The sequence below is a fragment of the Papaver somniferum genome, chromosome 6 (assembly GCF_003573695.1).
Source record: "Papaver somniferum cultivar HN1 chromosome 6, ASM357369v1, whole genome shotgun sequence".
Classification (NCBI taxonomy): Eukaryota; Viridiplantae; Streptophyta; class Magnoliopsida; order Ranunculales; family Papaveraceae; genus Papaver; species Papaver somniferum.
In genome coordinates, this window is record NC_039363.1 from 164,907,797 (window position 1) to 164,979,885 (window position 72,089).

The 72,089-nt window shown below is 36.2% G+C and overlaps 3 protein-coding genes across 6 annotated transcripts; 2 read left to right on the forward strand and 1 right to left on the reverse strand.

The window, feature by feature from the left end:
* The first annotated feature begins 19,848 nt into the window (after window positions 1-19,848).
* On the forward strand, window positions 19,849-24,553 carry LOC113290001 (C-factor-like). Of its 2 annotated transcripts, none has more exons than XM_026539465.1 (7): window positions 19,849-20,231; window positions 20,856-21,070; window positions 21,580-21,732; window positions 22,872-22,965; window positions 23,048-23,130; window positions 23,510-23,663; window positions 23,761-24,012. In XM_026539465.1, the coding sequence occupies exons 2-7, from the start codon at window positions 20,876-20,878 to the stop codon at window positions 23,853-23,855; spliced, it is 774 nt and encodes a 257-aa protein (XP_026395250.1). In that variant the 5' UTR covers window positions 19,849-20,231; window positions 20,856-20,875; the 3' UTR covers window positions 23,856-24,012. The 2 variants fall into 2 exon arrangements, with proteins under 2 accessions (XP_026395250.1, XP_026395249.1); XM_026539464.1 differs by lacking the exon at window positions 23,761-24,012 and adding an exon at window positions 24,060-24,553 and having other exon boundaries at window positions 19,856-20,231.
* A 2,690-nt stretch (window positions 24,554-27,243) lies between these two features.
* Window positions 27,244-31,510, forward strand: LOC113286370 (uncharacterized oxidoreductase C663.09c-like). 3 transcript variants are annotated; one of them, XM_026535006.1, is made up of 7 exons: window positions 27,244-27,529; window positions 27,686-27,949; window positions 28,531-28,683; window positions 29,738-29,813; window positions 29,896-29,978; window positions 30,387-30,540; window positions 31,113-31,510. In XM_026535006.1, the coding sequence occupies exons 2-7, from the start codon at window positions 27,911-27,913 to the stop codon at window positions 31,298-31,300; spliced, it is 693 nt and encodes a 230-aa protein (XP_026390791.1). In that variant the 5' UTR covers window positions 27,244-27,529; window positions 27,686-27,910; the 3' UTR covers window positions 31,301-31,510. The 3 variants fall into 3 exon arrangements, with proteins under 3 accessions (XP_026390791.1, XP_026390789.1, XP_026390790.1); XM_026535004.1 differs by having other exon boundaries at window positions 28,536-28,683; XM_026535005.1 differs by having other exon boundaries at window positions 27,689-27,949; window positions 28,536-28,683.
* Window positions 31,511-40,408: 8,898 nt separating this feature from the next.
* Window positions 40,409-42,630, reverse strand: LOC113286372 (40S ribosomal protein S10-3-like). The gene is made up of 5 exons (XM_026535007.1): window positions 42,461-42,630; window positions 42,329-42,377; window positions 41,957-42,224; window positions 41,725-41,859; window positions 40,409-40,924 (listed from the first exon to the last, which is right to left on the reverse strand). Exons 1-5 carry the CDS (start codon window positions 42,461-42,463, stop codon window positions 40,855-40,857), a joined length of 525 nt encoding a protein of 174 aa, XP_026390792.1. The 5' UTR covers window positions 42,464-42,630; the 3' UTR covers window positions 40,409-40,854.
* Window positions 42,631-72,089: the final 29,459 nt, after the last annotated feature.

Genomic DNA, 72,089 nt, shown 5'->3' on the forward strand with positions numbered 1-72,089 from the left:
ATGTAACCATGATTGGATATAAACATAGTATGTATTCACATTTGTTTAAAGTCCAAAACCAGGAACCATGGTATGCGTACCCGTACGCGTACTGGTTGGTTGTTGGAAGTCTGGGAACTAAGTATGCGTACCCGTACGCATACTGACGGAAGTTCAAGTTTCGTGAATTTCTGCTGTAGTTTGGAAGTGTAGTATGGTATGCGTACCCGTACGTGTACTGGCGTAACCAAACTCAGTCTGGCTACTTAGGTATGCGTACCCATTTGCATACTTAAGTAGGTTATGTTCAAAAATCGGTTTGTTCATGAACTAATACATTTATATAATAAGGAATGCAATCTTTTGCAAACAGTGGCTATAATGTTCATTAAATGATTCGAGTGAAGCAAAATCCAACTCTCTAATTAGTTTCATTTGAGTCATTTGAACTAGTTATGATAAAGATAAGTAAGGTTGATATGAAAGTGGTCATACGACTAACCACTGGTTAACTATTGTTGAACCAATTGAGTGTACACGTTTAGGTATGGTTACCTTTATCTAAATGATGGTACATTTCATTTGTATATAACAAGCTAAGTTCGATCTAGCATTTGAAACATAATAGCTTGAATCTAATCAGGTTTTCATCCAACGTTGAATATTGAATGCTTTGTTACTAAGGTAGCATTGATTGCAAACCTTGATTTGGAGACTATATAAAGGAGAACTCTAGCAACTGGGAAACTAATCCCCACACCTCATGTGGGATACTAGTTGCGACTATATTCGATTCACGAAACCATGTAGTTTAACGACTTGAAGACTTCATTGGGATTGTGAAGCCAGACCCAACTATTTCTCTGTAGTTGCTTGTTCTGATCTTGTTGTTTTCTATCGTGTTGATTACTATCTTCTTTAAGATTTGCTCGACATTTATTCTCCGGTAGGCAAGATTGAAAAGTAGTCACAAACATCTTCGTCTCATCGTTTGTGATTCCATAATATCTTATTTCGTTAATGGATTAAGATTATTGTGAGGTGATTGATAATACTAGGATGTTCGTCGGGAATATAAGTCTGGATTATCAATTGGTTCCTGTTCACCTTGATTTATCAAAAGACAGAACAAAACTCATAGGTATACCTGTGAAAGACAAATTTATCTGTTCAATAGACTTTTCTGTGTGATGCAGATTTGTTTATCAAGTCTTCGACTTTGGATCGTAGCAACTCTTAGTTGTGGGTGAGATCAGCTAAGGGAATCAAGTGCGCAGAATCCGGCGTGGTTCAAGAGGCGTAAGGAACGCAAATGTACCTTGATCAATGTGAGATTGATTAGGGTTCAACTACATTCCAGACCGAAGTTAGCTTGGTAGTAGTCTAGTGTCTGTAGCGGCTTAATACAGTGTGGTGTTTAAATCTGGACTAGGTCCCGGGGTTTTTCTGCATTTTCAGTTTCCTCCTTAACAAAATTTTTGGTGTTTGTGTTATTTCTTTTCCGCATTATATTTGTTTATATAATTGAAATATCACAGGTTGTGCATAGTTCAATCAATTAGTGAATCCAACCTTTGGTTGTTGATTATATTGATTGACACTTGAACATTGGTCTTTGGTACTGTTCAAGTTGTTTCACATAATAATCAGGCTCACGGATTTCAATCTGTTTGATTTTCTGATTATATTGTGAAACAGAGATACGAACTCTTGGATATATTTCCAATGATTGAGTCTGATTGTCTAGTTGATTCTCTTGGAATTATATTGGAGTTTGTCCATACAGATTGCTAAGCGAAATATTGGGTGTGGTTGTTAGACCCCCGCTTTTTCAATAGCGATATATACTTTTATATTATACACATTTGATATTTCGAGCCGATTTTATCTCGCTTATCTATTTCTCGAAATATGTGTTGGAAGCTTACTGCTTTAGCTATGTTCATCATATTCTTAACGAGTTTAGTTAGAAACAATCTATTTGTTGGAAACCAAATATAATGTCAAAATATGATCACGTGAAAATTACCTTGAACTTATATGATTTTGTGAGACAGTCATTTGATGTTATTTTGGGAAATTTCGTATTGATCATTCGATCACTTGAAAATTACTTGAAGCTAAAGGTTTGTGGGAGAAAACCATTGTCGCCTTCCAAGGATGTTTCAATGATTGAAATGAGAGTTTAGAATGATTAACTATGTCTGGATATAACACGGTATGCATACCTAGTATCCGAACTGTATTGTGATGATTCAGGTCCGGAACTCTTGTTTGTGTACCTAGTATGGAAACGGATTTACCTGAGAAGGTCCGGAACTCTTGTTTGTGTACCTTGTATACGGACGGGTTTACCTAAGTTGGGTCCAGAACGGTTGTTCGCGAACCGGGTTTGCGAACTGCTTGACTAGTCCAAGGTCCGGAGCTGCTGTTCGCGTACCTGGTTGGCGAACACATTGGTGAAGTTATAGAATCGGTCATGTATGATTCTCATACTCATGAACTAAAACATTTATGCTCTAAGGGATTCAATTTTGCATACTGTGGCTTAATGTTCATGAATTGTTTCTTGTATAAGTACTTTGTACGATTACGAATCAAACCGATTTCGATTCAATTTTATCATATATATTTATGTGAGATAGTTAACAATTGAACAACTCTATTTGAAACACAATTATATTAATTTAATTATCTTTCATGATTGATTGATCTTCATATTTGATCTAGAAGTGTTAGATGAATACGGTTAAGACAAAAGTGTTCATATGGCTAACTTGGGTTAACTTTTATTGAGCCAACTTAATATACACATTTAGGTACGGTAACCCATATCTAAATGAAAGTATATACATTTGCGTGTAACAAGATAAGACCATCGAACGGTGGAGATTGATTGCTTTATTTTTAAACAGACTTAGCTTGAATCTTAAATCAGGTTTCATCTAACAGTGAATATTGAATGTTTTATTACCAAGCTATCTTAGCTTTGATTGAAAGAAACCCTGGTTTGAAAGAATATATAAGGGATAACTCTAGCAACTGGAAAACCTAATCCCCACACTTCTGTATGTTCTTAGTTGCGTATTATAGTCGATTCTCCTTTAACCTAGGTTTTTCCAAAACCATTATAGGTTAACGACTTGAAGACTTTATTGGGATTCTTGAAGCCAAATCCAACTATTTTCTCTGTGGTTGTGTATTCTTATTTTACTTGTTCTATCGTATTTATTTTTATGTTCTCTAAGATTTACTAGAGATTTATCGTAAGATAGAAAAAGTAATCACAATAGTTCTTCGTCTCAGACTCTTGTGATTCCGCAATAAGTTTTCATGTTAATCAACTGGGTTATTGTGAGCTGACTAATATTTCTAGGCCGCTCTTCGGGAGTATAAGACCGAATTATTAGTTGGTTCTTCTTTACCTTGAATTATCAAAAGACGGAACAAAAATCGAATAAACAATAATCATATATGTGGGAGACAATTTTTTTTATAAGTCTTCGACTTTAGGTCGTAAGAACTCTTAGTTGTGTGTGAGATCATCTAAGGGAATCAAGTGCTCAGAATCCGACGTGGTTCTAGAGGCGTTAGGAATGCGACTGTACCTTAATCCATCTGAGACTTGGTTAGGGCTCAACTGCATTCCATTCCAAAGTTAACTTGTAGTAGGCTAGAGTTTGTAGCGGCTTTATACAGTGTGGTGTTCAAATTTGGACTAGGTCCCGGGGTTTTTCTGCATTTGTGGTTTCCTCGTTAACAAAATTCTAGTGTCTATGTTATTTCTTTTCCGCATTATATTTGTTTATATAATTGAAATATCACAGGTTGTGTGTAGTTCAACCAGTTGATAAATTTGATCTTGTTTGTTGGATAGAACTTGATTGACACTTGGGCATTGGTCTGTTGTACCGTCCAAGTTATTTATCATATCAATCAGGCTCGAAGATTTTTATCTGTTTGATTTGCCGATTGTATTGAGAAAGATATATAAACTCTTTGATACCATTCTTGATTAAGTCTCACTTTTAAGTTGGTGCTCTCGTAATTAAATTGGAGTTTAGTCTATACAGATTGTCGAACGAATAATTGGGTGTGGTTGTTATGCCCCGCTTTTTCATCTTCTTCACCAAAATTCATCATCAAGACTCTCCCATTCTGCGTTAACTTGTGGCTCTTGTTGAGATTGTGTTTGTGGTTCAACAGCTTCATCATCCAAAATAATGTGACCTAATTATTCACCAACTACATGTTGCACATTAACATAAGGACCTAAATCTTTACCGATTTCATCATTCACAACGACATGAGCCGTCTCTTCATCATGTGTCAGAATATTAATATCCTTTTCATAGGTCATAAATAAATGAATTTCATCGAGCACATCTTGGTTTGAATTTGTCCAAAACTTCAACAGGTCACGCTCTTCGTCAGTATCATATATAAACCCATTTTCTAAGTAGTGAAACAAGCATTGTGCACCATCAAATCCCTAAATGTAGTCATTGACACAATCCAACAAGTCATGTAAGTTCAATAAGTATCAATCATATTTAGGCAAGTGTATCTCCTTCCCTTTCCTATAATCCAAGCGACTAAATCTACCTATCGGCTTTGCATTAGGCCATCTTCATCATAGTGTACAGAAAAATATTTAATACCATAAGAAACCCTAGCACGGTAGAAAATCAAAACAGAGAACGTGTTAAAAATAGAGAAAACTGACCCAAAAATAACCAGAACATATCATACTATAACATAACTACACATATTATCTGTGTAATCCATACCAAAACAATTCAGCATGAACATTAATCAATCAAACACCCAGTTCCCTTTAAACAATCATCTTTCCTATATTGCTTGTATCAAACATAGAAAAAAATATAGCAACAAAATAACTTCAATCAGACAACCAAGTTCAAACAATCACATCATTAATCAAATACCCAGAGTATAGTAATAAAAAAAAACAATAAGAAACAAATTCTAATCAAATAGACCGAATTATTTCCTAAATCATCCATGAAAACAAACCCTAAAAGTTAAAATTATATGAATCGCAACAAGAACATTCTTCATATCATACCCAAATCCTCAAACGCTTAGATCAAAATGATAAAAGAAACTGAAACGAGAAAAAAGCTTAAAAAACGGAATAATCAAAACTAGGGTGATTCATCGTGAATCAATAGATATTGAACACAATTGAAACAATATCTTCTTCTATTTGATCAAATTAAACCTAAAATTGAGTAATACTTGATTTGGGGATTTTTCCTTTTCTCTTAGGAATTTCTATCTCTAATGCCTATTCCCACTTGATGTAGGTGGTAGTTGTAGAAACATAGGATGAGCGTTGCAATCTTAGAGATGCACCAAAAGTAGGCTACTAATCACTGTTAAGTTTCTGACATATGCAGAGTTGTCCGATCTAGTGAATCAGATGTGAAACATGTGTTTACAAATTGGTTTTAGTGAGTGGGTAGTTTAGACATTTTCGAATATCGGCGCTACGAGTCCACAGGTGCTCACTCAGCTAACCGAGGTTTGGATGAAATACTTGACGATAGGAGGAAAATCCCCCTTTTCACTTCCATGTTCCAACATCACAAAAGAAAAAAGTTTGTTGTAATTTGACCAACCATTTTGACTAGGTAGACAAGTATTGACTCAATTATGTGGTCCCTAGATGAAAAACTAAACTTCAATATGTCGGGGGAATTTTTTTGAAACCCATTATAGGGACTCCAAGTTTTTAGTTTTGAGGGCTCACAAAGTGACAAAACGGGGTCATTGAATAGTAATCTCTAAAACCCCTTATCCTACTAGTTTTATTAATGGCTAAAATACCCTCAATTAATTAGTGTTATGATGAATGATCATATAAAAAAATCCATTATCTTCTCATTCTCTTTTCATTCATAAATCACGATGAAGATGATGATCATAAAAAAAGAACTATTATTTTTCTTCCTCTCTTCTTCTTCTCCATCGCGATGAAGATGACGATCATAAAAAAAAACTAAGAAAACCCATAATTTATTTTTGCTTTTGAAAATCCCCAAATTCAAACCGTAAGGCACCCTACGGTTGAGATTATTTATCGACCCAACCATGGGTAGAAATTTCAAACCGTATGATTTTTGAACCCAGAGTCTATGTTTTGGAAGTTAAGAACTCCAAACTGTAGATGACTAACGGTGGATAAACAACACCGTATGCAAAAACAGCTAAACCTATGGTTTGGAAGTATGAATTTTCTAAACTGTATGAAAATTCAGCTAAATCTACGTTTGGATTATGAGTTTTTCAAACCATAAATAATGCCTACTATTTGGAATTATGAACCTAGGTGGGGAATTCAAGTTTCATTTTCTTTCACTTAAGAATCAACCAATGGTTTGAAAAATAAACCGTATGCAAAGTTAGTTAAACATACGACTTGGAAGTATGAATTTTCCAAACCGTATGCAAATTCATTTAAATCTACGGTTTGGAATTATGAGTTTTTTAAACTGTAAACAATGCCCGCGGTTTGGAAAACAAGAACTCCAAACTATAGACAGTTTTGAAACTATTTTTTCAAAAACCTAATTCGATCGAGTCTACCTATTCATGCAATAAAACCAATTAAATAAGATGAGTTTTTTTATTTTTATCTTATTGAAGTCATTGAGGGTGGATTAAGTGATGTTAATCGATGATGAATTATTTTGAAAATCAACGATTAATCGAAGAAATAGGCGATGGAGGTGATGAGGAAGAAGAAGATGGAAGAGTTAAAGGAGAGGAATGAAAACATATTTCTTCTCCTCAAAGAATACCACTGGTCACCTCAAAATATATGAATGGCCAATGGCGATGGGTAACTATTTTACTTCTTCTCTACAATACAATAATGGTATTTAAAGTAACTAAACTTATTACATTGAGGATAATAACATTCCCACCTAGGCTTGTAGTCTTTCTCTTGTGCCCTTGGCACTAATAATTCGTGTTGTAATAATTCCTCTCTTCTTCTTCTCCTCAAAATATATGACTGGCCGTTGGCGATGGGTAAATATTCTACTTTTTCTGATTTCCAGAGACTTTAATAGATTTCCAAAGTATTGTATTATTGGTTGTATACTTAGAAAACTCATTGTAAGTATATTTTACTCGTTATATACTTGCAAAATCTCGTTCCAAGTTTGTGTTATTCACTGTAAACAAGAAAATTTAAAGACTTTGCATACTTACCAATTTTTAAGATTTTGAATGACATTTATGTGTATTTTTGCCTTAGAGAAAGTCTTGCAAAATATGAAAGATTTTGGGAGACTTCTACAAAATTTTAAAACTTCATTATTATCTTTTATTTTTTTGATATTATTTGTTTTTATTTCAAGTTGATGCAAGCGCTTGCACGTATACTCTAGATCCATTTCTCTCTCTCTATTTTTTAATTATATCCTAAATGCGATATATATTTATATATATATATAAATATATTTGAAACATATGATACGATCAATCTTTTTTTTGGTTTTGTTATTTGTTAAAATGAAAATTTCCGTTAATGGCTAAAGTGTATAGATTATGATTTTTGCTCAATTTAATTTGCAATCAACGTTTTTCAAGAATTGTTTTTGATAATATAAATTATATACAATTCTACAAATATCTAGATTTGTCATGCTTGGTTTTTATACAATTCTCTAGAAATCTTGTTTTCATAAGGTTTTAGAACTCTACAAATCTCTACAAGAATTAGGCCAACTCTACAAAACTCTGCAAGTGTTTTTCCAACTCTGTAGAACTCTCCAAAGATTGTTATTTTTTATGACTCTTTTTAAATCTATACAAATCTAGAAAAGTATTTATTGAGTAAACGGCCGTTAAAATAACAACATTTGGCCAATAATTTACCTGTAAAAATGAAAAAGACATGAGTCCATACATAGTGTCATGTATGGTTCAGGAAAAAAAAAGGTATGGGCATGTGGCTAGTGGGTGTTACTGGCTAAGGACATTACAAAGAACATAAAACTGAGAAGTATACCGGATGTTAGAGCATTGCTTGGTCGAACTCGCGAGCGTTGCTATCTCAAGCTTGTTTGTCAAGTTTAGTCGCCAAAACTATAAGTCTTGATTTCTAGTTTACTTATAGATAAGTCTCGTATTAGGATAGTAAGTGTAGTTGAGCTTTAGACTTCACGGCGTTCATCGAATGAAGACGAAGAACTACTCAAGTGAACTTGTGGAACTTCATCAACAAAAGGTATGTGGAGACTTGAACTCATCTATCACTCAAAAGTATATATATTCTATCTCCTATTTGAGACAAAAATTCGTATTGCTATATATGTGTTAGTAAGCTTTTGATTTAACCAAGTTTATCTTTTATTCTTGACGAAAGTCAAAAGCTGACCATATGAAAATCTCCTTGTAATATCTTACATGATTTGTGTGAGACAGTCATTTGATGTAGACTCAGAATGTTTCGTATTGATCATTCAATCACTTGAAAATTCCTTTGAAGCTAATAGTTTGTGTGAGAAAGTTATTGTCGTCTTCCAAGAATGTTTCAATGATTAAAATGAGGTTTTAGAACATGTAACCATGATTGGATATAAACATAGTGTATATTCACATTTGTGTAAAGTCCAAAACCGGGAACCATGGTATGCGTACCCATACGCGTACTGGTTGGTTGTTGGAAGTCCGAAAACTAAGCATGCATACTCGTACACGTACTGGCGGAAGTTCAAGGTCTTAGACTTAATCCTCAGAAAATTCGCTCTAATGAATTTTCTAAAATGGTTAAGTCAAATTCTCCTGGAATTAGAAATAACCAAAGGAATATAAGAAATACTGGGTTCGAACTCTCAGATGGTATTCACAGCTCATCTCTCAATACTCATGGTGAGATCATATCTCACTTTGCTACCTAGTTATAGGTATTTTCATCCTTGTATCTGTTAGAGCATTGCTCGGTCGAACTCGCATGCGTTGCTATCTCAAGCATGTTTGTCAATGTTAGTGATCAAAACTATAAGTCTTGATTTCTAGTCTACTATAGCAAAGTCTCGGACTAGGATAGAAAATGTAGTTTAGCTCAAGGAATTCATGACGATTCATCATACAAGAAGAAGAACTGCTCAAGGAACCGGTGGAACTTCTCGACAAAAAGGTATGTGAAGACTTGAACTTATCTGTCACTCAAAAGTCTATCTACTCTATCTCCTACTTCTTGAGACAAAAAGTCGTATGCTATATATATATACTTAGATTATACACATTTGGTATTTAGAGCCGAGTATACCTCGCCTATCTATATCTCGAAATATGTGTTGGTAAGCATTTCGCTTCGACCATGTTTATCTTTACCTAGTGACGAAAGTCATGATATGTTTCAATCACTTTGAAAATTGCTTTGACGAGAAATGGTGTAACAACTATATAACGTCCTCTAAGAATGTTTCAATGGTTGGAATGAGAGTTTAGATTACATAACCAATGATGGAGATAAGTATTGTTGTGGAAACACATATGTGCATAAGTCTTATTCCTTGAACCAAAGTTTGCGAACTTTGTTGATCAAGAGAAACCGGAAGAATGGCTTGTTGCCAAGTCCACGAACTCAGACCACAAACTGCCGAACTTCTCATTCCGAGAAATTCTGCTGGAGTTGACAAACTAGTTGCGTCCGTGAACCCAGTCCACGAACCGGCGGAAAGTCTTTGCCGAGATTTTCTGCTGGAGTTTGTAAACTCTGACCGGTTGCTTAAGTCCGCGAACCTAATGTGCGAACTTAAGAAGGTTATATATCTGAAGATGATTTCTGAACTTAAACTTATAAAGACTAAGGAATGCAAATTGCAAACTGTGGCTATAAAGTTCATGAAACGATTCAAGTGAATCAAATCATCTTTGCTTCAATTGTGTCTTGTGTAGTACATAAGATTTCCTTGCAATTGAACAACTCTCTAACTAGTTCATTTCAGTCACTTGAACTAGTTATGGTGAAGAAGAATATGATTGGTATGAAATGCTCACATGGATAACCTTTTGGTTAACTATTGTTGAAACAACAATGTACACGTTTGGGTACGGTTAACAAACCTAGAAACGTACATTTCATTTGTGTATAAAAAACTAAGTTTTCGATCTAACAGTTGAGAAATATTAGCTTGAATCTAAATCAGGTTTTCATCTAACGGTGAATATTGTTTGCTTTGTGACCAAGGCGAAACCTTAATTTGAAAGACTATATAAGGGGACATCTAGCAACTCTACAAAACTAATCCCCACACCTCACGTGTGATACTAGTTTGCGTGCTAGAGTCGTTTCTCCTTTAACCTTTGGTTTTCTTCTTCTAAAACCAAGTTAACGACTTAAAGACTTCATTAGGATTGTGAAGCCAGACCAATACTACTTTTATCGTAGTTGTGTGATCTGATCTTGCATCTTCTATCGTATGAGTACAATCAGATTGATTGGCTTGAGATTAATATCTCCAATAGGCAAGATATAAAAAGTATTCACAGACATCTTCGTCTCATTGTTTGTGATTCCGAAACATATTGTTTTGCTACCATACAATTAAGATTGTTGTCAAAAGACGGAACAAAAACTTTAAAGTTTTTCTGTGAGAGACAAATTGATCCTTTGATAGACTTGTCTGTGTGAGACAGATTTGTTTCTTGTTAAAGCCTGCGATTTTGGTTCGTAGCAACTCTTAGTTATGGGTGAGATCAGCTAAGGGAATCAAGTGCGCAGTATCCTGCTGGAATCAAAGGCGTAGGGAGTACAACTGTACCTTGGATCAGTGGGAGACTGATTGGGGTTCAACTACAGTCCATTCCGAAGTTATCTTGGAGTAGTCCAGTGTTTATAGCGGCTTAATACAGTGTGTGTGCAATCTGGACTAGGTCCCAGAGTTTTTCTTCAGTTGCGGTTTCCTCGTTAACAAAATTTCTGGTGTCTGTGTTATTTCAGTTTCCGCATTATATTGTTTTATCTTTATACTTGAAATAATATAGGTTGTGTGTTAGATCATCAATTAGAGTAATCCAACCTTTGGTTGTTGATTGTCATTGATTGATCCTTGGATATTGGTCTTTGGTACCATCCAAGTTATTCCTTGTATTTGATCAAAGACTCGCTGATTTCTATTAGCTCGAGTAAATCAAAACAAGAGAGAGATATTAACTCCTTGAGATACTTTTACCTAGATTGAGTCTGACTGTCTAGTTGATTCTCTAGAAAGTATTTTTCGGAGTTAGTTCATACAGATTGCTAAGCGAAATATTGGGCGGTGTTGTTAGACCCCCGCTTTTTCAGTATCTAACTTGAGAGTTGCAAGGATGATATTTGTGAGATGATCAAGTGTACTGTTAGTTATCATCTAATGTTTCGATGTTTTTCTCTTATGTGAAGGTTGAGTCATTCTTGACTCCTTGTATTTAGTGTATCTCTTCTGAATGCTCTATTTAAATCTGTTTGATTTTGAGCCTTGTTAAGAGATATTTGAAAAATAGTAAGTATTTCTTTTTGGATCTTTCCTGATCCATCAGTCTTCCTCACCCAGTCCACGGACGTCCGTGTCTTACTTGGGAGTTTTAGGGTTTCCACAACAAGGGTGTCCTTCTCTTCTTTGAAAACATATATATTTATTGTGTTTCACCTTTCCTGATAATATATAAAAAAAGAATGTAAAACTCCTTAATACCTCTAGAAGTGGTGAATCTTGAGATGGAAGAAGACACTAAAGGATGCGATTTTGTTCAAGAACTTGTCTTGAAAAAGATGATTGAAAGGAAAGAGTATAACTCCTGGATTGGAGAATCTTTCAAGGACTTAATTCCTTTTCAGAATGACTCTAGGTCTGAATTTGCAAATCTTCAATGCAAATAAATCAGCTTCTTGATGGTCAGACCAAAATCCTTGTTAATCAACAGATCTTGATCAGGAATCAGAAGAAACTCATCTTGGACTGTGTCAATGCTAGGCATCTTTCCCGCATCGTTGATCGGAAATTTAATGTTCTAACTCATGAACATGGACTCTCTACGGTCAATAAAATCAAGGATATCAATGATACCTTTTATGATGGACCCTTTCAAAGGTATGAAGTTATCAAAGAAACTTAATTTTCTTTATTTTGTCTAGGAAACTTCTTATGAGAATTTATTCTCGTGTTTTAAGAATGATAACTAGGGTTTGGAATAGCCATTATTGTGAGTACACATAGCTATTTCCAACTATTTTCATCTTGCAATGTTTTTAGATTTATTTATTTAAATTTTAAAGTCTATTTGGAAGATGATTTTGAAGTATTAATCTTTATGGTTTCACATATTGCAACTTGTTATGGGATATGTGTGTTTGCGTCCGTGAACTATGATTGTCCCATACGTGGTCAAAAGTTAAGTCTTTCATATGTTATTATGTAAATATTGATAAAAGATTGAATGAACTTTTGACAGACAAAAGTTAAGCCTATTATGTCAGTATGCAAATATTGATGGAAGATAGGATGAACTTTTGTTTACAAAGATTAAGTCTATTATATGTCTCTATGCAAATATTGATGAAAAATAGAATGAATCTTTGAACATTCCGTAGTATTGGTTTTCATGATCCATGTTTGTACCCAAAATAAATTCTAGGCACTAAACACGATGATTTGATGATGATGATTATTGAAAATTAGGGATAAAAACTATAAAAGATAAAGAGAAGAGACAAAGATTTAACGTGGTTCGACAAGTTGTGCCTACATCCACGGAGGAATCCCATTGGGAGTGATTTTATTGATGATCATGATACAATTGTATTTCTTCGGGTTATCTAACCTAGGATTCCATATCTCTTTAGGGTTTAGGATACATGTATTTATAGTGTTATGTATACCCTAATTAGGTAAACTTCATGTGCAAGCAACTTGGGCAATAAGTCTTCTAGAAACTTCTGGAATATTCTTTCACGGGCTAGACGTAACGGGCTTTATTAGTGGGCCTTCCGTGTATTTTATACACGGTACAAACATCGCCCCCTATTAACCTCCAACTTGTTGGGGGTTAAGAAATTTGTCTTTCCTTCTGCGTCGACCGTTGATGATGTAACTCGCCTCCAAGCGTTTGTAGAGATATTACAAAGACGCCCCCAACTGTGATAACTTACAATAAAATTTGCTCACGTGCTAGGCGAGACTTTTTGCCATGTGGTGGACTTATGATGCTCGAGAGCTAGTCGAGACTTGAAAGGGATGTAGTGTGCTTTCGGCTAGGGCAAAGCTTTTTGATCGCAATGTAACAAGGCTATAGCGCTCGCTGCTCGGGAAGGCTGGATGTATTGCTTGTGTTGAGTACGAGTCTTTGAACCAATATCGGGCATTGGGCTCGTGGTCGAGACGAGACTTTATGCTTTCCAAGGTGCAAGTCTTTCATACTCGCATGCAAGACGAGATTTTATGCTTGCTATAAGAGCAAGACTTATGTGCTCACGATCAAGGTGAGGCTTTAGGTGCTTGCGATGTGATGCAAGGCTAAACATTGAAGGGTCTAGGCAATCCTCATCTCGAACTCTCGATCATGCCACTATCCATGAACCTAGAACTCGATCATGTTGATGTTCCAAGTGCACATCAAAGTTTCTCAAACACTGAAATTTTTGTTTTCATGTTGTAGGGATGAAAGACGATTCTAACGAGTCAAAATTCACTCAATTCGGACTTATAACGAAGAAGTTATTAACGAAACAAGATTTTCACGAAATGTGCGTGCTGTCGCTGATGTGGCAGTGATGACAATACTAAATTGCTGACGTGGCATTTGATGATTGCACATAGTTGATGACGTGGCAGAACACTGGATGTTGACGTGGCAACAACTGCACGGTCAAACCAGCGCTGACTGGATACTGCTGACGTGGCAGCGTTTGCTGACGAGACGTTGCTGATTGTACCTTTTGTTGATTTATCGTATGACGTGTTCCGATGATGTGGCACCTGGTTGGATGCAAACCAGTTTGACGAACTGAGAGTTGGACGTGTGGCTGGACAGATCCTATGGATCAGATTCCATGGATATGACGGATTTGGTGATGTGATAAAGAAAAACTTTGGCAACGCCTTCTGTAACAATTATATTTGTTACTGTTTTGTAATATTTCTGCTCCTGTTTCGCCACAGTTTCTTCAACTATTTCGTAACGGTTTCCCATCTTTTCGTAACAATTTCTTCAAACTCGGAACGGTTTCTTCAACCTCGTAACACTTACGTGAGAACCCTAATATTTTTATTTTCTTCTTCTTCCAACGCTGATTTTTACATGGATCTTGTGCATGATTTTTTCCAAACTTTTCTCAATAATAAAACACAATTCTTTCACTCGAATCCCCTTAGTCGGCGTCAATGTTTGTACCCAAAATAAATTTTAGGCACTAAACATGATGATTTGATGATGATTATTGAAAATTAGGGATAAAAACTATAAAAGATAAAAAGAAGAGACAAAGATTTAACGTGGTTCGACAAGTTATGCCTACATCCACGGAGGAATCCCATCAAGAGTGATTTTATTGATGATCGTGATACAATTGTATTTCTTCGGGTTAGCTAACCTAGGATTCCATATCTCTTTAGGGTTTAGGATACATGTATTTATAGTGTTATGTATACCCTAATTAGGTAAACTTCATGTGCAAGCAACTTGCGCAATAAGTCTTCTAGAAACTTCTGGAACCTTCTTTCACAGGCTAGACGTAACGGGGTTTATTAGCGGGCCTTCCGCATATTTTATACACGGTACAAACAATCCACATCTTTGTGTAAATATTGTGCGGCTCCATAAGTTTTCTTATGTTGAGCATTTCGGATTAAATTAATCATGGGTTCTCTTGTGGTTAATTTAGTTGAGTATTTTGGATACAAAATTCACGTTTCATGAGATTTGTTAATGTCCAAAGAAATCATTATTTTCTTGTATAAGTAAGGTCGCTCTTGTTGTTCCTTTGGGAATGACATTTTATGGGGAAGAATTCTTATTGAACTTGTGCTTAATTGCCATATATTTGTGGGGAGTGCGATTATGGAATATTGTAGGGGTTATCTTATATCTTTATAAACTCCTTGATGAATGCATTTAGCTTTGGCTATATGATTGCACCTAAAAAAATTTGATATGTGGTTCTCTTTTGGTCATGAAGTATCTCTATGGAAATTTCATTAGGATCCCACTAGTTTTCGTACCTTTGCCAATTTATATTGACAAAAGGGGGAGAACTAATGTGTAGTTCACACTACAAATACATATGGTTTACGGATCATTATGTAAGGGGGGGTGGTTTTCATGTGAGATGAAGTATTGAATAAGGGTGAGTGATACATATCACCATAGTATTATTGTCAAAGTTGTGATACAATTGAGATTTTATGTTGTGTAATAATACTTATGACATTGTATAACAATGATTGAGAGCTATTGTTTTCTCATTTTTATAGCTACGGATCTTTAACAACTATAATGATGAGTTGAATATTTTTAGAATCATTGGATTACTTGGATGTGACGAAGATTTCGAGTGATGTTGAAGAACCAAGGAAATCAAGCATTTGGATTGAGAGCTACAAAGTTTATTTATTTTGTAATCCATATGTATTGATAGTTTTGTCACTAAAATTGACAAAGGGGGAGATTTGTAGAGCACTGCTCGGTTGAACTCGCAAGCGTTGTTATCTCAAGCTTGTTTGTCAAGTTTAGTTGCCAAAACTATAAGTCTTGATTTCTAGTCTACTTATAGCTAAGTCTCGAATTAGGATAGTAAGTGTAGTTGAGCTTTAGAATTCATGGCGTTCATCAAATGAAGACGAAGAACTACTCAAGGGAACTTGTGGAACTTCATCAACAAAAAGTATGTGGAGACTTGAACTCATCCATCACTCAAAAGTGTATCTACTATATATCATATTTGAGACAAAAAGTCGTATTGCTATATAGACTTCAATTATAAACATTTGGTATTTCGAGCCGAGTTTATCTCGCTTATCTATTTCTCGAAATATATGTAGGTAAGCTTTCGCTTTAACCAAGTTCATCTTTTATTCTTGACGAAAGTCAAAAGATGATCATGTAAAAATCGCCTTTTAACATCTTACATGATTTGTGTGAGACAGTCATTTGATGTAGACTCGGAATATTACACTTAAATTCATTGTCGTTTGGGTTTTGCGGAGAAAATGGCACAAATCATGTATGACCTTGTCCATCTAAGACTAAGAGTGTCCATGAATCCTCCCTCTATATCTCTTATGAATTAGGTCCCCTTATCTTCATTTAGGATATTTGAATCCAATGATCCCTCAAAAGTCACAAACTAAAAAAATAAATAAATAATAACACCAAATAAAACAACTTTTAGCTGAGTTTGAGAAGCGTCAGCAAGTCAGCAAATCAAACAAGAAGAAGAAGCGTGACCTTAACGTGCAAGCTTGTAAGAAGAAATTGAGCCATGGTCACAACAATGCTGCTATAAAAGTTTTATCTTCTAATGGTATAGCTCCAGATACTGTAGACACTCTACAAGTGCTCATTCAGAAACACCCAAATGAGCCATCACCATCTATCCCCCCTGAGCCAGTTGAAGGTGCTGCTTTGTCTATCGATTCTAAAGCTGTCCTTGATGCTTTGAAGATCTTTCCTAAAGGCACATAATGCGATAGATATGGGATTAGGGTTCAACATATCTTAGATGATTTGAGTGGTGCAACTGCAGCTGTGAGTGACGAGCTTTTAGCATCCATTACTGGGGTGGTCAATTTATGGTTGGTTGGAAAATGTCCATCTGTTTTAGGGGAGTACATTGCAAGTGCTCCCTTAACTCCTCTTCTCATGCCCGGAGGATGGCTTAGGCCTATTTATATTAGTACAATATGGCATAGATTATGCTCAAAGCTCGCTGCCAAATCAGTTGGTAAAGACATGTATTTATACCTAGGGGATCACCAGTTCGGAGTTGGGGTTCCATGTGGATCAGAAGGTATTCTACACGCTGCAAACAAACTCTTGGAGATGAAAGGTACTTTAAATACTATGTCTATGCTTCTAATTGACTTTTCTAATGCCTTTAATATGGTTGATCGAACCACGTTAATTAAGGAAGTTAGACTTAGATGTCCTAGTATATCCAGATGGGTGGAGTTTTGCTATGCTTCACCAGCAAGACTCTACTATGATGAGTTCATTTTGTCGTATGCTATTGGGGTACAACAAGGGTATCCTTTGGGTCCTCTATTATTTGCTTTGGTTCTTCACCCTTTAGTGTACATGATTTCCAGTCAATGCAATTTGGATTTCAATGCATGGTACCTTGATGATGGTACTATTGCTGGTGATAGATTGGAAGTAGCTAAAGCATTCTCGATAATTCAGGTTGGAAGAAGTAGCCGCGGGTTACATCTTAATGTTAGCAAGACTGGATTATTTTGGCCCTGTGTTGATCCTAGAAGTCAAGCTGATGGAGTCTTTCCTGCCAACATTAGTAGATTTACTAATGGTGTAAAGCTATTGGGAGGTCCGGTGAGTCTTAATTTACAGTTTTCTAGTGATCTTGTGAAGACTAAAATTGATAAAACTTTACACCTCATGGAATCTGTTAAGCAATTACATGACCCGCAGAGTGAGTTATTACTCTTACGAAGTTGCGCAGGTGTTTCGAAGCTTTATTTTAACCTAAGAACTACTAAACCTGATGCTCTTCAACAAATTATCTCTTGTTATGATCTTCCCTTGGTGCAGGGTTTGGTCTCCTCCAACAACGTATTGCTACACTGCCAATGAAGGATGGTGGTTTGGGTGTTTACACGATGGAAGACACGAGTAAATATTGTTTTCTTGCTTCTTGTTTTCAAACAAGAAATCTGCAGGAGGTCATCCTTAATCTTCCACCTGAATCTGCACCAAGCCTTAGTTTTCAACATGCTTTGTCACAATTCAAGCAGGCATGTGGGCTATCTTCTTTCGATATCAACAATATTGCCACTCGTCCTATAAAATCTTTCGCAATACAGTATTTTGAGGTTGTTAAGAAAGATATGCCTTACAAATTTGTTATGTCAGAACGTGATACTATACTTTGGCAAAGCAATAGGCTTGACCATGCTCAGGATTATCTTAAAGCTATACCAATATGTGGGATTAATCAGACATTAGGGCGTCGCCAGTTCAGGGCAGTTGTGTGTTACAGACTTGGTGTACCTATTTTTAACACTATTGATGTTTGTGCTTGTTGTAAGAGGAAGATAGATGTCTATGGAGATCATGCACTTCATTGTGCAAGTGAGGTGGGTATAAAGTTTAGGCATGATTTTGTTAGGGATGTTATTTCAGATATTTGCTACAAGGGCAGAGTTGCAGCCAGAAAGGAGGTCAATCTTGGGATCTTATATGATGATGCCAAGGCGTTAAAGCCCACTGACATTCTTGTTTACAATTGGATTAACGGGAAAGATGTTTGCTTTGATGTTACGGGTGTCTCGCCCTTTTCTGGCATTAGTGGCTGGCTTTCGTTCCAGGTGTCGCCATTTCTAATGCTATTTCACGTAAACGGGCAAAATATTTGGATACAGTGTCTGCTCATGGATATGGTTTTGGCGTCCTTTCCTTTTCCACTTTAGGCGAACTTGGTGAAGATATGGTGATTCTCTGGAAGAGGTTGAGTAATTGTATAGCTAACTATGACCTTAATTACAAAATAGACAATTCTCTTTTTTATAGATTTCCATCCAAGAAGTTGTGGGGGCTCAATTTGTTGCTAGGTTATCCTCCATCGAAATTGTACCTTGTATTTGATTCTTTTTAACCTGGCGAGATTGAGGTATACCCACCCATTTTATTCCTATCCAAACTAGTGTGCTAAGGGGTGTCTAAAAGGTGTTAAAAGACCAAATTTCCCATACTAAAAAACCATGCCGACCAAAACATATTAAAAAAATCAAAATCTTTCTTCTACACTCCAACTATACATGTGAAATAAAAAAAAAAAAAAAAAAACGAAGAATCAAAACGAACCAAAAGTCGGCAGGGTATTTTTTGTCGACCTTGCCGACTAAAATATAGTCGGCAGGATATAAGGTTGAATACCATGCCGACTTTTCATCTATGAAATTAGCAGTTATAGGGTCGGCAAGATATCCATCTCTATACCTTGCCGAATATATTTTAGTCGGCAGGTTATGAAATTAATACCTTGCCGACTAATCATGCATTTGTAATACCTTCTCTGTATGTCAAAAATGCTATAGTCGTCAGGGTATTTTTTTATCGACCTTGCCGGCCATAAGTTGTCGACATGTTCTTCATCCACAGACCTTACCAGCCGGATATGTTCGACATGTTCTTCATCTGTAGACCTTGCCCACTTTTCATACTTTCAGAACTGAAAATGTTGATTCCTTCTATAATTTTGAGTATAAAATCGCCCAGCAGCTCTACAATCCCATATTTATAAGTGTTTGGGTAGTACGATTTCATTTCCGTTACAAGTAGAATTCTTAAAAAAGAAAAAATCTCAAAAATCTACCCACATCCATGAGTTCAACCTAAAATAAAACCTAATTTCAAAATTTTAATCAACTAATTAACTAATTAAATTAGTTATCCTAATCACATTTATTAGTGTTAATTAATCAAGGATGGATTAGCCATTTTTATAAATATGTGGATAAGGGGCTTTATGTTTTACTTCAAAATGACTTTATTTTGTCTCATTTGATATACCCGATTAATTTGGGTATATCACAATCAAGCCAGACTTTTTTTTTAGTGGTAAAAAATAAATAAATAATAATGAAGACCGGAAACTTCACCTTGTCTTGATAACCCAAATGATTCTGTCCACGTTCATACCTTGTTTTAAGTTTGAGCATGATTCCTAACTAGTTGTTGAAACTGAGTTTAAGAATACACCCAAACAACAAATAACAGGTTTCGTCCATTAATCTTAAGATATCCACTATTATCCAGTGAAGGTGATTTGATCACAACCATTCCTCCACGGCAACCAGCACCAGCAGTGCATTTATTATAGTTAGTTGTCTTGTCTCCTTCCTAAAGAAAAAAGAAAGAAAGAAAAGTGAGCATGTGTAAGGTTTTATGGGCGAGCATACCTCCACGTATCAGTATTATATGTAAATCGCCTCTAAGGTGAGACCTATGTTTCTGGAATTCGTTTCTGAGATTGAGCAGCAGATTCATCCAATTTTCAGGTAGCTTTTCTCACTCATCTCATCTCTTCATATGTTTTAGGTAAATCTGTGAATTTTATTTCACATTTTCATTTTTACCAATTTTTGTAGTGAAAGGGTTAATGTACCTATGCAATTTTATAGTCAGAATCTGTTAGATGTGCAACAATTTTTTATTCCTCCTACATCAAGGATTCTTGGTTATTGTTTATGGATTTTATTTTGTGTGACTTGAGGTACAAACTTGTCTACACTACATTCTCTAACCATTACCAACTAAGAATGTTGATTGATTAATAAAATGCTCACTTTTTGGTGTTAGATTCGTTTTAAGAAAAAGTTTTAAAAAAATGTAGCTGATTTCTGTTAAGTTCAAGTGATTGCTCTTCTAGTGGAAAAATCATAATTTGATTCCGGATGAGACTGCTACTTTAAGATGAGATTTGTATCTAGCGTTGTTCAGATGTTTATCTGATGTAAACAACACTGGACTAGACTTTGCCGTTCAGGGGAAAAAAATAATCCTTGATATGAAGCGTTTCGGCTAACTATGACGGGCGTAGCTTTTGTATATCTGTTTACTATTTTTATCTCTTCTGTTACATGTTCATGTGGTAACCTCTCTAATCAGAACTTTTCGTGCAGTGCTTTTAATCCCCACAGTCATGGTTTTAGTCCTGCATACCCTCTTCATGGCCACTACACGAGCACCTTTCCTGGTTAAGAATTTGAGCTTAAGCACAAACTCGATCTACATCAGCAGCAGAAGCAGAGCTTCTTTCTTCTGTAGTAGCAGCACTAGTAGTGATTCTGGAATTTCCATGGTACAGGGAGCTTCCAGAGGAATTGGACTTGAATTTGTGAGTCATGGCTTTACCTTTTCCTTAGTCTACTATTATCATATATGATATAATATTTTTTTGGCTTAACATAAGAATCTAAGATTCTTACTGAAGGATACTGTTAACATATTGTCGCTGATGATTATGATGCTATTCGAATGTTGAAACTACTATCTTGAGCCTTGAACAAAGCATATCTGTGAGTCTTTGTGGCAGCTAATTAATGGGGTACGATGTTTCGTATCTTAGACCGCATAATCAGGGCCAGCTTCTTTTTTCTAAGTTAATTTTCCAATTGAAAGTAAATATTTTGCCTGAATAACTAAACAAGTAAATCTGACATACACATACACTCCTTGTGCGGACTAGTATTTTCAAATTGTATATGTTCTTTAGAAATTTCATTACTCAATGTTACCTGCCGTTAACTGTGTACACCTAAGATAATAACCTATTAGTATGCTTTTTGGTTTTGGTTAATTTACAGACCACATGCTTGATATAACTTGCCATATTGTTCTTAACAGGTTAGGCAACTACTGGAGAAACAAGAGAAAGGACATGTGGTTGCAACTTGTCGGAATCCTGATGGGGCCACAAGCCTTCTGGAATTGAAAAACAAGTTCCCAGAGCGCCTAAACATACTACAGTTGGATGTTACAGATGAGAGCACCATCGAGGTAACTTCGCTTTTCACTCAAAACATATTGTGTTGTCACTGTTAAATAAAAATGTGGGGGTGGTGTAATGGGGTGGGCAGATTTTGATAAAATTAGGTCAGATTGATGTTATATGCTGTTAGAAGACATACAGGATGTGGGACGTTAGTTTGTGCATATCCAGAGCCCAATGGAAACTTATGGAGCATGCCCCTTGATATCTATCCTACTGTAAGAAACTGAACCCCAGTTCTAAGTTCGATCCAGTTTATCTTGAACCGTGTTTCGATGGCTTATAAGGAACACACTTAATTCCACTGGCGTTAGAGGATTTATGTTACGGGGTTCTTAAGAGATAAATATGTTATCAATAACCGGCAGAGAAAGACATTGGAAAGTATACTGTCTGCTGAAAATTGGAAAGTGCAAATAATAGCCTGCAAGGGCAAGCAATTCCAAAGACAAAATAGATGGAAAAGGTGTTAGCTGTTTGCTGTTGCATGTTAATATTAGGGATGCTACTATTTTTATTTGCTTCTAGAATGTGGTCTAAAGTTTGGAAACATTAACTACATTTTTATATAGTATCTGAGTTTTAAAAGATTTTATGTCCCATTCAGACTAAAATGTAAGTCTTCATTCATTTCTGAATATACATAAAGTAGGGTCCCAGTAAGTGGTGTGGAGTGAACCTTGTATCCATTGTATACTCCCAATATGCACAAATGATTTACAACTTGTTCGTCATGCTAGAATCACCTTTCTGGCGAACTGGGACGGACATTTGACTGGTTTTCCAAGTGCTTAAATTTCTCTTAGTTACCCTGCTTCAAGTTAGGCATGACTGTTGCTTAAAATAAAATACTCCATATTATTTATCGCACAACACCTGGCATTACTTCTCTTTGATCATTATCAGAAATGTGCATTGTGAGTAAAAACCGGCAAGCTTCTTTTACAAGCTGTGAGTTTAGTTGGGATGATAGTTGTTGGTAGTAGTTCATGTGTTGGCTGTTTGTTTCTTGTACTCAGCTTTTTTGGTGTTACTTCAGCATCCTTTTTCTAACGGATCTAAATTTGCATGTTCAAGCAAAAGTTCAAACTACCAACCAAGTGTATCTTATACGTAAATTCTGCTTTGGTATGTCTTTAATATGCAGGCTTCAGCAAAATCTGTACAAGAAAGATACGGTTCATTAAACCTCCTCATAAATACGACTGGTGTTCTTTCTGTCCCCAATGTATTGCAACCAGGTTTGATTATATCTAATTAAAAATCAATGGGTCTTCTCATCTCTAAAGAATAAGCTGACTTATCTCTTTATCTTCAGTGCAGAAACAACGTTGAGCAAAGTAGAGAAGGCATCTTTACTACTAGCCTACGAGGTCAATGCAGTAGGCCCCATCTTAGTGATTAAGGTGTTCATTCTCATACTGATGGTTCTTCTTTCTTATCTTTTGTTACTGCATAGTTGTCCATTACCATTCTAGAACTACCAAAAGTCACTCCAAATCTGTTTTGTTATTAGTAACACCGTTACTTATTCAGGGACACTCTCAACAGTTCAGGTTTGTAATATAATCTAGGTTTCTATGCAGTGTGACTGTCAACTACAATTTATTTGTCACTGCTTAAACCATAATAAGCTTTCCACTGTTGTAGTTCGCTAGTGAAGCCCCAAAGATTGTTCCCTTTCAGAAAATAATTTCTGCATAGTATTCACTGTAAACGTGAACTGTTCCCTGTAATCCATAAGTTGGGAAATGAAGCTAAATTATTGATTGTTTTTGTTTGCAGCATATGTGGCCCCTTTTAAAGAAGGGAGGAGGATCTGGGACTGAACGGGATGTTGCTGTTGTGGCAAGCTTAAGTGCTAGAGTGGGTTCTATAGGTGACAACCGCTTAGGAGGATGGCATTCATACCGAGCTTCGAAGACTGCACTTAACCAGTGTAGGTTTCTCTACCTTAAAATCTCTCAGATTGATTAAAACATGTTCATTTACTTTTTAGTTACTTGTTTCTGATTTACATTTGGGCCATATTACAGGGGGGCGTATAGTGGCCAGCTTATGCACACCCCCGTTCACCGACTCTAGGGAGTTAGCACAGTCTATTGAGACTCTTACATTTCCTATCTACTAACTTTATATTTCCCTTTCCCAATATCTCGAAAACAAAACACCTTATCTTAGGTGGTCTAGGGGAGTAACTCCAGTCTCCAGAAGACCAGACACCTTGTTTGAGAAAATGGCACACAGTGAAATCTTCAATCACTGTGTGAACCATCTGAACTGTCTTTTACTATTATCTTTTGTGTATGTTCTAATAATTAATTGCTGCAACCAGTGACGAAGACTGTATCGGTGGAATTTGGGCGCAAGAAAGATCCGATAGCTTGCATCTTGTTACATCCTGGCACAGTGGATACAGATCTGTCGAAGCCGTTTCAGAGAAATGTTGCTGAAGGAAAGTTGTTCACCAAGGAATTCTCTGTTCAGAAGCTCTTAGGCATCATCAATAGTGTGAAACCCTCTGACAATGGTAAATTCTTTGCTTGGGATGGTCAGGAAATTCCTTGGTAATTCAACATTATTATTTTTTTCGTTAGATTTGAATTATTTGTATTACTACTATTGAGTAGTATAGCAAGCATCACATTTGATGCCCAACCAGTCTAACCTTCAATAAGCTGTTGTTTTCTTATATGGCTGTGTAATATGGATCCTGAGCTCCTAGGTGAAATTGTAACTTCTTTAATGTTGTTACCTGTGAATGACTGATTGTGACCACTGGTTCATATATACATTGTATTTGTATGGCACCAACCATAAATTCTCCTTCTTGTTCTTTTTGTTATGCTGACCACATTAAAGTTGCCACAATTCTCAGCTGGATTCAAGAATAAACCCCTAAACACGAGAAAGGAAGAAAAATAGCCTTCTTCAACTGGCACAATTCTCCAAATTTGTAGTGAATGGAATTTGGTAATGCTCACCATATTTCATAGTAGCTCAACTACTTTTTACCTCATGTTTGAATGCTTTCTGTTTTTTTACTTCTCAGCTACTTTCATTAAAGACTAAAGATGCAGTGGCATTAAATGGTTCACTTGTCTCTTACTAGTAATAGTTACTACTACTGCTTCTAGTATAAATCTGATACCCAACTTCTGTTTTGACAATACAACTTAGCTAGAAGAAACCCACTTTACTGAACAAAGCTCATAAGCAATCCCCATCATGAAGGTGTGAATTTTATCATCTATCGGCCTATAATGTGGGTTTTGAGGCATGGCTTTAATGTTCAACTGTGATTTCAGAACATTTTGAGATCACCTCTTCAAAGACATGCCCAATACCCACATTTTAAGCTTTTAGCTAATAAATATTGTTGATTCTAGTCTTCAGTTGTGATCTTGATCTAGGAGGAGGAGAATAGTACTCAGATGAGTTAATCATGTTGTACTTGTAGTAGTAGCAACATCAGTCAGCAGAGACTTGATATTTCTTTACTCATCATCAATAATATCCTGATCACTTTCCATTAATTAGTCAGCTGTTTCAGTTTGCTTTATTTTTCCTTCAAATGGTCTATTTTACAGCCAATCAAGTTCTCTCTACTGGTTCACATACATCGATTTGAAGTCAAAAACTGATCTCTGATTGTAATGCCATTTCCAATCTAGAAATTTTAAGTTTCTTCCTGTGACTGCACAATGGGGTTGGATAATTTAAGCTCAATTTTTGTTTCATGGGGTTGTTTAAAACGTACTAGTTTCATGTCTTATGCTTTTGAAATGTCTGAGTTGCTTGTTAAAAGAGTCGGAAACCATGGGGACTTTCATCGGAAGAAGAGTGAGTTACTGATAACCATTAATGATAGTTAGGTTAGGTGGGTGAGTTTAGATCCTTTAAAGTGTAGCCATTTTAGGAACGAAACAGCTAAGTTTCAAACCTGTTCTGTCATTTTGTCAGTATGTATTCACGAGCACAAGGTAAGTTTTAGTTTTACCTTCTCATTTTTACTTTACCGCATCCAAAGCTGTTTTGAGAGTAACTTTTGTGCAGTTTTTTTTTTTTTATTTCTACTGTAATTTTTTTCATAGATATATCATCCCAAAAGTGAAAAGATGAGCAGAAAAGACTGTATTCAGTACCAAACTAAGTGTATGTCCAGCTGAGCCAATTCAGAGGTTCACCTCTGTCTATTTATCAAAGTACCTCTGTCTGCTTCCTTGCCCTCATCATCCTTCTTCCTTCTCTGCTCTCTCCCACCTCTGCAAAATCCACAACACAATATTTTCCAAAAACAAAAATGAATCCTCGCAGAAACCCCAAAAGGCACTGTACTGAATCTCCATCAACACCTTCATCAACTCCTGATCATGATCAACAGAAACAAACCCCATCACCTTCTATGAGAGTGACAATCTCAACACCAACAACATTTTCTGATGGCTCTCATTCCTTTGAACCTTCTCCTGAGTTCAAGATTGCAAGAGATAAGCTCTTCCAGCTCATGCCACAGCAACCCCATTTCAAACCCTTGGAAAAATTTCCATCTAGTCTTGAGGGTTTCAGAGTAGTGTTGGATTTGGAGTTTGTCAATCTAACTCAGAAGCTTTCTGATGAAACAGTGAGTCCTGTTGAGTTCTTTGATCATGTAGAGGAGTACTCTTCTCAACTCACTTTTCTTCAAGAGAATGGGTATGATGTGGGTAAGCTTCGGGAGAGGTTTTGTAAGTTGAAGGAGATGTCTGTGGATGTGAACAAGGGTATAGAGAGTGGAAATGAGTATGAAGTGCAGAAGAAGGACAAACAAGCTAAAGCTTCTGTTACTTTGGAGAAGATTGATGAGTTGAAGAAAGAGTTGAATGTGTTGGAAGCTGCTGCAGATGCTGAGAAGAAAGAGATTGAGGAGTTGGAGTTCAAGGAGATGAGTTCTATTGAAGTAACACATCTGATCACCAAGGATTTCTCAGCAGCTTTATCAGCACCTTGGGTGAAGAAGGAGGAGGAGATTCAGGAGAACTAAGAGATTATTTATATTTTGATGATTTAGCAGTAGTCAGTGTTGTTTGGGCTTTTTGTTTCATTGATCTCTAAGCATATATAAATCTACTTGAATGAAATTTGGTTGTTGTTTTCTTTGTTATCTGTATCTTGAAGGCCCTGATTACAATGTTCAATCAATTTCTAGTGACTTGGGATTTAGATACAATATGAAATTTGTGTTGGTAAAGAAAAGTGGTTCCAATTGATTACTATCCTTGCAAAGGCATGTCACAAACAAAACCAATAAATTGACCTTACTTGTTAAGCCAACCCTGAACCCTGATTGTGTTTGGATTGAAGAAGCATATCAAGCTTAACTTCAGTGATGAATTTTAAAAAAAGAACTACTGTAGTGCCAAGTTGGTATCTCCAGACGGAAACTACAAGGTGCATTTGGGGGTGTGACACTAGCCAAAAATACTACTGATTATTGAAACTTTGTCGTGAGTAACACCCGGGAAAGACCCAAGGTCACATTTGCTCTCAATTGTAAAAAGAGTAATGGATAACATCTGAAAAGCTCGTTGTTGCCAAAGGAAAATTTGGAGGATTTTCCAATTTTCGATTCCAAATAGGAGCGCGTGATACATTTCTCCGGTTAGGTGGTGGTATTTCCAGTTTCCACTGTACATATCATTTACCATCAAAGGGATTTGTTATCAACTGTGATTCTGCATTACCTAATTGCAAATGATCTCAAAGGTGAGACCCGTGTTTCTGAAATTCATATCTGAGCGAGCCACAAATTCATCCAATTTCAAGGTAGTTTTTCACTATCTCTTCATGTATTTTAGGTAGATCTATTAAGTTCGTCTATGAATAACGAGGCGTAGCTTTTATCTTTTTGTTTCTCTGTCACATGTTCATGTGTTAAAGCAAATCCCTAATATGTGTTTCGTCGTTCATCTACGAAATCAGAAGTTTTCGTGCAGGGCCTTCAATCCTATTCATTCCCGTAGTCATGGTTTTAGTCCTGCGTACTCTCTTTATGGAAACGACTCGCACGCCTTCCCTGGTTAAGAGTTTGAACTTACAAACTCAATCAACATCCGCAACAGAAGCAGGGCTTCTTTCTTCTGCAGCAACAGTAGTAATGGTACTTCTGCTTCGGATTGTGCAAGAAGTATTGATTGTGGAATTTCCATGGTCCAGGGAGCTTCCAGAGGAATTGGACTTGAATTTGTGAGTTATATCTTTCCCATTCCCCCAGTCATTACTTGCCTACTATTATTATATAGGATCAAATGTTCTTTTAGCTTAACATTTAGAATCTAGGATTCTGTTTATCCATAGATCTTTCGACTCCAAGACATTGCCAATGGTGATGATTATAGTGCTATTGCTGATTCAAATGTTCCAGCTACTACCTTGAGCCCTGAACGAGGCACATTTTGTGAGTCTCTGTGGCAGCTAACCGGATGGGTGCAGTGTTTTATGTCTTGAACAGCAGGATCAGGGCCAGCTTCTTTTTTCTAAGTTAGATTCCCATTTGAAAGCTAGATATTTTTTTATGTAACTCCATGTCTTCTCAGTTAGTTTGATTTTGCCTGACATACTAAACAAATAAAGCTGTCATACACATACACTCCTTGTGCAGGTTATTGTTGTATTTGTTCTTGAGAAATTTTCAGAACTGCATGCTTCCTGCCATTAAATATATATATACACCTAAGATAATAACCAAATAGTATGCTTTTATTGTAGGTATTGCTTAATTTACAGACCAGATGCTTGAATATAACTTGGCCTTTCATTCTTAACAGGTTAGGCAACTATTGGAGAACCAAGATAAAGGACATGTAATTGCAACTTGTCGGAATCCTAATGGAGCCGTAAGCCTTCAGGAATTGAAAATCAAATTCCCAGAGCGCCTAAACATACTACAGTTGGATGTGACAGATGAGAGCACTATCGAGGTAACTTTGCTTTATTGATGAAAAAAATTTGGTCAGATTTGTCCACTTCGTTGTCGCTGTATCCTGTTAGGATACACGCATATCCAGTTTGCAATGAAAACTTAGGGGGAATGCCACTTAAATACTGTTTACATACTACAAGAAAATGAACCTCAGCTGTAAACTCGAGCCAGTTTATCTTGAATCATGTTTCATTTATAGTTATAAGGATCGTTCATTATAAGATGATTATTGAGTTGAAACAGACTCAATTCCACTGGCATTAGAGGGTTTGTGGAACGGGGTTCTTAGAAGATGAATATGTTTAGAATGCTAGGCAGAGAAAGACATCCGGAAAGAATACAGTTCAATGAAAATTGGAAGGGGGAAATCACAGATAAAAATAAAGGGAAAAGGTGTTAGCTTTTTTTTTCCCCCTGATCGGTTAAAGAATTTGGTGCTGGTGAGTTTTGTACTCAAGTCACCAGTGACTTTACCACTGTGCTTTTGTTATTTTATTTTGGAATGTAGGCTAAAGTTTGGAAACATTAACTGCACTTGTAGAATAATATGTATGTCTTCACGTCTTAATAGTATTACATAAGGTATGCTCCCAATAAGAGTTGTGAACTTAACCTTGTATCCCAATCCATACCCCCAACATTGTGGATATGCACGAGTAATCTACCACTTGTCCATCAAACCTGAATGGCCAAACCTCATAATGTATCACCTTTCTGGCAATCTGGGAGAGACTAAAGAGTAATCACTAGTTTTCCAAGTGCTTAGATTTCTTAGTTTTCCATAAACTCCGCACAACACCTCTTTTCTTAAACATAGAAGATTATCAGACCTATGCTACTACCAAATTCCTTTTACAAGTTTTGACTTATTGGGATGATTTGTGTAGAGAGTAGTTCATCCTCTGTTGGCTGTTTATTTCTTGTATTCCGAACTTTTGGTGCTATTTTAACACACCTCTCTTAATGGATCTATGTTTGCTTGTTTAAACAAAAAGTACAAACTGCCAAGTGTATGTATGTAAATTCTGCTTTGGTATATGTTTTATATGCAGGCGTCGGCAAAATGTGTACAAGAAAGATACTGTTCATTAAACCTCCTCATAAATGCGACCGGTGTACTGCAACCAGGTTTGGCATAATCTAGTTCAAATGAAATGGGTCTTCTCATCTCTAAAGAACAAGCTGACTAATATATGTATCTTCAGTGCAGAAACAACGTTGAGCCAAGTAGAGAAGTCATCTCTACTACTAGCCTACGAGGTCAATGCAGCGGGCCCCATCTTAGTGATTAAGGTGTTCATTCTAATATTAATGGTTCCTCCTTCTTATCTTTTTATCAATGCATACTTGTGCGGACCATACCATTATAGAACTACTCAAAGTCACTCCACGTCGACTTTGTCATTAGAAAATACCATTCATTATTCAGGGACAGCATTTGAGTTTGTAAACATAATTCAGGTTTCCATGCTATGTGACTATCGAGTACAATTAACTGCCACTCCTCGAACCATAATCAATTTTTCTTTGTTGTAGTTTGCTAGTAAAGTGAAATATTTTTTTTCTCCATAATTTGATTTGTTACTGTAAATACAAACTGTTTCCAGTTACTCCAAAAGTGTTCCCTTTCAGCTCTTATTTTAAGTCTGGTGAACAACCAATTTAAGATGAAGCTAACTTCTTGGTGGTTTGAGTTTGCAGCATATGTGGCCCCTTTTAAAGAAGGGAGGGGGATCTGGGACTGGACGAGATGTTGCCGTTGTGGCAAACTTAAGCTCTAGAGTGGGTTCTGTAGGTGACAGCCTCTTAGGAGGATGGCATTCATACCGATCTTCGAAAACTGCACTTAATCAGTGTAGGTTCTTCTACTTAAAAATTTCTTTCAGTTTCATTAATGCATGTTCATTTGCTTTCTAGGTTCTTCCGATTAAGGGACAGATTATAAGAGAGTGAAAAGTAGACCTATTGGCTACCACAGTAGTGTAGTTGTCTGTCCCTCTTTCTAGGGATGTAACTAACCGACAGAAGAGGCTCTATATGCTCGTATTGGACACATTATTTTACCTTTCTTGAGAATGCTGTCCGTGGCTACTACTGTTTACCAGTCCGTCTGTTCACCACATGGAACAGTTTGCTAGAGCTGATAGTAAAAGAGTTTGAACCTTAGGTTAAAGCATAGGTGTGGATCAGTTAAACTGCCTAAACAAGAATTTTTGAATGGTGAAATGGTTGTTACTATTTGCTCCAAAAAGGAAACATAGGTATAAAGAACCAAGTAATCTGGATGTACCTATTTCATCTAATGCACGATCTAGTTGATCAAGCCTCAAGCAGTCTAATTGGTTTGCGTTACACAGCTAGTTTATACAGTGATGGAACTTGTTTTTATTATCAATATCTTTTGTTTTAATTAATTGCTGCAACCAGTGACGAAGACTGTATCTGTGGAATTTGGGCGCAAGAAAGATCCGATAGCTTGCATCTTATTGCATCCTGGTACAGTGGATACAGATCTGACGAAGCCCTTCCAGAAAAATATTGCCGAAGGAAAGTTGCTCACCAGAGAATTCTCTGTTCAAGCTCCTAGGCATCATCAACAGCGTGAAGAGCTCTGACAATGGTAAATTCTTTGCTTGGAATGGTCAAGAAATTCCTTGGTAATTCAGTATTAATTTTTATTTGTTTATTTGAATTATATTATAATAATTGAGCAACAGTATGACTGAGCATCACACAACCAGTCTGACCTTCAATGAGTTATTGTTTTCTTATTTTGCTCTGCAATGTAGTAAAACTGTAACTTCTTAGAATGTTATTACCTGTGAATGACTGAGTTTGTATTGTGTGGCACCGGCAAATATTGAGTTAAGCAGGATCCTCAGGTATCGGGCCATGTGGTCAAATTCTAGATGATTAGGCAGATGCATTGGTATTTAGAAGATTCAATCAAGTAAAGATCAATGCTGATATAGCCATTCGTAAGGTAAGAAGTTCGGCCATGATCCCCATTTCTAAAAGAACATTTCTAAAAGAATGTTGGCAAGACAGCTGCATTAGTGATATAAAAAACACAAACCAGATAATGTAGCAAGAATATGGAACCTAATTAATGAATGCCTACAGTTTTATTATTCCTTGACATGAGTTGAATGAACATAACCCCGTGAAATCCATGAAGAAAGTAATGGACTTGGGCTCAATTCAGTACTCAAAAGTCAATACCAAAAATGGAATAGAGGCCAGCAGATTAAATGGAAAAGTTTATGTTCATTCTTAACAATCATATTAAAAGAACCATTTTTTTTTGGGACCATGGTTTTTTTGTGGGGACCATGATTCTATTTTAGGCAAGACATTATAAGTAATCCTAAATCACCCCTTATCTAAATATTTTTCTTAATACCAAACTTACCCTCCTTAATTAAATGTGTTAGTTTAGTGATTAATTAGTTAATGATTAATATGATTATGTTGTAGTGGATGATGGAAAGATAAAGAGAAGGATTTTCCATTGATTAGAATTAGTATAGTTACATGGATAAATACTTTATATACATGAAAAGGGAAGACCAAAAGACTATCCTTTTGGACCGCACATCCATGGGCCGTAGGCCCTGTAACACTCCCCCTTGTGCGGTTCAATAACAAAACTTCATACAGATTGCTTCTTCAAATGTCGTTCTCTCCTTGATGACTTGTGCCGAAATCAATTGCCTTACTAAAACTTTGACAAGGAAAAACCCAGTGGGATAAAACCTTGGTACAACTCTTCACATGTAGTACTTCACATGTTGTCTCGTAATTTGCATGTAGTTCATCACATGCAATACGATCTTCAAAGACCAACAAGTCTAAGTTAATTGACTCGTTAAAACTTCGTCAGGAAAACCCAGAGGGATAAAACCTGAATTAAAGAAAACGAGTACAATGTTAAGAAAACTTAGAACATAGTTGGACACGAATATGTTGCCTCATTAAAACCTTGACAAGGAAAACCCAGTGGGACAAAATCATGACGAAGGGAAAAGAGTACAACGTGACAAATGCAAGTAAAGGTGATCCATTGCAGATGATCACTTTGCTCCGTTGAAGTTGACTAGTTGCTTCACAACTCTTAACGCAGAAAATCCTCGTGGGAAAGACAATATCCTTAGCTGGGAAATTATATTCCAGGTGTTTGTTTTTGTCTCATTAAAAACCGTGCCGAGTAACAAAACCCCGTGGGAAAAAGCAACCTTGGTGAAGGAAAATAGTGCAACACACCATTAGATGCTCCCCTTGATTTCAGACAATTTTCATTAGTCTAATGCAATCAAAAGGATTTTATCACACTTTACTTTGGTGACTTGAATGTTTATGAGACCCTGTTGTTGATTCTGGAAGTTATGTTGCTTAACATACTATCACGTTTCATTTCTTTGGTTCAGATATTTTCAGTAATATCAACGCGATCTTTATGTCTTCAACGTTCAACATACTTGATGTTTTTAGTGTTGTCTTGCTAAAAACCTTGTCGAGTAACAAAACCCTTTGGGAAAAACTATTCTCGATCGAAGGGAAAAAGAGTACAACACAGCTTCAATTTCGAAGAAATTATGTCGACATCATATCCTTGGATCCTCCCCCTGATGTCGGCATCTCCCCCTGATTACTTTCAGAGTTTTTCCAGACTGTTCCTTTAGTCATGTACTTTTCAAAACCGAATATCCGTAATGACCTAGAAAATAGTCTACCGTATCTCCCCCTGATTACTTTTGTTGGAGAAGAGATTATTGTTCCTTTATAATCAACAACCTTTGGATTACACTTTTGTTAGCATTCCTTTTTATGTCTTTGCATGGATAAAACAAATTTATGTCAATGGTTACTTTTAAGCACATGATTGTATTCACTATACCAATTTAATGATGTTGCGTTGGCTGAGCTATATCTAGATAACAAGTTCATTGAGGATGTAACATTTGGTCGAGTACATTATGCTAAGCACAATAATGCGTCTATTATACTTAGATAAGGAAAGTTCATCTCCCGACCCAACTTCGTCATCTTACTTTAGACGAATCGGTCATTTATGTACATTTTAAACTCGACTAATCATGGGAGTGCTAGCAGCATGCACGTCCTTGTTAAATTGCCTGAAAATGGACATATGCAAACTGGTGGAATAATATACCAAAATCTCGGTATTCTAGTTTAGAACATAGATAAGATCGAGATTTCCCAGGATTTTCATCTCAAATTCAGATTTGAAATAGCTTGTAAGATCTCTTATTCCATTAAGAATACTTATTATGTCCATACCGTCGACATAGATAGCTATAATTCTGAATCAGGAACTTATTTAATACGCATGTCACAAAATCTTACTTGTTTATCCCTTCCCAACCAAATAGTCACTTAGACGGGTATACCACATCCGCCTGATTGTTTAAATCAATAAGTGAATGTTCCAGTGTAACTGCAAACACACTCCGTGGTTTAGAGTCATTCGACTTGGGAAGCAAAAGGCCATCATGCACTTTTGCAAATATCTTTGAGTCTAAATCTCCAGAGATATAACCACATCTACTATGTTTCAAGTTCTTTTGAAACTACCAAGCAAACTAATTAACTGAACATTATGATGTTCAAAAGAGTAAGCGATCCAGGGGTTTGTGAGAAACCTCGCGCCACAAGGTGATTCTTTATACTTTAAGACCTCATTCTTCTCACTACACTTTGTGACAAATAACCACATATGTCCCACAGGCTTTACACTAGGTTGGTTAGCACTACCACACCAAATATTCGTATATTTGTCAAAGAACTAAGTGTTGCCTGGATTGCGTAGGCCAAATATGCTATTTATTTGAAATTAATCAAAATAAAGCATGGTTCGATCTCATTGTGCTTTACTTCTGAAGCAACTATTTATGGATTATATCATCATTGTGCACGCATGATCCTTCCATTGACTCATATGCATTCTCATAATCCGTCAGGATTTCACAGTTCTCTAGAATCATTTAAAACTTCAGAGCGTCCTCCAGTTTGATTCATGGACATATTCAGAGATAATCTTATGAGATGATTTCTGATAATATAAATAAGTTGTTCCTTACTCACCTACTTCCTTTCTAGGTGAGGACTGATCGAACCAAGTGGTCTCTCCAACTTCCTTTATGGAGCCACGGCCTCAACCACACTTCCACTGAGTGTAATTACAACACCTTAGTCTATGGCATATATCCCGTATTGAGGATTTGTAACTTTTCAGGTAGGTTTGCTGCTGGTATGTGTGATCTCATCACTTTAGCAACATCAATGTATATTCTGAAAATCGAATATTCTTTATCACTTCACATTTACATTTGTGGAGTACAAGAATCAATATGATACACAGTGGGAACACACCACGATGATTCCTGTCTTTCCTTTAGAAAATACTTTTTCTTATGCCCCCCTAACGACGGTAAGACTGTCTCATTAAAGTGATAACCCGCAAATCTAGCGGTAAGAGATCTCCTGCCAAAAGTTTTAAAATGCGGATAATTGTTGGGAACTCATTTCCAACATAACTACTTAACAATTTTTAACACCCATCATAGTACGATGTGGAGTCGTAATGGCACATATATAGTGCAACCAAAAATGCGTAAGAACACGAATGTCAGGCTTAAATCTAGTTACCAACTGGTACGCAGAAAAGGTTGACTAATATTGGGTTCTAAAAACGAACTAAGTAAGATGCGTGTAATATTGCATATCCCCAAAGCAATAAAATATAGGTTAGTACGCATAACCTATTCCTTAGGCACCATCTGTAACCTTTGATGGTAGCCTCTGCGAGACCATTGGGTATAAGATGTTCTATATTGATCCTATTAAACATGCAATATTCATCAAGTCCTTTTGATGTAAATTCTCTAGCATTAACAAGGGTGGTGAGCCTTTGCACTTTGAATTGTGTAATATGTGCTAGGAGCTTTTAAACGCAAATTTCTTGGGAACTATAACTAGTCCAAAATGTCAAAACATTCACCAGAGCCATAAGTCACTTTAATGGTCTGCATTTTGCATGAATATTTTTCTAAATTTCACCTTGTTATCTTTGTAATATGGATTGTTTACCATTTGCATCTTAGGATGGTCTCGATCCTGTTTATTGAAGACTTTGTAAAATGAGTGATATGCTCTCTTAATTAAAAGCATAATGGGAGGGAGGAGGGGGTTGTGCATCTGGTACTTTAGAAAACACTTAATGAGAGATATGTCATTACTTCGCATTCTGTCAATCTTTTTTCCGTTGTCTCGTCCACTCAAACACATCGATATACGTATGAGTCCTTTCAAAAAGAAACATCGTGTCACAACCAAAGTGCCTTTATGGTTATGTCAAAGTCTGTATAAGTCAATTTCCAACATTTCATCGTCTGAGTAAATATTGATTCAATAATCCAAATTAATAATATAGTGATTTACATTTCACTAAATTGACTCATTAGTCTCTCTAAAGTATGTTTCCTTCCAAATACATTAGTGACTATAAAAGATGCAATCAATTACATTATCATCACCGTTAGGTTTCACATGATATCCATTTGCATTGGTTTCTTTGGAATTTAACAAGGTGTGATTATCTCTCGGTACATATAGATATTTTGTGACGTCTTTGTTCTATCTTGAAAACAAATTTTGAAGCAGTGTTGCGCTCGATGATCCAATCCTCGTAGTTGATAGGCTTTGGGATATGTATAAAATAAGAGCAAATACAGCCTACAGTGATACCTGCAAGTGCACAGGGTCAGTTGTAGCAATGTATGTGCAAGAACAGGGTCATTCCACAGGGACAAGGTGAGTGAGTTGAAGCTTTCCTACTTTCCTAAGCTAATATTATCCTAAGCAGTAAACTAAGTGGCAGTGATAGTGACAGTGGAGTTAAACAAAGGCAGTGAGCCTAAGGCAGAGAAGCTAAGCAGTAAATGCACTAGGGGATTTGAATTCACCTTATGGCCTAGCTAGGCAGCATCAATCTAGTTTATGCTCTTGTCCCTGATGGACAAAGGTGGAGGCTCATGCCTTCCTATAATCCATGGCATACATAGATAGAGAGTTAATTAACTAAGCTCACTAGCATCACCCCTAGCATTGAGTGTCTTCTTACAGCACACTCAATCACAGGTGATGTTTGATCCCTAAGCTTCATAACTTCCCTACTTTAGTTAAATGTGGATGGTTAAGTCCCTAAATTCTCTAGTTCACCCCTAGCATTGAGTGTCTTCTTACAGCACACTCAATCACAGGTGACTTCAATCACCAAGAACACTAACATCCTAATTCAGTTAAATCTACAAGAGTGTTCACTAAGATTTTGCTACCCAACAAGGTCTTCAGGCTTCATCTAAGCCCTAGCAAGAGTAATTAGAACATATTGACAGTAATTGTAAACATGATAAACATAAAGAGTAATTGAAATTGAAACTTGGAATTAAAACAGAAGATTACAAAACCTAACAGTAGAGAGCACTGGCTAATCCAGGCCTCCAAAGGATGCTCTGGCTAATCCAGGCATATCTTAATTACATCACCCAACACATCTATTTATAGTCAATTACAAACCCTAAGAAAAATCCCCAAATTATTAAAATTAGGGTTTACCAAAAATTCAAAATTGACTCACCTAACCTACCGATAACAGCCCTAATACGTCGACCCATGCCTCTAATTATACATTCAATCACTTTCCCCCCAAAATCCCCAATTTATGAAATTAGGGTTTGATAAAAAATGAAATTAATTCATACCTAATCTCTGAAAACTGCTACTGACTTCGACCCATGCCTCTTATTCTTCTCCTGCGTCTCTAGCTACTTCCAATTGCTCTTCTAACTCGACCTAATTTATCAATTTTACACGTTAGGGTTTTGGAAGAGAAACGTGTAGAAATTGAGAAAATAGGTGGCTAGATAGATGGTAATGATGGTGGTGGAGATGGGTTATAGTGGTTGAGTGAGAACATGGAGTTGGTGTTGGCGGACATGGAGGAGGCAGTGAAGAAGAGGGGAAGAAGAAGGAAGAGCCCGATAGTTTTTTAGGGTTAGGTGGTGTTTGTTTTGGGTATAGGCTTTTTAGATTATGGTGTTGAGCGGGCTCATCAAATTTTGATGTTTAGCAAAGGGAAGATGTTGGATGAAAAGATGAAGGAATGATCCAACGGCGAGATGGAGATGGGTGTGGAACGACCGTTGGATCTGAGATACATCAAAACTGACGGTCCAAGATGGAGTTAGGTGTTATAGTGTTAGACAGGAGCTTCAGATTTTGATGCACTATAATGAAGCGACCGTAGGATGCTGAGATGATCCAATCTGACGGCTGAAGATGAAGGAGGGTATGGATATTGGAAATGGGTTTGGGTAAGGGTTTTGGACCTTGGGTATGCCAAGCCTATATCTTCTTTAAAAACAATTCTTCCTCTTCAAGCCCACTTCTAGCCTTTTGGTCTTGTGCACAACATTCTTCGCGGCTTCCTTCTGTAATTCCTCCCGGCTTTTCACCGCTTTTCTGCTCTTTTCCGCTCCGCTATTCATCCAAACTTAATTTATTACCTAAAAATGCAAAATTAATTAATAAAAATATTTATTCTTGAAAACAAAGAAAATACAGAATATGGGATAAAATGTAGAATTAATGCACAAAAGATGAGTTAAATGCCAAGAAAAATATATAGAAATATGCACTTTTTAGCACTCATCAGTAGTCACATTATAAGGAAATAGTTCAACAACTAGTCTAAATTCCTTAATCTAGTGGAATAAAAACAACTATGAGTTAGACATTTGGGTCTTGAGAGTTTTATTAAGTGGTGTGGCCTTATTACGTAATAAAAGTGGGATTCAACTCAAGTACTTTAGACTGAATATATATTACGTTTCACCCAATATATCTCAAGTGCTTTAGAATTTATGTCTCGTGTTTTCATTCCATAAGTGCAGATATTGGATCTAGTTCAACTGAATAAGATAGTCAATTGGCCCGACAAAGTTCTTATTGCCATTAAAGTTAATGTGAAAATTGGTTGCTACTATGATACACACATTACATCTGTATATACCAATACCTATGACCAGGTGCATTTCCAATCTTTCATTTATGATGGGAGCTACAATTACATTTTAGTTGATCCCATACTCGGTTGATATTTGTGTATTGGTGTTATTACTACCGAAGACAAAAGTACATCTTTGTCTCATGATACATATGTCCCTTTTCACATGCTTTATATGAGTCGGTACGTCTAACCCTCATTATTTCGGGGTTCTTTACATTTTCAGTTTTGCTACATTTAACTTAATTAGAGAAATTTCTTTATCTCAAAAGGCCAAGAGAATCTTACAACACATGTCAACCACTTACTTTAGGTTGAATATATTACTAAAGATAGTTCTCTTGTTGTCATACTTCAACATATACTGGTTCGTTAATATCATGGATGAAGTAGAGAAATGGAAATTTTCTGACTCATATCATCTTTTGTGAGTTCTTCCACAAAAATTGGAATACATGTGATTTTATTTGCAACGTATCTTTTGAAATACCGACTCTTTAACAGTCGAACCAGTGGATTACATCCCAGGAACATTTCAAATTTGGGGAGAAAATATCAAATACACAATAATGGTGCTCAAATAATTCTAAACCCCAAATAAATACGTTGGAATTGAATTGGTACAACTAATTGAATAAAAGACACCATTCAGCTATAGCCAATATCATATTCAAGAGAACAAATATCGTTAAGACCAAAATTCTTAATAATTGAGATCAATAAAAATAATTTAAATTGGTCGTTTATATGATGTTGACTTATTTTAAGACAAAAATAAACAAAACTAGGCATATTCTAAAAACAAATAAATAAGTCTAGCGAGTAAATAAGCCTAACATATATTCAATGTAAAGGCCCACATTAGTGTTATAGTTACATATCTTTGGGCTTTGGTTCCCAATGTATATAGACAAAACCGGAACGGATTTAGCCGCGCACGTCCCAAAAGCAGGAAACCAGGAACATGACCGGGTTGGATCGGTTCGCCTAGACCAGGTTGGTTGGATGGACCGGACCGAACTGGGTTGGATGGACCAGACCGAATCGAGTTGGTTGGACCGGTTGGCTTTCCTTCTCCTCTCACAGCGACGGAGATTATCAACAGACGCTCGAAACGGAAAAAAATAAAATAAAAAAAAAGGTAATCATCAGATTCCAATCAAATTTCACACCCAATATTTTTTTGTTTTTGTTTTTCTTGGTTAGATTTGTTTAAGCATCACCCCAAATTGTGATTAGTTATATATATATATATATATATATATATATATATATTTTTAAACATCATGCCCCAACAACATATGCGGAAATCAAAATCAAATCCCTGTGATTACAAACGGATTAACCAAAATAATCCCTAATCCTGATTAAATCAATTATCGCCGCGGATTTAATATACCCAATGTATATGCCGAAATAAAAAACAGTGAAAAAATAATAATAGATTCAACTTAGCTGATTTGACGATGACGATTCCATTGATTCCAACGATCCCAAAACAATCCTTCAGGGATTTGATAACAACCCAAGAAAAAATCAAAATTCATTGCCGCAGGGTTAGAGCTCGTGCTGATAACGTGTTGTAGTGGATGATGGAAAGATAAAGAGAAAAAGAGAAGGATTTTCCATTGATTATAATTAGTATAGTTACATGGATAAATACTTTATATACATGAAAATGGAAGACCAAAAGACTATCCTTTTGGACCGCACATCCATGAGCCGTAGGCCCTGTAACAGATTAGTGATTAGTATGATTATTAGGTTGGTTTTAAATTAAATTAGGTTAAGGGTAGGTTAGTCATTTCAACATTTTAGGACACCCCTTATAACTATTGGGAAGGTGGCCTAATAACACGATGGTCCCCTCAAAAAAACCATGGTCCCTAAAAAAATCATTCTATTAAAAACATAATACTGAATAACCTTACAGTTCCTAAGAGAACAAATAAAAACAGTGTCACTACTTAAATTCTTAAAAAAGTCAAGAGTTTTCCTGGATAAACTTCAAGCTTTAAAATTGGTCAGAGTTTTCCTAGATGGATAAACTTCAAGCTTCAAAATTGAATGGAAGAGCATGCATCACTCAAGCAAGGTCAGAGCTCGGAGGTCCAGCACGACCACGACCAAAACCACCTCCTCCGCTTGGATTCTGCAAGTTCATTCAAACAGTGTTGCATGATATCAGGAAATGTGCTCATGTAGATGAATCCGAAAATAAAATCAACTGGTACCAGTTTCACAATTTAATCAAACTAGTGCTCCAGAAAACATGGTTCCACATTTAGTTCCAATATCTGTTCATTCCAGCCTCAGCCTTTTACAGATGATAGGAGAACAAATCTCTAATAACAGGATAGCAGTTATTTATCAAAACTTAGAGAGCACTAAACCTTAACACGTTAGTTCCTCTTGGCGAGAGTAAGCTATAAAATGTAAGATAGGTGCTCACATAATTTAACTATAGGCAGAACCCTTCAGAGCACATTATAATAAAGTTTAGACTTCAGTAAACAACAGTCCAGCAAGCATGTCAAACAACAGTGCCTAACTTAGGAAAACTAAGTGACAAAGTTTTAGGTTATAATTTAAAAACGAAGATAGGACCTGTAAGAGCTGAGAATACAAGTTAATTCAAGAATGTAGCAGATTTTTGAGACAGCTTCATGTCAAGGCATTAAAATGAATGGAATGCCATTCTTATTGATGTCGAGGTTGCAGTATACACATGCTGTCTAATCACTATTTATTGTTGAACTTAGTCGTATATTTTCCATAAGGGTAACACACGCTGTATTACATCATTCCATTTAAAATGTACTTCAAAAGTTCAATTACAAACATACTGATAATACACCAAGAAAAATTATCTTTTCCAATCGCTTAGGGATTGTTCAACATTCAATCTAAACAGAAACTAATGTACTAACAGCAAGGAGAGTAAAGTTTAACCTGAACGAAGGATGGAACCCCTCAGGTGCTCCACCCTTTTCTCCTCCGAATTCACCAGCTGGCCCTCTGGGTCCTCCACGATATGCATCGCGATCACCACCAAACCGTGGTCTGTCTCCGTCACCACGAGGACCACTGTAAATTTCAAAATCAAAATCTATCTACACCAAAATCCTTAAAGTCTCCAAAAAAAAACACACAACCACCCACAAAATAAATTTATCATGTTTACCGTCGATCTCCTTGTGGACCGCCGAGTTTGGCTACTGTAGACTTCTTCAATGTTGAAGGAAGAACCTCAGGTGGTAGGTTAAGATAATTTCTCAAGAATTCAATTCCACCATTGGTGAGAAACCAATAGAAATGCATCCAAGCAAATGTTTCTCTAACATATTCCTTGGATTTGAAGCTCTGCATGAGGTTGATCACCTGTAGGTTAGGTACATCGATAACTGGATGTTTTGCAAGATTGAAATCCTTCTTTGCAAATAAAACTCCCTCTGAAATCCAAAATACATTTAAAATAAGATTACAATTACTATATATATTAAAATAAAAAATACTCGGTTTCAAACTCAATTTAAAAAATAAAAAATGATTAAACCTTGAAACAGGTACTTGGATATATCTTTGCGATTCTTCTCGGATATGATCTGAACATAAAGAAGAAGAACATGATGAAACATTAATTCTCTGTAAAGAAATCAAAAACTATGGTTTGAATCACAAAACTTACCATGATTGTTGGAAATAATGCAAAGGAGACGATAAGCTCTTCCTTCTGGTTTCTTTGTTTATTTATTTCGGTCTCTATCGCCGTGCTCTGTTTGTCTTGTTTAATACTCCGGTGTAAATATGTATTAACCTTAAAAGAACCAAAATCCTAACTGCCTTTTGCAGGAAAAATGTCGGGCTTCTAATTTAGTTCGGCCAACTCCTGTGGGTATATTCACTTTTATGGGCTCCGTTTATGCATTAAACAAAAGTCCCGCAATTTCAAAGAAAAACTGTCTTCGGAGAATGTAAAAGGCTATTACTATTAGGGAGTCATATTCCATTAGAGGGGCGTCACCTAATAGGACATAAACGGGTTACCCATAAATAATTTCAAAAATCCCTTATCTCAAATAATTTTGTAATGACCAAACAACTATTATTTAGTTAATTTTAATTTAATTTAATTAGATAATAATTAAATTAATGAATTCTTTTGTTATATACTCGGTGAATTCTGCGACAAAGTTTTTGTGGGAAGAAAAACTAAAGAGTAGAGAAAAAAAAAAAGTTTGGAGATTTTTTTCAAAACCTAGATTTTGATTCACTCAACCAAAATGAATGAAACAAGTTACCAATTCGAGGTGGGTGAATCTTTATATGATAGAGAAAACAAGTTTTACATCCCTCATGTTGGAGACCAAGAGATGAATGATTTGTTAGATGGTAGAGAGGGTTTAACACAAAGTGATGATGAATCTCAACCAATTGAAGAAATAAATCGACAAAGTGAATAACCAATGGTTGAAAATAAACAGGTATGCCTCTAAACTATCTCCCATGAGCTCAATTTCACTCAAAATTAGCTAAAGTACGTAAAAAAATTGATTTTTTGACTTACTGGTCCTGTTACGGTTGGGTTGAAGCTCCGTTTCCAACCGTAACCCCTATTTACGGTCAGGTTTGGATGAACTCCAAACCGTAACTGGTTATGAATAGGACAAAAGACATATTACGGTTGGGAAAATGTCTAGCCAAACCCAGCCGTAAATAATTTTTGCATGGGTATTTATTGCACTTTTACGGTTGGGTTTTTTCATAATTCCAAACCGTAACTGTAATTACTGCGGGGATTGATTTTTTATTTTCCAACCGTAATTGTTCATGTGTTTTAAGTTTTGTTCCTACGGTTGAAAATAAAGATCTTACGGCTGGGAATGCTACATACGGTTGTGTTCGTGGCTCTTAGAACCTAACCGTAAGTGTAATTTTCCTTCTTCTTTTGGATTAATGTTGTGATATTTTGGTTGATAGATCGTGCTTCCATCTAGCCCAATGTCTTTCCGACCTGATGCAAACGAAATTCTAACTGAAGATTCTTCCCATCACTATTTGAATGACTTGGTAGGTGTTTTTTTTTGTTTTGAAACTAATGGAAAGATATGTTGCTCATTCATTTTGACCATATCACTATGTTTTTTTGACTTACTTTGAGTTTTTGGACCATGTAGACATGGAAAACTAAGAAAAAAACACAGGACTGGACAAGAGAACGTGGCAAGTTAATTATGTGTGTTATAGTTTGTAATGTATCAACAAATGACCACCACTTTCAAATGGTTTGCGAGTGTAGTGGAGAAAGTAAAAGTCATGTGAAAAAGAGTACCGAATATAAACCAAATACGAAGAGGAAGAATACTACTTTCACTAAGAAGACTAAATGCCCGTTCAAGCATAACGAGAAAAGTAAGGTGTGGTATTTGGAGAAAGTTGTATGCTGTCGTCATAACCATCCCATACCGGATACTTTGCTATCCATACTTATGCGGCGCGACTTAATGATGAAGAAAAACTCATTGTAAGTTCCATGACCAAAAACCATATGAAACCCATTGATATACTTGGTCATATAAAGCTACACAACCCATGGAATGTTTCTACTTTGCCAACCATCTACAACGCCAAAACAAAATTGAAAAATCAACAATGGGAAAATAGAAATCAAATGCAACAATTAAGGCATTTGGGGGAGAAGTATAATTACTCGGTTTTCCATAATGAATATGAGGATAAATAAATAAAGAATCTCTATCGGCTCATCCCGAATTTATAAAATTGGCGCGGTGCTCCAATTAAGTAATTTTAATGGAATGCACGTACAAGACCAACAATTATGAGATGCCGGTGTTGAACATTGTTGGACAAACTTCCACCAACTCTCCGTTTAGTGTCGCGTTTTGCTTCTTGGAAAATGAGCTTAAAGAGAGTTATGTGTGGGCACTACAACAAGTGAAGTTATTCTACGTGGAGGGATATAATCCAAAGGTGATTGTCACCGACAAGGAACAAGCATTGTTGAATGCAATAGCGAGGGTTTTCCCGGATGCTCCTCACCTTCTTTACACGCTCCACCTATGGAATAACATTAAGACTAAATGTAAGACCATCATTCGTCCAACAAAGAAAATTCAAATGAAGAGAATAAAGAAACTACTGGTTAATCAACAAAAGGAAGCCAAAGAGAAATTTAAGAAGGATGACGAGTTGGCGGAACTAAGATGGGATAGTTTCCAAAAGGATTGGGAAGCCATGGCATATTCTCTCACCGTGGAAGATTATGAAGAACGTTCTCGTATGTTATTGGCTAGTTTGAGAAGTTATCCAATTATGGTGAAATATTCGGTGGACAATTGGTTGGATCCGCACAAAGAGAAGTTCGTAGCTGCATTCACGAACCAATATAGACACTTAGGCAACCAAGCTACAAGTACGGTTGAATCGTCTCACAACCGGCTGAAGAAGAAGCTTCATAGTGGTGATGGTGGATTTGTTACGGTGTTCCAATCAATGCACACCTATTTGCTTCGTGATCTCGATAGAGTTAGGGAGGCTTTTGAAAAAAACCGATCTAGTAGACACATAAATGGAAAGACAATCCTTGGCTTCATGGAATTACTCATTAAGTGTCACATCGTGCAATTGATTTGATCATGAAATAAGTGATACACTTTGAGTTGGGCAACTTTGACGGAAGAGAGTGTGTTTGTCCTAACATGACAAGTTTGGGCCTCCCATGTTGGCATGTCATAGCCAATTACAATGACAAAGTTATTCCGATACAAGATGTTGATCCCTTTTGGAAACAATTATCATTTCATGAAACAATAATTGATCAAGATTTTGGAGGAAAATTTGGCTATACCGACTTTGGAAAAGCGTTAGCCGCGAAATATGATACATTAACATGGGGGCAAAGGCAAATATGGTTGACTAACTTGAGTAACTTCGTATACCCACAAACTAGGAACAATATGAAGGAACCACCTAAGAGGAATAGAAAGGGGAGGCCTTATACGAAACAAAAGAGGAGTGTAGTAAGGAAAACGGCAAGGGAATTATTGGAAGAATCAAAGAAAAGAGATCCTTCGGGTTATGAGTTGTTGCGAAAAGCCTATGAAGCGGAGGATGAGACGGAGGAGGATGTTCAAGGTAGAAACAAACGAAGAAGAGGTCAAATGGAAAAAGGAGAACCAAGTCATCGAAATTTAAAAGAAAAGGAGAACCAGGTCATCAAAATATACAAGAAAAAGATCTTGAGCCTCCCTATCAAGATAGTTCAACAAGCAAAGTTGATTTTAAAGAAAGAGGTCCGGTCTTTCGTTCAAAACAACTAGCAAAAAGCGAAGTTGTTAAAGGAAAAGGTTCCAAACAACGCAGAACAAAAGATGGGGGAGATAAAAGAAAAGGTTCCAAAGAATGCGGAACAAAAGATGGGGAAGTTAAAGGAAACGGTTGCGAAGTTTCCTCCCAAAGAAGCACAAGAAAAAGACTTGGCGGTGGATACGGTGTTAAACAATTAGCAAGAAATATAGGAAAAAGTCTAATGGTTAGAATATTTTCATCAAGTGAAAGGAAGGGGACGGTTCGTATTCCAAACACAACTTACAAACCACCCCCTAGAGATGAGAAGGGTCGATATTCCCGGAATTTATATATCATCTATGAAAATTACCTTCTTTTTTTCCCCGACTTTGTTCGTGACTATATTAAGGCCACAGATGAGGTAAATGGAGATCAGAATTGTGGTTACCACGTCTTCGTGGATCAACTTGGACCCTTTGAAGACGCGAAAGATTGGGGTTGTGAAGAAGTTGACTATGTAAGAAAAAAATGTTTAATTGAACTACGTGGGCACCGATATTATTACATACCAATTATGAGATTTGAAAAAGACGAGTCCGAGACGGTGTTAAATGAAAGGTTTGTGGCATGGGAAAAGCGGTTACACGACAATAAATGTTTGACAAGTGAGTATTGGATGTCTATGCCAATAAACGACCAACTACTCTCCAATGCATTCAATTGCGTTGCTCATTATATCTCGAATTCATTGAGTTTCACATTTCCACCAACAAGAGTACCATTTGACGAAGTCGGATAAAACAAAAAGAGTGGTGATGGCTTATGTACATGGGAACCATTTAGTCGGCCTCCAAATGAGTGAAGGATGCCCATTACCTCCATTATTCGATTGTAACAAAATGTCCAAGTCTTGGTGTAATAGATTTGAGGAAAGTTTTGAATTTTGGAAGGCACTATAAATGTCGAGGAGTAATGTCTCGTTTACATTGATGGGCGCTGATGAGGATGACTAAACGTTCGTGAAGGGTGGTGAAAATATTTTGAATGACTCACTAGGAATAAAAGATTTTGTCTAGAAGTGATAATAGGGTCATATGTATTTTTGGTATTTTTTAATGAAGTATTTTGTCTAGATTTGACAATATTATATGTATTTTGAATGATTTACTAGGAATATGAATGAAGTATTTTGTTGAATTGGTTTTCTATTTTTTCTTGATAAAATTTTGGAACACAAGAATACTTACGGCTAGGTTCGTGTCCCAAATAATCTAGCCGTGAATACATATTTTGCAATATTTTTTGGGATAAGCTATGTTACGGTTGGGTTTTTTCCTATACAAACCCAGTTGTAATTCTAGCTGTGACTAAATATTGATCTTAAAATAACATTAAACCACATGACATTACATATAAATTACAACCCATTAAACAACATGACATTACATAGAAATTACAATCCATCAAACCACATGACATTACATAGAAATTTCATTACAAAAGGACTAATAATCGGGTCTACGAGTGCGATAGAAGTCCTTCAGGATATTGAAATGAGGTAAGTATTGGAAATTTGACCTTTTTCACCTTCTCCATTCCTGAATAACACACTCTAAAACTTCAGAATTAGTTTCACCTCTAAGTCGTATTTGACCAATAATACGAACTAATTCCATAAATTCTTTAACTTGATCCCTTATATCTCCGTACCGACAATACGACTTAATTCTATCACGATTATAAGGGTTATCGGTTTCAGAGCAAAAGTTTTCATAAACGGTTCTCCAATAACTTGTACTCACAAAACCACCTTGACGTCGTTCTTCTCATATTTTTGGATAGCATAGTACATAGTTGCGGCAAATACATAAATCTTCATCCAAAGTAAAACCAGGTTCATCCATAATCTAGTATATTTCTTTCTATATTAGAGTAAGAGTTTAGGTGGATATGGTTGATGTTGAAGATGTAATGTCTAGATAAGAAAAAAATAAGATGGTTGGGCATGTATGTTCAACTTATATATAAAAACAAGATGTGTAACGGCTCTATTTTCAAAACTCAGTACAAGTTCCCAACGGCTCTATTTTCAAACTAAATAGGGACAAAAAAACAATAAAACTCACCCTAAAAACATGTTACGGATAGGTTGGAGAGAACACGAACCCAACTGTAATTCTGGAAACTAAGTAAAACAGGTGATTTCATAGTTACGGCTGCTTGGAGAGTTAATGGACCAAGCCGTAACTCTGCTGAATTCTCTCAAACATAAATTTTCAGTCTTATGGTTTGGTTTTTCCTACCACAAACCCAACCATAATTCTTTCTGAGTACCAAACCCTGGTTTTTTGCTCCATTTTAAATCTAGCAACACAAATACAATTTTAAGACTTCTTCATCCATTCTAGGTAATACTAAGCCAAATTTGTGCATTCACTCAAACATAAGGATACGTATGTATTATACATGGGAAATTAGAGTACACAAAAGTATTTACGGTTGGTTCCAGACTTTCCAAAACCCAACCGTAAACCAAGTTGATATCATATATCTTAGTTACGGTTTTAAGGATTCTTCATTCATTCTAGGTAATGCTAAGACAAATATATTCTAGGTAATGCTAAGACAAATATAATCTAACTTCAAACTTGAAAATTCATTCTAATATAATCCAAACTTAAAATTTGTTCATAACAAACCACACAAAATACCATTAATTCGTCCTACATTGCATAAGTTATAATTTATAAAGAAAACCACACAAACAACCAAAGGAAACTAAATGAAATAGTCTTCTACAATTATGATATTGATAAAGTTTTAGGAGAATGTATACTCATTACGAGTACAACCACGACCTCTTTTTTTGCTTTTGTTACCACCTCGAGTACGAGGACCGTCACGACCACCATGACCACGACCTCGACCCCGACCACGAGCATGCATATCCTCTTCATTGGTTTCAGAACTACTAGGTGATGGCTGACGTTGACTAGTACCCACATCTCTACTCCTCTTCGTGCCCCTCTCTAAGTTCTCGTAATCCTTGTTTGGATCAGGCAAGTCTTTGATTTGTTGTTGTAAAACCTTTACTTGTTCACTTGTGAGGGCCTCACCTTTTTTGACGCATGGAGTCAATGTTTGTGCCAATTGAAGGCATTTCTTTTTCTATTTTACATATCAAAATGAAACAAACATATTATTACAAACAAATATAGTATCATGAAACATATTAGTAGAAATGTAAAAAAATATCATAAAAAAATAACAACTTTACTTACCGTCTTGAAATATAGCGCCTTCCAATCCATATCAAATACAATTTTCTTCCCGCATCTTCTTTTCTTGAGCCTTTTGGATATATACCGCCGCTTGCGGATCATTATTGATCACATGAGGATGACCAAAATGGTAATACCATTCCAAATAACCTTCTTCGTCTTCCTTTGTTCCTAGAGAATGAGCTCCTTCATATGGATTTGGTATTGTGTATTATTGCGGTCGTTCCAAACATCAATAGTTGGCTCTGGGATGTAGTTGAGCACGACATTGGCACTTTTTACGGAAGAAGCATTAGCCAACAATTTGAACGATTCTTGAGTGACTTTTTCTTGCACATAACCATATTGGCGGAGAACTCGACGTGTATTGGCCATTACGTACCCATGAGGATGAAACAAAGGCCCTTTGTAGGATTCCAAACTTGAAAAAACACGATGATCAATCTCTTCTCCAAACTTATCTTTCTTTAGATTTATGTAAAGATCAAATATCACATCTTCAACGGTGAGAGCATCCATTTTCAACCTTAAAGCAGCTATCTTCTCTTCTTTGTGCTTTAATTGGGTACCAGTGAATACAAACTTTTTTCCTGTAGGACCAGTTTCATCATCTGACCAAGTCGTAGAACGTCTCATGCTCGGAAAGTGGTCATATACCCATGCCTAACAAACTATATATAAACATAATAAATATATACATAAAACAAAAAAAGAAAAGATATATATAAAAAAAAGAAGACAAATTACCTAAAAAAGACCAACATTCCCAGCAAGTTCAGTGGCTCCAACCCTCGAAGCTCTTCGAAAACTATCAAGTAAATAAGCAAGGGTAGCGGTGCCTCAAGCATACTTTTTGGTCTCCTTGATATCTTTTAACCATTGTAGATAGTGAGCATTAACTCGATTCCCCGATTTATCAGGAAATAATATGGTACCAAGGGCATGCAATAGGTACGCGTTGACTGTATGATGAGCTCTTGTTTCATCTATCACCTCCTTACATTTTACTACAGCGTCATGTGTTCCTCCAAACATATCTTTCAGATTCTTCAACAATATCTTTTTGACAGGTATAGCTGGACCTTCTCTTGGATCATTTGGTTTATCTCCACCAGCCCACTTAAACTGTTTCTCCGTCTGAGCTGGCTCCCATACAAGTGTGTCTTTGACAAGAGCATAAAGATCCGTCCAACTCATGTTGTTGTCAAAACCTTCAGAAATAACTTGTCCTTCAATGTTTAAGTCCAAGATTTTCTTCACATCATCTGGCGTTATTGTCATCTCGCCGAATGGGAGATGAAAAGTATCGGTTTCTAGCTAATATCGCTCTCTAAAGGCACTTGCTGAAAAAGCGGGGGTCTAACAACACCAACCAATATTTCGCTTAACAATCTGTATGGAAAAACTCGGATAGACTTTTAAGAGAATCAACAAGACTCAATCAATTAAAAGTACATCAACGAGTTTATATCTCTCTCTTTCGATTTGATTTCCTCAAACAGAAACTGCGAGTACAAATCAAATACAAGGAATAACTCGGATGGTACCAAAGACCAATATCCAAGGATCAATCAATAACCAAAGGTTGGATTACTCTAATTGATGATCTAAAGTACAACTTGTATTATTTCAATTATAAAGATAAAACAATATAATGCGGAAACTGAAATAACACAGACACCAGAAATTTTGTTAACGAGGAAACCGCAAATGCAGAAAAACCTCGGCACCTAGTCCAGATTGAACACACACTCTATTAAGCCGCTACAGACACTAGCCTACTCCAAGATAACTTCGGACTGGACTGTAGTTGAACCCCAATCAGTCTCCCGCTGATCCAAGGTACATTTGTACTCCCTACGCCTCTAATCCCAGCAGGATACTGCGCACTTGATTCCCTTAGCTGATCTCACCCACAACTAAGAGTTCCTACGACCCAAAATCGCAGGCTTTGACAATAAACAAATTTGTCTCACATAGACAAGTCTATCAAAGGATCAGTCTGTCTCCCACAGAAAACCCTAAAGTTTTTGTTCCGTATTTTGATAATAATCAAGGTGAACATGAACCAATTGATAATCCGGTCTTATATTCCCGAAGAACAGCCTAGATAAATCAATCACCTCACAACAATCTTAATCGTATGGTAGCGAAACAAGATGTTGCGGAATCACAAACAATGAGACGAAGATGTTTGTGACTACTTTTATATCTTGCCTATCGGAGATATTAATCTCAAGCCAATCAATCTGATTGTACTCGTACGATAGAAGATGCAAGATCAGATCACACAACTACGATAAAAGTAGTATCGGTCTGGCTTCACAATCCCAATGAAGTCTTTAAGTCGTTAACCTGGTTTTAGAAGAAGAAAACCAAAGGTTAAAGGAGAACGACTTAGCACGCAAACTAGTATCACACGTGAAGTGTGGGGATTAGTTTTGCACAATACTAGATGTCTCCTTTATATAGTCTTTCAAATCAGGGTTTCGCCTTGGTCACAAAGCAAACAATATCCACCGTTAGATGAAAACCTGATTTAGATTCAAGCTAATATTTCTCAACCGTTAGATCGAAAACTTAGCTTGTTATACACAAATGAAATGCACGCTTCTAGGTTTGTTAACCGTACCCAAACGTGTACATTTTGGTTCAACAATAGTTAACCAAAAGGTTAGCCATATGAGCATTTCATACCAACCATATTCTTCTTCACCATAACTAGTTCAAATGACTCAAATGAACTAGTTAGAGAGTTGTTCAATTGCAAGGAAATCTTATGTACTACACAAGACACAATTGGAGCAAAGATGATTTGATTCACTCGAATCGGTTCATGAACTTTATAGACACAGTTTGCAAATTGCATTCATTAGTCTTTATAAGTTTAAGTTCAGAAATCATCTTCAGATATATAAACTTCTTAAGTTCGCACACTAGGTTCGCGGACTTAAGCAACCGGCAGAGTTTACAAACTCCAGCAGAAAATCTCGGCAAAGACTTTCCGCCGGTTCGCAGACTGGGTTCACGGACGTAGCTAGTTTGTCAACTCCAGCAGAATTTCTCGGGATGAGAAGTTGGGCAGTTCGCGGATTGAGTTCGTGGACTTGGCAAAAAACCATTCTTCCGGTTTCTCTTGATCAACAAAGTTCGCAAACTTTGGTTCAAGGGAGAGGACTTATGCACATATGTGTTTCCACAACAATACTTATGTCCATCATTGGTTATGTAATCTAAACTCTCACTCTAACCATTGAAACATTCTTATAGGACGTTATATAGTTGTTACACCATTTCTCGTCAAAGCAATTTTCAAGGTGATTGAAACATATCATGACTTTCGTCACTAAGTAAAGATAAACATGGTCGAAGTGAAACGCTTACAAACACATATTTCGAGATATATATAGGCGAGATATACTCGGCTCGAAATACCAAATGTGTATAATCTAAGTCTATATATAGCATACGACTTTTTGTCTCAAGAAGTAGGATATAGAGTAGATAGACTTTTGAGTGATAGATAAGTTCAAGTCTTCACATACCTTTTTGTCGAGAAGTTCCACCGGGTCCTTGAGTAGTTCTTCTTCTTGTATGATGAATTGCCATGAAGTCCTTGAGCTCAACTACACTTTCTATCCTAGTCCGATACTTAGCTACAGTACACTAGAAATCAAGACTTATAGTTTTGATCACTAATATTGACAAACATGCTTGAGATAGCAACGCATGCGAGTTCGACCGAGCAATGCTCTAACAATCTCCCCCTTTGTCAATTTTAGTGACAAAACTATCAATACATATGGAATACAAAAAAGATAAAGAAACTTTAGTAGCTCCTATTCCACATGTCTAATCTTCAACATTCCTCGAAATCTTCGTCACTTCCAAGTACTCCAATGATCCCAAAGGTTGTAAGTTTAGCATCACCGTTTGAAGATCCGTAGCTATAACAATGAGAAAGCATCGGTCTCGATCATTGTTATACAGTGTCATAGTATTATTACACAGTGTCAAAGTCCAATTGTATCACAACTTCAACAATAACTATGGTGATATGTATCATTCCCTCTTAGTCAATACTCCATCTCACATGGAAACCACTCCCTCTTACACAATGATCCGAAAACCATAGGTATTTGTAATGTGAACTACATATTAATTCTCCCCCTTTTTGTCAATAAAATTTGCAAAGGTACAAGAACGGGATCATAATGAAATTTTCGTAAGAGACATTTCATGACTAAAATACATACCATCTAATTTAGATGCAATCATATAGCCGAAGCTAATAGCATTCATCGAGTAGTTTAAAGATACAAGATAACTCCTTTAAAATTCCACAGCCGCACACCCCTCAAGATATGACCATTAAAGCACAAGTTCAAAAGAACTCTCCCCCATTGGATGTCATTCCCAAGGGAACAACAAGAGCGACCTTAATTTCAAAAGAAAATAAGGATTTTTATTGAACACCAAAAACCATGAGAATGATTTTCTATATCCAAAAACTCAATCAAATTAATCACAAGTAAACCCATGATTAATTTAATCGGAATATGCGATCAAATTAAACACAAAAGTGATCAACTTAATTGATTATGCTCGACATAAGAGAACTTACAGAGCATACGACTAACATAACCATTAGAAAATGAATAGGATAGTCGTTCATATACTCAACATAAGAGGAATCTTACAGAGTATGAAAATACTCAACTAGATTAATTGCAAGAGAACCCATAATTAATCTAATTGGAATACACAACCAAACTAATTACAAAAGTAATCAATTTAATTGTCATTTGTTTTGCTCGACATAAAAATAATTATGGAGCAATAACTAAATAACCAAACAAGATGATTAATTTAGTTCAAGAATGCTCAACATAAAGTACCTTACAGAAAAACCAACAAAGCTAATCAAAAATTAATCAACTTGGTTGTATCGTGCTCAACATAAGACACATTATGGAGCCTCACAATATTACATAAAATATGGATCAATGAAGATCAATACTGTAGAATACACAAGGATTCATTCTATCTTCCATCACTATTTACATAACGATATTTAATAGACATAATCCTTGAACACAAAAGATTTTAACCTATCTTCCATCAAAGAATTGACAATATAGGCTTAACTTTTGTATATGTCAAAAGTCTATTCATCCTTAAATCAATACATGAATACCGATCATGAACGACTTTACTTTTGAAAAAATATGGGACAACATAGTTCACGGACGTAAACACCAATATCCCATAACAAATTGCAATATAACAAATCATAAAGATTAAATACTGCAAACCATCATCCTCCAAATATTTTTAGAATTTAAACCAAATAAACCTAAAAAAGAACAAGAAGATGAAAAATAATAGCTATGTGTAGTCACAATCATTGCTATTCAAGCACTAGTTATTCTTCCAACTAAACCAAAAAGAAGACATACTAGGCAACTAAAACAAGAAACATGATTAAAACACTCTAAACTCTGTCAGTAAATAGAGATTGAACATGGACGAGCTCATCAGCTGCCTTCTTCAGTTTGTTTTTCAGAAAATCAAGATTCCTTGTTGCAATTCCGAGTTGTTCACGTACTACTTCAAAGTCTCGAAGAAGATTTCCTACCAGTTGTGATGACATCTGAACTGGTAGTTTGTTTTCATGATCAACAGTATGAAAGCATGTTATAGAAACAGGATTCAACTCAAGAATATTGTCCTTCTCAACTTCATCAACCTTGTTGCTTCCATCCATTGTGTACAAAAAGAGTCCATTAGAATCTTTTGACCTTATGGAACACAATATTTATAAGGTGTTCCAAGAAACCCTAGGAACAATGACGTTCGTGTGGGTTCGGTATGTGTACTTGGTCAATCACACATGTGATACCCGGGATAAGGAGAAGCACAATTATTCAAAGAATTGCCGAGATACAGACACTCGGAGAAGGGATGAAGAAACACGAGGACCAATTTTTTTTTTTTTTAAAGTTTAACAACGAATTTAATACAACCCTGACAACTTTCCCAAGATGAGTCATCTTGAGAACAAGGAGCATCCACCTTTTACACAAAAGAGGGATGCAACTTCAAGCAGTCATGGTGTATTAAGATGAGCATCTTGCTCATCAATATTCACTTCTTCTTTTCCTTTATCAAGGGTATTTAGAGAGACATTACTCGTCATAGATGAAGAAGTTTTATCAAGAAAAGGGTTAGGAGTACCTGAGTCAACTGTTTTCCATGTTTTCTTGATGCTCTGTTTGAGTCTGTTTACACTGATTTTTAGATCTGAGACTCGATTGTTGATATGTAAGAAATCTGGAGCGGAAGTGTTGGATTTGCAGCTTTCTTCAGGGAGAGATGAGGAACTCGACTTTTCTTTCTTTCTCCTATGCCTTTTTCTCTTTACAGGATCAGTCACCCTTTCGCCATTCTTCCTTCTTCCATTGTAGGCATTTTTTGTTTTGAACACACAACTAAGAAAGGACTTATCACAGTACATTCCTTGAGTGTTTAAAGTTCCTTTTCCAACAATGTGTGAAACCGGTTTAATGACTTCTTTAGACATCCAAATAAGAATGTTATGAAGCTTTTCATTCCTCAACCGATAACGACATCTTTGCTCAGAATGTCTTTTATTCCCGCAGTAATAGCAGTTAAAGGAATTATTTTTAATTGTTCTCTTGTGAGCATAATTAGAAGGAGCAGAATCCTTGTTTTTGGGACCATTGCAAACTGCTAAAGGTTTTTCATATGGATAATTACCACTAGCTTTAACAAAGTTGATCTTACTAGTTTTTGGAGCGTTTATTCCTTTATAGCTCAGACCACGTGTATCATGGTGTTCTTTACATGCTCCAAGCATAGAAAATAATTTTGTAGAGCTATAATTGAATCTACTCAGACTCTCTTCCAGTGATTTTACTTTATTAAGAGCAGTTGCAAGATCATTCTCCAAGGATTTTTCTTTGGCGAGAAGATTGCGCTCTTTGTCGCAAAAACGTTTATGTTGAGAGTCATATCTTGCTTCAGTTTCTGCAAGTCTTTATTTCAACATGAAGAGATTTCGAAAAAGATTATCACATTCAGATTTTTTTGTGCGTACATATTCTTCACGATCTTTAACGATAGATTGTAAAATTTTATATCCACCATCGTATCCTTTAAAGAGTTTTCTCAACTTTCTGTTTTCTTGACAAAGAGGACCCATGTATTTACTCAAGCAGGTTGTTGACTTCTTTTCTTTCAAGGAACGATCAAACAACTTGATATATTGAGAGACTTTCTCATCAATACTTTGTCCTTCTTCTGAATCACTATCATCTGAAATATCATCCAACTATTCCTCAAGAGATTTTTTCCAGTCGAAAGTAGATTCAGTTAATGGACAAGTTCTTGAATTTTTCTCAGAAGTTTCAACCCTTTGAGACTCGCATGAGTGGCTCTGAACTGGTGTTGCGTTATCAGAGATGTACTTATCGTCCATAGAGTCAGATCGCTACAAACACAAACTTTTGAGGTCTTGAACATGTTTTCCTGCTCTGATACCAATTGAAAAAGCGGGGGTCTAACAACACCACCCAATATTTCGCTTAGAAATATATATGGACAAGCTCTAATAGACTTTTAAGAGAATCAACAAGACTCAATCAATTAAAAGTACATCAACGAGTTTATATATCTCTCTCTCGATTTGATTTCCTCAAACAGAATCTGCGAGTACAAATCAAATACAAGGAATAAATCGGATGGTACCAAAGACTAATATCCAAGGATCAATCAATGACAATCAACAACCAAAGGTTGGATTACTCTAATTGATGATCTAACGCACAACCTGTATTATTTCAATTATAAAGATAAAACAATATAATGCGGAAACTGAAATAACACAGACACCAGAAATTTTGTTAACGAGGAAACCGCAAATGCAGAAAAACCCCGGGACCTAGTCCAGATTGAACACACACTGTATTAATCCGCTACAGACACTAGCCTACTCCAAGCTAACTTCGAACTGGACTGTAGTTAAACCCCAATCAGTCTCCCACTGATTCAAGGTACAGTTGTACTCTCTACGCCTCTGATCCCAGCAGGATACTGCACACTTGATTCCCTTAGCTGATCTCACCCACAACTAAGAGTTGATACGACCCAAAATCGTAGGATTTGACAACAAATCTGTCTCACACAGACAAGTCTATCAAAGGATCAATCTGTCTTCCACAGAAAAACCCTAAAGTTTTTGTTTCGTCTTTTGATAATAATCAAGGTGAACAGGAACCAATTGATAATCCGGTCTTATATTCCCTAAGAACATCCTAGATAAATCAATCACCCCACAACAATCTTAATCGTATGGTAGCGAAACAAGATGTTGCAGAATCACAAAAAATGAGACGAAGATGTTTGTGACTACTTTTTATATCTTGCCTATCGGAGATATTAATCTCAAGACAATCAATCTGATTGTACTAGTACGATAGAAGATGCAATATCAGATCACACAACTACGATAAAAGTAGTATCGTTCTGGCTTCACTATCCCAATGAAGTCTTTAAGTCGTTAACCTGGTTTTTGAAGAAGAAAACCAAAGGTTAAAGGAGACACGACTGTAGCACGCAAACTAGTATCACACGTGAAGTGTGGGGATTAGTTTTGCACAATACTAGATGTCTCCTTTATATAGTCTTTCAAATCAGGATTTCGCCTTGGTCACAAAGCAAACAATATCCACCGTTAGATGAAAACCTGATTTAGATTCAAACTAATATTTCTCAACCGTTAGATCGAAAACTTAGCTTGTTATACACAAATGAAATGCACGCTTCTAGGTTTGTTAACCATACCCAAACGTGTACATTGTTGGTTCAACAATAGTTAACCAAAAGGTTAGCCATATGAGCATTTCATACCAACCATATTCTTCTTCACCATAACTAGTTCAAATGACTCAAATGAACTAGTTAGAGAGTTTTTCAATTGCAAGGAAATCTTATGTACTACACAAGACACAATTGAAGCAAAGATGATTTGATTCACTCGAATCAGTTCATGAACTTTAAAGCCATGGTTTGGAAATTGCATTCCTTAGTCTTTATAAGTTTAAGTTCAGAAATCATCTTCAGATATATAACCTTCTTAAGTTCGCACACTAGGTTCGCGGACTTAAGCAACCGGGCAGAGTTTACAAACTCCAGCAGAAAATCTCGGTAAAGGCTTTTCGCCGGTTCGCGGACTGGGTTCGTGGATGCAGATAGTTTGTCAACTCCAGCAGAATTTCTCGGGATGAGAAGCGTACTGAGTTTGCGGACTTGGTAACAAGTCATTCTTCCGGTTTCTCTTGATAAACAAAGTTTGCAAACTTTGGTTCAAGGGATAGGACTTATGCACGTATGTGTTTCCACAACAATACTTATGTCCATCATTGGTTATGTAATCTAAACTCTCCTTCGCACCATTGAAACATTCTTAGAGGACGTTGTATAGTTTTTACACCATTTCTCTTCAAATCAATTTTCAAGGTGATTGAAACATATCATGACTTTCGTCACTAGGTAAAGATAAACATGGTCAAAACGAAACTCTTACCAAAACATATTTGGAGATATAGATAGGCGAGGTATACTCGGATCCAAATACCAAATGTGTATAATCTAAGTCTATATATAGCATACGACTTTTTGTCTCAAGAAGTAGGAGATAGAGTAGATAGACTTTTCAGTGAAAGATAAGTTCAAGTCTTCACATACCTTTTTGTCGAGAAGTTCCACCAGTTCCTTGAGTAGTTCTTCTTCTTGTATGATGAATCTCCATGAAGTCCTTGAGCTCAACTACACTTTCTATCCTAGTCCGAGACTTAACTATAGTAGACTAGAAATCAAGACTTATAGTTTTGATCACTAACATTGACAAACATGCTGGAGATAGCAATGCATGCGAGTTCGACCGAGTAATGCTCTAACACTTGCAATAATAGAATCAAACTCATGCTGATGGTATAGAATTCCACGACCTAACCTTGAATCCATTATGTTAGAGTATAGCTCGGTTGAACCCACCAAGCGTTGGTATGTCAAGTTTGGTTGTCATATTTTAGTGAATCAAAACTCACGTTAAGAGTAGCTTGATTATGTACTAGAGTCAACTTCGTATAGGTTAGCTTGAAAATATTAGGATAATGAGACATTACAAGTATTGCGAAGACTTGAAGATGTGAAGAAGGAAAGAGCTACAATGACAACAATCATTCTTCCAATTGAGGTTAGTGATATTTGACTTGAACTGTTTTATTCCCAAACGTATCTTTCAAGTCGTGCATATTGAAAACAAAACTGTGAAGCATATTTGAACTCTAGATAGACATAGTATTAAGGAATACAATACGAGGTTTATTGCTTAACCATTAAACTTTGTAGATAAGACATCACCATAATCATTTGAATGTTATTGTGATTATGTATGGGTATGAGGTGAGGATTTTATCCCAGGGAACAATGTTTTACATGTATTCTAAGGAAGTAAGTTCATAAACTTGTTTGTCAATCGAAAAGGAAATCGCCAGGCGTCATTGGTTTTGTTATTCATTGCATATCTTATGAAAAACCAGTATGTGTGATTGAGTATAACCGTTCACGACTTGTTTGTGTTCTTGGTAGAACTATTCACAAAGGCCTGACTTATGTATTGGTATGACTTTTATTAGTGAAACCGATCTTAAGTAATCACCTGAGATGGTATGATCGGGTCTGTGGTTTTATTTCTGACTAAATATGGGAAAGGGGAACGATCCTAGTAAGAGGTGTAGTACATCACAAATGGGAAACGATCCTTCTATGAGGTGCAACAAGGTTTATAGCAGAAAGGGGAACCGATCCTATCAACATGTGCAACACGTTTTTAGGCAAAGGGGAACCGATCCTATGGACATGTGCAACACATATAAGTTAGATACCATATATATATGGGGAACCGATCCTAGTACCTAGTCAACCGAATTTTGGAAAGCTAGCGTGACTATGCACAGTACTCACATGGAAGGTAGAACCGAAACTTGTTTTGGTAAAACCGTTAAACCCATGATTGTGATTGAATGTTATTTGATCAATCGCATAGTTCTTGAAAGTCAGATGAACCAATTCTAAACTTGTTTGGAAGTTTGCAAATCGGTTTCAAGGTTGTAAGTGTGAAAGAGAACTTACAAAGTAAGGATGTCGACATACTTTGAACACGTGTTGTGAATGTTTATTTCTTTAATTGTTCAAAGTTATTCCTTAATAGCTAAGGGAAGAGAATACCAGGATCGAAACATAAATAAGTTAAGAATCTTTTAATTAAGGTAATTAACTTCATTTTTGGGAAAATAAGAATTAGTAATTTGCATTTACTAATAAGGATTTTCTGAGAGATTTCGATCATTATTTTTGGACAGAGCATTTCTAGGAATTATGTAAACCGAATTTGTGCTTTAATGAATATCTTGAGAATATTTTCGGTTTTGGAAATTCCTTGGTGTCTAAACTTCCTTGTTTATAAATACTTGAAGTTTACCTTTCTAGAAAACTAATCCTTCGTAACAACAAGCTTCCTCTTTATTATGTTGTTACTGGTGTAGCTGCCGATTCGGAGAGGAGATTAACCTAATTAGGAGAAATCTCTTATGGCCACTCAGTTTAAAGTCTTCTTTGGGATTGAGAAGCTCTAGCGTGTACCGTTGGTGGGAAACTAGATAATTGCGGTTTATCTTTTGTTTTCATTGATTTGATTGACTAACGGTGGTTGAACTTTGATTGCACCTAGTTTGTTTATGCTTGAGAATCTTCTCTTATGATATAAGATTCACTCAAACTAGTTCAGAGTTTCGACAGGGATCTTTAGACTGTTGTTAGTTCTAAAGACGATCTTGTGATAATCCATTGTTAACAATCTCCGTTCTATGCGTGATTGATCACAAGAGATTCAAGTGATTGTGTGCAGGTTATTATTGAAGATGTAAGAAGATTTGAAGACGAAGAAGATATTGAAGATTTCTGATTTGTGGGAATCACAATCTTTAGTGTGCACGATACTTGTTTCTGTAAAAGAGGATCCAATTAATAATCGGTTTATCCTTGTGATACATTGGATTGATTAATTGAGTAGATCGGCATCAACAAAATTCTTTGGATTAATAGTGTTGTTGGCTTAATCTTAAACGATTACTTCGGTAATTGAACATAAGATAGATCTAAGGACCCGACGAAGGAGTTTATGTTAATATAAACAGAAGAGCCTTTGTCCGACTCATATCACTTGGTTGAATAGAGTTGATACCAAACAGATTTGTTGTTTCTTTACTGTTTGGAAGACGAACCAAAGGAATTGTTCCAAGTACGTGACTTATTTATAAGTTGGAGGCGTGAAAATACAGACGGAACTAGGTGAACTATAGGTTTAGTTGCTTGGTCTCAACTATATGAAGTTAGGTGTAATTTTGTGTAGCGGCTTAATCCTGAGAGTATTATATTCTGGACAAAGTCCTGGGGGTTTTCTGCATTTGCGGTTTCCTCGTTAACAAATCTTGTTGTGTCATTTAATATATATTTCTGCATTATAATTGTTTTATTATAATTAAAGTAAATCGCACACACGTTAATTCCTATTTACTTGATAAGTGAATCCTATTGTGTTTGGTTAAGTCCGAACCTTTTTATCAAGTAACATACTTCGTTGTTGTATTGTCTCGATCTCATATCCATAGACGATCACACGAAGTGTGAACTGATTAGTTGTATTGTCACGACTCAGTCCATAGAAAATCACTTTCGGAGAAATGACTTATAGGTAGGAAAAAGTTTTAGCTTGGGGTATATTTAGTACCCTCTCCTTTTCAATCGGTATCAGATCAGGCAAACACGAAAAGATCTAACTATCTGTGTTTGGTGCGATCCAACCTATATGAAATTGAATTCATGTTCGATTCAATTAACGTTTCAAGATCCTCAGTAGATCTTCAACAAGATTCTGATTAATATCTCTAAGTCTTTGTCAAGATGTTAGATAAATGGATTGGACAAAACCGGTTATTTACTGATGAAATCAGTAATATCATGAGTGATAGAAAACTGGAAAAAAATTAGATGACTCGATGGATTCTCTAAATTGTTCAATTTCGACATCTAGATGTTGTAAACAGACTAAGAAGAGACAGTCCAGGAATTTCTTTCAAGAAGGATGGAGTCATTTATGTCAGAAAATTTGTTTTGCAAAACTTCTGATCAATCGTGTTAAGAATCTTTATAAGAACTTAACAATTCATCCTAAACCTGGTGAACAATTTTTGGGATCCTTAGCACTTAAAACAACTTCACCATTCCAGTGGTTCCTAGATAGTGGTTGTAGTAGACATATGACAGGTGATCTCTCTTGGTTCACAAGGATAGAAGACTATAAGGGAGGTTCTGTAGCATTCGGAGATGGAAGCATCTGTCTTATTAGCAAGAAAGGTATTATCAAACTTCCTGGTTGTAAGTAAAATTTGTGATAAAGGTAACAAAGTTATCTTCAATATGAAAGGTTGTGATATTGAAGACAAGTCCGGAAAAATAATTTTTCGAGGACGAATAAGTATGAATAATTGTTACCTTCTTGATATACAGTCCAATCTGTACTGTAACTTGACTAAGGTCGAGTCAACCCATTTGTGGCATGAACGGTTTGGTCATATCAACTACCGAATGCTTGGAAAGCTCATTAATCGTGAACTTTTCAAAGGTGTTCCAAAAATTAACACTAAAGTAGAAGATGTTTGTGGGGCATGCCAAAAGGGTAAGCAAGGAAAAATTCCACACAAACTTTCTCGAGACATAACCACTCGTGCTCCTCTCGATCTTATTCATATGGATCTTTTTGGTCCAATCCAACAAGCATCTGTTGGAGGAAATAAGTATGCTTTAGTGATGGTAGATAACTATAACGTGTTACATGGGTTGCTTTTCTGAAGCACAAGAATGACACTCTTGATGAATTCAAGATTATCGTGAACAGAATATAAAATGAACAAGGTCGCAAACTTAAGAAGATAAGAAACGATCGTGGTACAAAATTCAAGGATACGAAAGTATATGAATACTGTAATGGTCTTGGGATTTCTCATCAATTCTCTGCTCCTATTACACCTCAAGCCAATGGTGTAAGTGAGAGAAAGAACAGAAATATTCATGTAATACCCCGATATTCGGCAGTGGTTGGCCGAATGGAATATAAGTAATGATTTGTCCTTTCCTAACACCGAGGCCTGATGAGTACACTTGATTGAGTTGTGGGAAAAACTTCTCAGTTAAACGTGTTCGTCTAGGAGTAGCCAAATGATGGGCGACCTCTCGGGAAGCTGCTGCTGGATGACCGCAGTAGTGCCGTTAAAAATCCCACACTACTGGATAACCGCAGTGGGTAAGTGGAAACAATATCGGTGTTAGTTGGGATACAAATTGGGACGGTTCGCTTGTGCTCGGGTGGGAGAGTATGCTGGGGTGTTATGCCAGATACCAGATACTGCTTTCACATGAGGCAAGGAACGTCTACATTATACCGAGGCCTTTTCAGCACAATTGGCTCCAGAGTTGGCAGAAAACTCCGCAGTTAAGCGTGCTCAGGCCGGAGCAATCCAGGGATGGGTGACCATCCGGGAAGTTTCTGCTAGATTACCACCGCGATGACCGTTGAAAACCCCACACTGCCGGATATCCGCAGTAGCTAAGTGGGGAAAATATCGGTGGAGGGACGGGTCATTGCAAATATTGTAATACCCCGATATTCGGTAGTGTTTGGTCTAATGGAATATAAGTAATGGTTTGTCCTTTCCTAACACCGAGGCCTTTTCAGCACAATTGGCTCCAGAGTTGGCAGAAAACTCTGCAGTTAAGCGTGCTCGGGCGGGAGTAATCCAGGGATGGGTGACCATCCGGGAAGTTTCTGCTAGATTACCGCCGCGATGCCCGTTGAAAACCCCACACTGCCGGATATACACAGTGGCTAAGTGGGGACAATATCGGTGGAGGGACGGGTCATTACAAATATTGTAATACCCCGATATTCGGCAGTGGTTGGACGAATGGAATATAAGTAATGGTTTGTCCTTTCCTAACACCGAGGCCTTTTCAGCACAATTGGCTCCAGAGTTGGCAGAAAACTCTGCAGTTAAGCGTGCTCGGGCGGGAGCAATCCAGAGATGGGTGACCTTCCGGGAAGTTGTTGTTGGATGACCGTAGCGACGCCCGTTTAAAAACCCCACACTGCCGGATAACCGCAGTGGCAAAGTGGGGACAATATCGGTGGAGGGACGGGTCATTACAATTCAAGAAATGGCAAGACTAATGCTTCACAATAAAAACCTACCATTAAACTTCTGAGGGGAAGCTGTTTTTACAGCCTGTTATCTAACAAACAGAATTTATTTAAGATCCAAAACTCTGAATACTCCATATGAATTATGGTATGGAAGAAAACCCAATCTGAGTTATTTGAGGGTTTTCGGAAGCAAATGATATATTCTCAAAGATAGGGAACTTAGAGGAAAATTCGATTCCAAAAGTAATGAAGGAATCTTTCTTGGTTATGCCTCTGATAGTCGTGCCTTCCGAGTATGCAATCTCAAAACCAAAGTTATGATGGAATCGATTAACGTGATTATTGATGACATTAGTGACTTTAGTCAAGACAACCACACTGCAGCAGAGCTTCCTCCCTCTGAAACTGTTGTTAAAGAAAAACAGACTGAAGAAGAACCAACTGTGGTTCCTCTAATTAGTGACATTGATGACAAAGATGATAATGAAAGTATTGTTGAACAACCCAATGATACTGAAAGTATTGTCCAAAAACCTGCCAAGTGGGTACATCAAAGATACTCTGTTGAAGATATTATTGGAGATGCCAATGCCATAGTTATGACTCGGAGAGAAGTTCAGAATGTCTGTCACTATTCATGTTTTTTTATCTTCAATAGAACCAAAAAATATTGAGGAAGCACTCAGTTAACCATCTTGGGTAAACTCTATGCATGAGGAACTCAATCAGTTTAAAAGGCAAGAAGTGTGGTAACTTGTTCCAAAACCAGCAGAAGTAAACATTGTTGGAACTAAGTGGATATACAAGAACAAATCAGACGAATTTGGAACAATTGTCAGAAACAAAGCTAGGCTTGTTTCTCAAGGATATTCTCAAATTTAAGGTATTAATTTTGATGAAACTTTTGCTCCCGTTGCTCGTTTAGAATCAATTAGACTTTTACTTGCTTATGCCTGCTATCTTAAGATAAAACTGTTTCAAATGGATATCAAGTCTGCTTTTTTTAATGGGGACCTAAAAGAAAAAGTTTTTGCAGCTCAACCAAAAGGATTTGAAGATCCATTGTTCTCAGACTATGTCTTTAAACTTAAAAGGGCCTTGTATGGTCTAAAACAAACTCCAAGAGCTTGGTATGACAAGTTTGCATCCTTTCTACTTCAAAAGGGATTCTCTAGAGGTGGTGCTGATAAAACACTTTTCACCAAGTGGAGTGGTAAAAATGTTCTTATAGCACAAATATATGTAGATGACATCATATATGGATCCACCTCGAAACCTCTAACAGATGAATTCCTAAATCTTGTGAGTGGATAATTCGAAATGAGTAATGTCGAAGAATTGTCATATTTTCTTGGTTTGCAAATACAACAATAAAAAGACAATATTCTTCTTTCTCAAGAAAAATATGCAAGGAACTTAGTTGAAAAATTCGAATTAAAAGATTCAACACCTATGGAAACTCCAATGCCAACTATTGGGAAACTCCAACCCAATAAAGGAGAAAAATCTGTTGATCAAAAACTATACAGATCCATGATAGGAAGCTTGCTATACTTAACTGCAACAAGACCAGATATTGCTTCCAGTGTGGGATGTTGTGCCAGATTTCAAGCAGATCCTAAAGAGTCACATCTTAAAGTTGTAAAACGAATCATAAGATACGTTAATGGTACCCTAGATTATGGCTTATCATACTCTATGGATACAAACAAAAGTCTTGTTGCCTATTCAGATGATGATTGGGTAGGGTGTGTAGAAGATTGGAAAAGCACCTCTGGTGGTTGCTTCTATGTTGGTCAAAATCTTGTCGCTTGGCACAGCAAGAAACAGAACTCACAGTCCTTATCAACATGTGAAGCAGAATACATTGCTGCTGGTACATGTTGTACCCAACTACTATGGATGAAACAAATGCTCATTGACTATGGAATAAATATTTCAACTATGAACATTCTTTGTGATAACTCAAGTGCTATTCGCTTGACTGAGAATCCTGTTGAACATTCTCGTACTAAACATATAGATATTAGATATCACTTTATTAGAGAATTATATGAGAATGGTGTTATCAAATTAGAGTATGTTCCATCCGAGCGTCAACTAGATGATATTCTCACTAAACCCTTAGATAGAGAAAATTTCGAAAATCTAAGGAAATCCATAGGGATTGTCAAGGTACATTAGTACCTTGTGGATCCGGTTTTCAACTTTTGTTTGCAACAGTTGAAACCAGATTGGTTGTTGTTATTCTTTTGTTTTTGCATAAGGATGACAACATGATGATATTTCAATATCAATTCTCCCTAGATGAAGATGTAATCATATTGGAGAAGTGGATGCGAAATTTGAGGTAACAATCTTGTTAGTTAATTGTTTTCCTGTTTAAGAAAAGCTGAGTTTATATCATACATATTTATTGCTTTTGCTTAACGAAATGTCGGTTCAATTGATGTTTATTCCGTGATGTGTGTGTGGATGTGTGTGATTCAATTGGTTCCGGTTAAGAAAAACTATTGTTATCTTGCTTTATTGTGTGGTATCAATTGTTTAGGCTTACAAAATTTCGGTGCAATTGCGGTGTTTTAATGCTTATGTTGATTCAGTTGCTTCCGGTTGAGGTGAATAATTATGCAAGTTGATTTATGTTGGTTTGTATGAATTATTTATGTCTTAACGAAATAAAAGGATTACGGGATGAGTTGTTTAGTCTAATTCGATTCCGGATAAGAGAAACTAAGTTAATTTTGATCTTAGTTAGACTTATCGAAGTGAGGTTTCGGTTATTCAAGTCTAATAAAATGCCTTAACAAGAAATGCTAGTTAACTAACCTAGTACTTATCTTGTTTAAAACCGAAAGGTCTAAGTTTATGGATAATTAGAACCTGATGAGAAAAATAGAGTTATCTTTATTTTGGTCTTATCGGATTAAGCGGTTGTTTTTGAACAATCGGTTTAGCAAAGGGACTAAGGTGCTTAGTTGATTTTTGGTTTGCTAAACTAAAATGGAAAAATTGTTTCCTTGGTAACATATCAAAATAAAACTACTTGTAGTTTCGGTTTTGATATTGGTTATCAGAATATGATGTGTGAAATCCTCGTGCCTAACTCTACATGTTGCAAGTCTATTTTGAGATTTATAAGATTCTTTTCATGTTTTCCATTATTTTTCCGTTTCTTTGTCATTTTGTGACAAAAAGAGGGAGAAATATATGGAGTAAACATGTGATACTGGCATTGCTTTTATATTGATTGGTATCGCTAAGGAAACATTGGTGCTTAAACATTTTATCTAAACGAAAGAGTGAAAGCACATAATAAAGGGGAGTAACATGTCATATGAATTGGTATAACAAAGACGTGCAGATTGAATATCTACCTATCTTCCTTATGGGGATTATTAGCTTTGTTATTATAATGTCAACAACGGCATTTTCAAGGATTGAATGTAAGCAGTTTACTGTGCTGTTGAATTTGTGAATCAAGCGTATGTGTAATGATTCTTGTAATTTGTTTATCCATATGATGTAAGAGTTTTGTCACTAAAATTTACAAAGGGGGAGATTGTTAGAGCATAGCTCGGTTGAACCTACCAAGCGTTGGTATGTCAAGTTTTGTTGTCATATTTTAGTGAATCAAAACTCACGTTAAGAGTCGCTTGATTATGTACTAGAGTCAACTTCGTATAGGTTAGCTTCAAAATATTAGGATAATGAGACATTACAAGTATTGCGAAGACTTGAAGATGTGAAGAAGGAAGGAGATACAATGACAACAATCATCATTCCACTTAAGGTTAGTGATATTTGACTTGAACTGTTTTATTCCCTAACATATCTTTCAAGTCGTGCATATTGAAAACAAAACTGTGAAGCATATTTGAACTCTAGATATACATAGTATTAAGGAATACAATACGAGGTTTATTGCTTAACCATTAAACTTTGTAGATAAGACATCACCATAATCATTTGAATTTTATTGTGATTATGTATGGGTATGAGGTGAGGATTTTATCCCAGGGAACAATGTTTTACATGTGTTCTAAGGAAGTAAGTTCATAAACTTGTTTTTCAATCGAAAAGGAAATCGCCAGGCGTCATTGGTTTTGTTATTCATTGCATATCTTATGAACAACCAGTATGTGTGATTGAGTATAACCGTTCATGACTTGCTTGTGTTCTTGGTAGAACTATTCACAAAGGCCTGACTTATGTATTGGTATGACTTTTATTAGTGAAACCGATCTTAAGTAATCACCTGAGATGGTATGATCGGGTCTGTGGTTTTATTTCTGACTAAATATGGAAAGGGGAACAATCCTAGTAAGAGGTGTAGTATATCACAAATGGGAAATGATCCTTCTATGAGGTGCAACAAGGTTTATAGCAGAAAGGGGAACCGATCCTATGAACATGTGCAACACGTTTTTAGGCAAAGGGGAACCGATCCTATGGACATGTGCAACACATATAAGTTAGATACCATATATATATGGGGAACCGATCCTAGTACCTAGTCAACCGAATTTTGGAAAGCTAGCGTGACTATGCACAGTACTCACATGGAAGGTAGAACCGAAACTTGTTTTGGTAAAACCGTTAAACCCATGATTGTGATTGAATGTTATTTGATCAATCGCATAGTTCTTGAAAGTCAGATGAACCAATTCTAAACTTGTTTGGAAGTTTGCAAATCGGTTTCAAGGTTGTAAGTGTGAAAGAGAACTTACAAAGTAAGGATGTCGACATACTTTGAACACATGTTGTGAATGTTTATTTCTTTAATTGTTCAAAGTTATTCCTTAATAGCTAAGGGAAGAGAAACCCAGGATCGAAACATAAATAAGTTAAGAATCTTTTAATTAAGGTAATTAACTTCATTTTTGGGAAAATAAGAATTAGTAATGTGCATTTACTAATAAGGATTTTCTGAGAGATTTCGATCATTATTTTTGGACAGAGCATTTCCAGGAATTATGGAAACCGAATTTGTGCTTTAATGAATATCTTGAGAATATTTTCGGTTTTGGAAATTCCTTGGTGTCTAAACTTCCTTGTTTATAAATACTTGAAGTTTACTTTTCTAGCAAACTAATCCTTCGTAACAACAAGCTTCCTCTTTGTTGTGTTGTTACTGGTGTAGCTGCCTATTCGGAGAGGAGATTAACCTAATTAGGAGAAATCTCTTATGGCCACTCAGTTTAAAGTCTTCTTTGGGATTGAGAAGCTCTAGCGTGTACCGTTGGTGGGAAACTAGATAATTGCGGTTTATCTTTTGTTTTCATTGATTTGATTGACTAACGGTGGTTGAACTTTGATTGCACCTAGTTTGTTTATGCTTGAGAATCTTCTCTTATGATATAAGATTCACTCAAACTAGTTCAGAGTTTCGACAGGGATCTTTAGACTGTTGTTAGTTCTAAAGACGATCTTGTGATAATCCATTGTTAACAATCTCCGTTCTATGCGTGATTGATCACAAGAGATTCAAGTGATTGTGTGCAGGTTATTATTGAAGATGTAAGAAGATTTGAAGACGAAGAAGATATTGAAGATTTCTGATTTGTGGGAATCACAATCTTTAGTGTGCACGATACTTGTTTCTGTAAAAGAGGATCCAATTAATAATCGGTTTATCCTTGTGATACATTGGATTGATTAATTGAGTAGATCGGCATCAACAAAATTCTTTGGATTAATAGTGTTGTTGGCTTAATCTTAAACGATTACTTCGGTAATTGAACATAAGATAGATCTAAGGACCCGACGAAGGAGTTTATGTTAATATAAACAGAAGAGCCTTTGTCCGACTCATATCACTTGGTTGAATAGAGTTGATGCCAAAAAGATTTGTTGTTCCTTTAATGTTTGGAATACGAACCAAAGGAATTGTTCCAAGTACGTGACTTATTTATAAGTTGGACGCGTGGGAATACATACGGAACTAGGTGAACTATAGTTTAGTTGTTTGGTCTCAACTATACGAAGTTAGGTGTAATTTTGTGTAGCGGCTTAATCTTGAGAGTATTGAATGCTGGACAAGGTCTCGGAGTTTTTCTGCATTTGTGGTTTCCTCGTTAACAAAATCTTGTTGTGTCATTTACTTTATATTTCCGCATTATAATTGTTTTATTATAATTAAAGTAAATCGCACAAACGTTAATTCCTATTTACTTTATAAGTGAATCCTATAGTGTTTTGTTAAGTCTGAACCTTTTTATCAAGTAACATACTTTGTTGTTGTATTGTCTCGATCTCGTATCCATAGACGATCACACGAAGTGTGAACCGATTAGTTGTATTGTCTCGACTCAGTCCATAGACAATCACTTTCGGAGAAAGGAGTTATATATGTAACGTTAGAGCACTGCTCGGTTGAACCCACTAGCGTTGGTATGTCAAGTTAGTTGTCAATTTTAGTTTCCAAAATGCATTCTTGATTTAGCATACTAAAGATAGTTTCGGACTAGATTTGGTCTAAGAAGTTGAATCGAAGCTATCCTTAAAGGATGAAGATTGAAGACTACAAGAAGAAATCAACAAGTACTTCATCAACAAAGGTATATGAGTGATTTCATTTGGATTCTTGTTCAATTATACCTTTCTAATCTATCAAGATACATGCTCACTCTATGGAACAATTCTGATGACGGTAAAAGTACATTTATGTATTTATACTTGAGGTTATTTGATACATGACCTTGGAGACAATAACCTTTATTATTGTAAAGAATCTCATGTTATAGTGAATGATCTTATGAATCCAACGAGCCAAGAATCACTCAATTACGAGTTATAACGATGAAGTTATGAGTGATTTACTAAAGTTGTTAGTAGGAAACAATCCATGGGATGTTTGTACTTGGGCCCAACTACGTGACAAAAAGCTATTTTCGGTCAAGTTGGTGATGTTTCCTTGTCTAGGAAAGATGGCTATTAATCCAAACATATTTGATTACCATATTAAAGTGTTTGAGATAACTTTTAATTCCTGCCTAAGTTAAAATGTGATTTATTCACATAAATAAATATTTGCTAATTAATTATTTATGCATAATATTTGTAACTTAGGAAAGACTCCCATAATTAGGAGAGTCTTGAAAAAGGAAAATAGTCAAAACCCTAGCTTTGTTTTCAAGCTAACTTTTCACTATAAATAAAGGGTTCGTGAGTTTACACAGTTTTCATCCCCTTTGGAAAATTGGCGTAAGCTTTGCAGGTTGTTTCCAAGTCTTCTATTCCTCGTGAACAAGAGTGAGATAAAAGTCTTTGTATTGGGGATCACAAATCCAAGTTGGATTTAATCTTCGTGATTGATCATACAACTTGTAATCTAGGTTTTTCACCTCTTGTCTATTCTAAGGTTTTCTCTTCTGATATAAAAC

Excerpts from the sequence above, each read along its gene's own strand:
- LOC113290001 (XM_026539464.1), top strand. The coding sequence starts at position 20,876 with ATGGTTTTAGTCCTGCATACCCTCTTCATGGCCACTACACGAGCACCT. Across the intron at positions 21,071-21,579 it reads GAGGAATTGGACTTGAATTT|GTTAGGCAACTACTGGAGAA; the intron begins GTGAGTCATGGC and ends TGTTCTTAACAG. Across the intron at positions 23,664-24,059 it reads GAAGACTGCACTTAACCAGT|TGACGAAGACTGTATCGGTG; the intron begins GTAGGTTTCTCT and ends TGCTGCAACCAG.
- LOC113286370 (XM_026535004.1), top strand. The coding sequence starts at position 27,729 with ATGGTTTTAGTCCTGCGTACTCTCTTTATGGAAACGACTCGCACGCCT. Across the intron at positions 27,950-28,535 it reads GAGGAATTGGACTTGAATTT|GCAACTATTGGAGAACCAAG; the intron begins GTGAGTTATATC and ends TTAACAGGTTAG. Across the intron at positions 29,814-29,895 it reads GACCGGTGTACTGCAACCAG|AAACAACGTTGAGCCAAGTA; the intron begins GTTTGGCATAAT and ends TCTTCAGTGCAG.
- LOC113286372 (XM_026535007.1), bottom strand. Across the intron at positions 41,860-41,956 it reads GGTCCACAAGGAGATCGACG|TGGTCCTCGTGGTGACGGAG; the intron begins GTAAACATGATA and ends TGAAATTTACAG. Across the intron at positions 40,925-41,724 it reads GGGTTCCATCCTTCGTTCAG|AATCCAAGCGGAGGAGGTGG; the intron begins GTTAAACTTTAC and ends ATGAACTTGCAG.